At 38.5% G+C, this 72,089-nt stretch overlaps 1 non-coding gene across 2 annotated transcripts; it reads right to left on the bottom strand.

Moving 5' to 3' along the window:
• Positions 1–47,950: 47,950 nt before the first annotated feature.
• On the bottom strand, positions 47,951–52,969 carry LOC114310321 (uncharacterized). Of its 2 annotated transcripts, none has more exons than XR_014342987.1 (5): positions 52,810–52,969; positions 49,346–49,422; positions 49,141–49,213; positions 48,721–48,755; positions 47,951–47,981 (listed from the first exon to the last, which is right to left on the bottom strand). It is a non-coding gene; the product is annotated as an uncharacterized LOC114310321 (transcript). The 2 variants fall into 2 exon arrangements; XR_014342988.1 differs by having other exon boundaries at positions 52,801–52,935.
• Positions 52,970–72,089: the final 19,120 nt, after the last annotated feature.

The raw sequence follows: 72,089 nt of genomic DNA, 5'->3' as shown, positions 1-72,089 counted from the left end.
ATCCGTTTCAAGCGTCTCTGAGCTCTTGCCCTTTCTCTCTCGCCATCCCTGAACTCGCGCTCGAAGAAGGAGCCTCTGTCTTTCATTAGTAAGTCCCCCAGCCCTTGTCATTACTATTTTCATTTCAGATTTTTTTCTTTATAGCACCAAATCCGTAGGTTTTAGGGCCTCCCCCACCCAAAACCTTCAATGCCCCTTAGTTTCTTCGCTGTTCTTCAATTTCCTTGATGAACAATGAAGATCTGGGGCGGACCGGGCTCCAGATCTTCATCTGATCCCAAAAATCATTCAGACCGAGTAAATCTTTAGTTTGTCCCAACCTTAGTAGAAACCGGGGTAGCAAAAAGGACTTGGCCGCTCGACCGGGCTAATCTCTGGTTCGCTTGAGCGACCAAGCTTCTTGGCTAGCCTTTACGACCGAGGTGGTTCGGCACAATCCATGACCGAGCTCAAGTCTAGCTCATTTTGCGCGACCGCGCTCCCACTTACAATTACTCTCCGTTTTCCTGCAAAGTCCAAGGGGACCAAAGACCAATTCTGAGGCTCTTAAGGACCGAGTAGCCATTAATTCCCAGCCTGTGCCAAACCACCTCAGCCGAGCTAAATTAGTCGGTCACATATGGGGAAATTCCACTTCCTTGTGGAAACACCTGCTGCCTTGGCCGCCTTCAGGGAAGAATACGGTATCCCGACAGATGTCCATATAGAGCTCGTCGAGATGGAAACAACCCCTTGGGGCAGGCTTGACCAATGCCCCTTCACCATGCTGTCAGTAATTAAAGGAGGCCTCCGCTTCCCGGTCAACCCTTTGATGACCGAATTTCTGCGCCGCACCGGGCTAGCACCCACCCAAGTATCAACAAACACTTACTGAATTATCAACGGCATCCACGAGCTAAACAACCGGCTAGGCTATACTGAGGCATTACACACTTGGGCACATCGGTGATGGCCTCGCTTATTATTTAAAAATCAGACTGGGTAAAGAAGAACTAGTAACCGGCACCCCAGATAAAGACTTGCACGACGATGACCTTTTCTGGGTGTCTGGCAATTATGAAACAGCCGATGTACCGGGCTGGTTGATCAGCAAGAACTTTGGTTCCACATGTAAACCGCGCTAATTTGCTCGGTTAATTTCCTGCCTTCAACATTCTGTACTTAACCATTTTTCCTGTTTCTTTTGCAGCTATTCAAGCCTTGCAATCCAATTACCAATATCCCAATGTAGAAGCCATCCGGACCGTGCTCCGTTATAGCCACCGGGATTGTAACGAGTTGCTCGGCTACACTCCAACCTACAGATACTCAGCTCCACGCCGGAGCAAAGTTACAGACTTTCTCCGTGCTCCAACACCTCCTCCAGACCTAACTCTACCGGACGTGCCGCTAATCTGGCTGACCGAAGAACAAGAGATGGCAAAACGAAGCCGCATCAAGAACCTCATCACAGCAACCTCAGCCAAGATACCGAGCATCATTACCCACCCGCCAGCTGCCGGTCAATCCAGCGGCCCCGTGGTTGCCTTGGCATCTCCAGCCGCCGGGCAGGCTAGACAAGAGACTCGCCGGGCTAGCAAAAGACCTCGCGCAGACCCATCTGCTGAGCTGGTTGCCGAGTTAACCACCGAGCAGCCCGCCGTCACCGCCGACCCCACACCATCATGGCGACCGCAGCTAAAGCACCGGGGTAAAGACATCCCGGCTAATGCTTCCGTCAAGGGCGATAAGGAGCACTTGCTCGCCTTCAACCTTTCAAAAGCCCTTCTGCTGCCGAGCGACGTAGTTGGCAGCAACCATGTCCCTGACACCCGGTTGGTGAAATCCGCCGTGAAGTCCATGACCAGGGTAAGAATCTCAATCTTCTACTGAAATTTTTACAAGTGTTTGCACGGTTTCTTCTCTGATCAAACTTTCTTCTTGCAGGCCATCCAGAAGCAACACTTGGTCATGGAGCGAATCCATCGACTGCGGCAGAAGGCGAATGACACTGCCGGCCAAGTCCAGAGTCTTCAAACCGAGCTCGGCCAAGCAAAATCTTCACTACAAATTGCCAATACTGACAACAACAGGTTGCTCGGCTAGCTTGACGAAGCCAAGAAGAAGAGGGATGAGCTCCAGGCCGAGCTGGATGCACTCAAGAAGTCAAGGGAGAAGGAGTGCGAAGATGCCAACAACGGCGGCTTCAATGAAGCCAAGGACAACTACAAGAAGCAGGTCTTCGCAACTCAAGACATTTATTTCAAAGCGAGCTGGAAGTCTGCCTGCAAACATCTCGGTCAAGGTCCTGATACCGACGTGTTTTCCACTCCGCCGCCTGCCTTCCTACCGACCTATCTCGTTCCATATGCCAACGATGTCTTCAGCGCGTTGCAGGCTGAGGCCGAGGAAGGTCTTGAAGAAGAGGCCGAGGCAGATGCTGAGGGAGAGGACCACCAAGAGCAGGAGCAGCCCGGCCGATGTGAGCCCGGTGCCCAAGACCAACCTCCAACGGTCAACTTGGAGGCAACCGAGGATGAATTCACCAACCTTTCCCCCTTAGCTTAGCTTTGTTTTTTCTTTTTTCTTTGCACATGTAACCGGGCTCTCTGCCCCTCCTTTTGTACTTCTTTTTTCATTAATGAAAAAGATCTAGTTTCACCAAGTGTTTGCACGGTCCTAGAGCTGAGTAACTTCAACCGGACAAAATATCTCGGCAAGACAATTTCATTAATTAACTCATATAACCGGAATAAATCATCTCAGTAGTACACCCAGAGTTGAGCAAAACATCAAGTCTTTCAACTGAAATAAACATCTCCGTTGAAAATACCTAAGTTGAACAAAACATCAACTCCTTCAATCGGAGTAAACATCTCGGTCGAGAATACCTTAGTTGAACAAAAGATCAACTCTTTCAACCGGAGTAACATCTCAGCTGAGAGTACCTAAGTTGAACAAAACATCAACTCCTTCAACTGGAATAAACATCTCGGTTGAGAGTACCTTAGTTGAACAAAACATTAACTCTTTCAACCGGAGTAAACATCTTGGTTGAGGGTGCCTAAGTTGAGCAAAACATCAACTCTTTCAACCGGAATAAACATCTCAGTTGAGAGTGCCTAAGTTGAGCAAAACATCAACTCTTTCAACCGGAGTAAACATCTCGGTTCCTAAGTTGAACAAAACATCAACTCTTTCAACCGGAGTAAATATCTCGGTTGAGAGTGCCTAAGTTGAGCAAAACATCAACTCTTTCAACCGGAATAAACATCTCTGTTGAGAGTGCCTAAGTTGAGCAAAACATCAACTCTTTCAACCGGAGTAAACATCTCGGTTGTGAATACCTAAGTTGAACAAAACATCAACTCTTTCAACCGGAGTAAATATCTCGGTTGAGAGTGCCTAAGTTGAGCAAAACATCAACTCTTTCAACCGGAATAAACATCTCGGTTGAGAGTGCCTAAGCTGAGCAAAACATCAACTCTTTCAACCGAAGTAAACATCTCGGTTGAGAATATGCAAAACTCAAAGCAACCAAAAATGCTAAGGCAAAGATGAGTCACTTCTATATATTGACAAAAATGAATATTACATGAAGTGTAAGGCAAAAAATTCTTTTGCACAAAAAAGAGAGCAAAAGCTAGAAATAACACAACATGAGGTTGGCTGCATTCCATGGCCGAAGTGTTCCTCTACCATCCAAGTCCTCCAAGTGATATGCCCCCTTGCCCGCCAGACCGGTTATCTTGTAGGGTCTTTCCCAATTTGCCCCTAGTTTGCCTTTGCCTGGCACCAGGGTATTGCCCATGACCTTCCGCAAGACCCAATCACCCACTTTGAACGGTCTGGGGTGCACAGTTTTGTTGTATTTCCTTGAAAGCTCTTGTTGGTAGGTGGCCACATGGATAAGAGCCTTTTCCCGGCGTTCTTCCACTAGGTCCAATTCCAAGGCAATGGCTTCGGCGTTCAGCTCGGGCTCAAAACTTTCACTTCTGAGGGTGGGCATACCAACTTCCAAAGGGATGACCGCCTCCATGCCATATACCAAAGCAAAAGGAGTTTCCCCGGTAGATCGCCGCGAGGTTGTTCGGTATGCCCAAAGGACACTGGAGAGTTCCTCAACCCACTTTCCTTTGGCTTTCTCAAGCCTCTTCTTAGTCCATCACGAATGGTCTTGTTCGAAGCCTCGGCTTGACCGTTGGACTGCGGGTAAGCCGGAGTAGAGTTGTGGAATTCGATCTTCAAATCTTCACAGAACCCCCTAAATAGGTGGCCGTCAAATTGGGTGCCATTATCAAAGATCAAAATTTTGGGGATGCTAAACCGCGTGACCACATTCTGCCAGACAAACCGCTTCATGTCTTTCTCCTTGATTGTTGCCAAAGGCCCCGCTTCAACCCATTTGGTGAAGTAGTCTATGGCCGCGATGAAGAACTTCTGGTTGCCTGGTGCAGTTGGGAGCGGCCCCACTATATCTAGCCCCTACATTGCAAAGGGCCAAGGGCTAGTGAGGGAAAGAAGTTCCCTGGCCGGCTGGTGGATCTGGTGGGCAAACTTCTGGCATTTCTCACACTTGCGAACATATTTCTAGGCGTCAGCTTGTATACACGGCCACCAGTAGCCTTGCGAAATAGCTCGGTAGGCCAAGGACCTGCCCCTTATATGATTGCCACAGATGCCTTCGTGAATTTTGCAAAGGAAGGCTTCCACGTTGCTAGGGTGCACACACTTCAGGTAGGGGCCGGTGAAAGACTTCTTGTATAAAGCGCCTGATGGAGAGAGCCAAAATCGCTCAGACTTCACCCGCACTTTATGCGCTTCCTTCTTGTCGGCTGGAAGGGTCCGTTCTCTGAGAAAGAGGGTTATAGGGTCCATCCAAGAAAGACCTAGCTCGGTGCAGAGTACTTCTGTCTGCCCGGTATCCTCAATGCTGGGCCGCGAAAGGAATTCAATCAAAAGAGGGTTGGGAGATGCGCTGTCAACCATAGAAGCAAGGCCGGCCAACTCATCTGCTCGGCAGTTTTCTTCTCGACCAATCTGCTGGACCCTGGTGGCCTGAAATCGCTTGATGTGGTCTCTGACCAGAGCTTGGTACTTCATCATTCTGTCATCCTTTACCTCGTAAACCCTAGAAACTTGGTTAACCACAAGCTGGGAATCACTGTAAACCATTAGCTCGGATGCTTGCATCCGAAGCGCGCTCTTGAGACTGGCTAATAACGCCTCGTACTCGGCCTCATTGTTGGATGCTGGAAAGCCAAGGGTGATAGAATGTTCAATAGTCAGTCCGTCTGGCGAAATCAGAACTATACCCAGCCCAGCACCGTGACGGTTCGAGGCTCCATCAACAAAAAGTTTCCACATTTCGCTGACAAAGAGCTTCCAACACTCTGAGGGGTCCTGAGAAACTTGAAGGTTGATGGGATCACGATTGCTCGGCTGTTTGGCTTCTGGTCCCGTGCTGAGCGGTTCTACTTCAGCCCCCCTTGGTGATTCGGCGCCGGACTCAGCAAGTTGATCCATAATCCCTAAGTCCGTAGGCGAATCGCCAGGTTGCAGTATTATGCCAACCGCAGGCTCTATGCTAAGCGGTTCCATTTCTTCCCTCCTCGGTGATGTGGTGTCTGACAAAGCGGGTTGGTCAGTGATAGCCAACTCTGTCATCGCATCACCGGGCTGTAGTATTGTATTAACTGAAGGGGCTTCGGTGGGGCGCGCAAGTTCCGCGTCGCCAATGCCGCCAAGCTGTGGTATTTCGGTCGAGCTTGCATTCACCTCTTCATCTGCCACGACAATATCGACCGGGCATACCGGATGAGTTCCAGGTGAGAATTCAGCAACGAAGTTGGCCAGAGTCTGGGCTTTTATGGCTGTGCACGGCTGGAACTTCACATCAAACTGTCCCAATTCGACCGCCCACTTAAGAATCCGACCAGAGAAGTCTGCCCGTTCGAACAAAGCTTTGAGAGGGAACTCGGTCAAGACGATGATGGTATGGGCATGGAAATAGTGTGCCAACTTCCTTGAAGCCATCATCAAAGCTAACGCAAGTTTTTCCAGTGGCAAGTACCTCGACTCTGCCGGTAGCAAGGTTTTGCTGACGTAGAAGATGGGTAAATGTTTGATTCCTTCCGACCGGACAACCACTGCACTGAATGCATGCTGCGATACGGCCAGATAAAGGGAAAGTTCTTCTCCGGGCTCCGGTGTGACCAACAACGACGCTGAAGACAAATACTCCTTGAGCTCGGCCAAAGCCCGGTCACACTCTCCATCCCATGAGAACTTTGATTTCAAGGCTTGAAAAAAAGGGTGGCAGCGATCTGATGACCGGCTTATAAATCGGTTAAGCGCGGCGGCCATTCTGGCCAGATGTTGCACATCCTTAGCCGAGCTAGGCTGTTTTAACTCTTGCACGGCTCGGATTTGTGTAGGGTCTGCTTCAATACCTCGGTTCGTGACTAGGAAACCCAAAAATTTTTCGGATCCCAAGCCGAAGGCACACTTGGATGCATTCAGGTGTAGCTTGTGCTTTTTGATAGTGGTGAACATTTCGGCCAAATCGAACAAATGGTCTGCTTGATGCCGGCTCTTAACCACCATATCATCAATATAAGCCTCCATTGTCCGGCCTAGCAGAGGTGCAAACATCTTGGTCACCATCCTTTGAAAAGTTGCCCCGGCGTTCTTCAAACCAAAAGGCATGACTCGGTAGCAGAAGAGTCCCCTTGGTGTAGTAAACGAGGTGATCTCTCGGTCGAGCCCATGCATGGCAATCTGATGGTAGCCGCGGTAGGCATCCAAGAAATTGAGCCTGTTATGTCCAGCTGTTAAGTCCACAAGCTGGTCTATTCTAGGCAGAGGGAAGCTGTCTTTCGGACAAGCTCGGTTGGCAGTCTTGTAGTCAACGCAAACTCGCCACTTCCCATTCTTCTTGGGCACCACGACCATGTTTGAAATCCACCGAGGGTAGTGCACTTCCTGAATTGCTCGCGCCTCAAGCAAGTTCTTCATTTCCTCCGTAACTACCTCAGCGTGATGCAGCGCCGATCTCCTTGTGCGCTGAATGACCAGCTTTGCTCCTGGGAAGACATTGAGATGATGGCATATAAAACTTGGATCGAGACCGGGCATGTCGTAAGGTGACCATGCGAAAACTTTGATGTTGGCCATCAAAAATTCAACCATGTTGGTCCTTTCTTGGGCTGTAAGTCTTGAGCCGAGCAAGAAGAACTTGTCTGGATGCTCTGTATCAATGCGCACTTCCACCAATTCCTCGACAGCTTTGTCGTCAGCCTTGGTGCCCACATCGTCAAGAACCCCCCAGTTTTCCGGTCCCTCAATCATTTGAACGAAGCCTTTGGCAGCTCGGCTCCCGTTGACCGCCACGAAGCATTGCTTCGACATGACTTGATCGCTCCAAATCTCCTCGATTGCCCCCATAACCGAGGGAAATCTCATCACCTGATGATAGGTCGATGCTACGGCTTGCATAGCGTGAAGCCATCTCCTTCCAAGGATCAAATTATAAGTGGATGGCACCTGCAACACCCAGAACTCTACTTGTTTGACCACGGATCCCACTTTGACCGGCAGGATAATCTTTCCCAAAGGCCACTCCGGTTGTGAGTTGAAACCAACCAGTGGCGAAGTTGCCGGGGCCAAATCTGTATCCCAGAGCTTGAGCTGTTTGAAAGCGTCGTAGTACATGATCTTGACCGAGCTTCCCTGATCGATCAAGATCCGTTTGACATCAAATTCTTCGACAAAAAGTGTAACCACGAGGGCATCGTTGTGCGGCGTCTGAATGCGCTCCAGATCTCTTGAGGAGAATTTGATCACATCTTTCTCTTCGGTCTTACCCCTCTTGATCGCAGGCTGAACCGACAAAACTTCCCTCGTATGTTCTGTCTTCTTGATCGTACCTCGGAGCTCGCATATACGCGCCGGTTCCACTATGCCGTGGATGACATTAACGACCCCTTGTGGAGGTGCATCTCGATCATCCGGTCCCCGCGGGTCAACCGGAGCTTGATTGGCCTTCACGCCCCCATCAATGTAAAGATCCAGGTGTCCGGCTGTGACTAGCTCTTCCAAGTGTTGCCTCAAAGGCAAACAGTCCTCTGTCCGGTGGCCTCGCTCCCGGTGAAACGTGCAACGGTACCTCGGATTGAAGCCCTTTTGTCCATCGCCTAACTTAGCAGGAAACCGGACATATTCCTCGTCACGGATTTCACTAAGTATGCAATAGATTGGAATCTTAAAGACCGTGGTGATGCCTGTCCTTGCTTTCAACCTTCTGTTTGCATTAGCTACGTCATCCCGGTCATTCCGACGTCCTCTACCCCAGTTTTTTTGATTCGAGCCACGGTTTGATTCCTCAGCGCGGTCACTTGATCGGCTAGACTCCTGTCCGACCGTGTGGACTTTGCCAGCTAACCTCTTGTCCGCTACTACCAGAGTTGTTTTCGTGGTAGATGCTGACGCATCGTCCTCCACACGGATGTGCTCATTGATGCGTTGCATTAGCTGGCCCATGGATATCGGCTGGTGCATGGTGAGCAAGTCCCGCAGTCTATGTCCGACCGAGAGACCACCCTTGTATTGTGTGATTGCAAGGTTGACCGGGCAATCCAATATCTCGTTGAAGGTCTCCCAATATCTGGAGTTGTAGGCCTTCAATGTGTCGCTCGGTTCCATCTTGACACTCAGTAGGTGGTCAACTTCCTTTGGTGTTCTGGTGTTCGTTTTGAAACGCGTCACAAAGGCTTCGGCTAACTGATGCCACCTTTCTATGCTTCCCTCTGGCAACCTCTCGAACCATTTTAAGCCCAACTCACCCAAGCTTAACAGGAAGATTAGGCACATAAGGGCGTCATTTCGCCTGTGTCCGGCCATGACCTGTCGGAAGTAGCTTACATGCATATAAGGATCGGTTTTTCCGTCATAGAGCATGAACTTTGGCTGGTGGAACCCTGCCGGAAGTGGTGTTGTTTCTATCTCCAGGGAGAAAGGAGTGACGCTAAGCCTTGCCAAGTCTGTGTCTAAAAGGAGAGGCGCAGCCAGGCGGGGTGGAGGCATTCTGACCTCTTCACTGGCGTGAACCCATAGGATAGCCGTTGGAAAGCCGGCACCCTCTAAGCTTCCCGCCGGCGAGCCCGTTTCTTCAAGACTGCCTGTAAATCCTCTGAATGAGCAGAATAAGAATACCTCGACGTCGTCGCCGGACGTGAGGGTCGGTAGGTACTATCTTGCGCGCTGGATTTCTCTTCGTGCGCGTCAGAATCTCCAACCTTGTAACTTCTGGTGATTGAGATGGACGGAGTCGCTGCTGGCTCTGACTGCTTGAACGGCGTGGTTGGGTGCGCTCACTGTGGTCGCCCACTCCAGCTACACCCTTTCCTTTGACATGCTGCTTAAGATCCTCCATCTACGTCGCCATTCGCTGGATGACGGCATCTTGATCCCTAAGCTTGTGTTCCAGTCGTCTGGCATGGACGATGAAAAATAAACGGCTGACAAAAATCTAGTTTGATCACATAGCTATCGATATCTGATCAACGTGATTTTTTACAAACATATATTACTCGACGAATTTTACACATTCAACGGTTCGAATTATCGAAACGGGACCTGTGGTGGCCCCTCACGGGCCCAACAGTACCCTCAAGTTCAATAAATATATATATCTAAGTTTTTTCATATGATATATGAAAAGTATCCCACGGGCCCCCACACGTGAGCTTGTACCATCACTGAAGGGTACAATTTTAGCTTGTATTTTTTTTTTTTTGTGGATATTTTTTTAGTAATTTTTTGGCCTTTTGTTTTTTATAGACTATCCCAAACAGACACTAAATTTTCAATAAGTTTTTCCCTTTTAATTTGATTCCGTCCCAAAATAATAGTCTATTTGGAGAATTTAATTTTTTTTAGTAATAAAATTATTACATTTAAAAAAAATTAATTTTTCAAAATTACTCTTTGATAGTGTACGGGGAGCAAATATTCAGGCAAGCCCGTATTCCTTTCTTCCAAGGTCCGTTTCTGTCCGATCACCTGCGTGCACAATAGCAGTGAGCTACCCGGCGGTGTGTGGCCGGAAAACCCCTCCGACGACCAAGTTAGCACACACCTGAGGATAAAGAGAGTGAGGAGGAGTTGAGTGTAAGTGTTTCTCTTACCAAAATGTTCATGCCCAGCATGGGGGGCGCATACATGCTTATATACCTTCTGCGCCCCAAATCTACTCCCAGTGATCTCTCGACACGTGGTTCTGCTACCCCATCTGTCAGCACAAATCTTGCAGAACATCACCTAACCCGACTGCCAGCCCACTCTTCTGGGAGCTCGGCAGCCGGGCTGCAGCATCTCAGCTGTCAACAGCCATGCTGCGATTCATGCCCAGGTGCCCCCAACAACCGAGCTCCTTTCCAGCCATGCTCGACTGCGTTCCGGCGAAGCCAAGCTTGAGATTAGTCATACCGGTCAACCAAAGTCCTTCCTGCCGAGCTTCAGGCATGAGCCTTCACGCCGAGCTATGGATGCGTGCTTTCCAACCGCGCAACGCATAAACCGTGGAACCCTTACTTGACCAGCCTCCGTGCCGACAAGGTGAAGTAGCTCGGTTCCACATGCCCTTGCCATTGCCGAGCAAAAATCACATCTGGGTGGACCTGGGATACCACGGCCCAAATGTGTTCGGCCCACAATTTGCCTGGTATTACCATGGCCCAATCCAGACCATATTTTTCCCTCTCAGATAGTACGATACATTTTTTAGGAAATATCAAGTATCATAATTACACTTTTTTGTCGTTAATAAATTTAAAAAAAAAAAAGATAAAATAAGATATTTATATTATTTTATTCCTTAATTTTTTTTTAAAAAAAGACGTGTATTTTGAGTGGGATGGAGAGAATAATAAAATTTAAGATGAACAAGTGATTTTTTAAAAACTTTTGATGAAATTTAATGAAAGATTGGAATAACCCATATCAAAACAAATTTTTACTCATTTAAAATCAAATAGTAAAAAATATAATAAATTTAAAATCAAATAGTAAAAAATTTAACTAACTCCTTAATTAAATAGTAAAAAATTCCTTAATCAAATAATAACTAATAGTGTTTACCAAAAAAAAAATAGTAACTAATAGTAAAACATTCTTTAATTAACTAATTCTTTAATCAAATAGTAACTAATTGCTTAATTTAAAATCAAATACTAAAAAATTTAGGGATTTTTGGTGAAACCCCCCTTTTGGGCCTTTTTATTAGGGTAAAGGATAACCCAATCAATTTTCTTTGAAAAAGCCCCTGAGTAGGAAATGCCAACCTTAATAAGGACATTTTATAATTTCTATTTTTTTTTTATCACAATATTGCCCTTCTATATATAGGTATCATACATTTGAAATATTTGAAATCTGATCTGAAGATCTCGCATGAACGAAATCAGGAACGAAATCGATGAAGACAATCTCCAAATCTAAAGATCTCACAGCCAAAGATCTATCACTTGGTCAACAATAGACGATCTCGCCGCCGACGATCAACACTCTCAATTAAACGAGAGTTTCATTGAGATTTGTGATTGTTGATCGAGTTTTAGAAGTTTTTCTTCTCAATTAGATATGTTGATTTGTTGATTAATTTGTTTTGTTTTTGTTTGTTTTTTTTTTGGATTTATTTTTGTTGTTTTTGACCTGATTTCATTTGACAGAACCCGAGTAAAATTTTACTCTGGTTCTATTGCTCTTTTTTTTGTTTCAGATAATGAGAGTAAAATTTTACTCTGGCTCTATTGCTCTATTTTTTGTTTAAGAGAATTAGAGTAAAATTTTACTTTGGTGTTAGAATGATAGTAAAATTTTACTGTCAAGAGGTGGTCATTACCAAACACTTCAGCTGCCACAAACACTACCTCCGCTTTTTTACTTTTGTGCAGAGTAACATTTTACTTTTAGATTCAGAGCCTAACATTTTACTCGTTTTTCAGAGTAAAATTTTACTTTAATACAGAGTAAAATTTTACTTTTGTGCAGAGTCTAACATTTTACTAGTTTTTCAAAGTAAAATTTTACTTTTATACAGAGTAAAATTTTACTTTTAGTTTCAAAGTGTAACATTTTACTCTTATTCAGAGTAAAATTTTTCTTTTAAATTCAGGGTGTGACATTTTATTCTTAGATTCAGAGCGTATCATTTTATTCTTATTTTAGAGTAAAATTTTACTTTTATGTAGAGTAAAATTTTACTTTTACATTCATGTCTCAAGCTGTGTTGGTGACACGTTGTATGAGTTGTCAATCTTTGGCAACCTAATAGTAAAAATTAACTCAAAAATATAGCACAATGTTACACTAAATCACAGTAAAATTTTATCAACACAAATTGACTTTTGGATTTGTGGTGTCAGTAAAATTTTACTTTGATAGTGATAGTAAAATTTTACTTTGATTGATAGTAAATTTTTACTGTTAATTGTTTCATATTTCCCCACTTATATGGAATGACATTTCAGTCAATTCATGACATTTTTTTTAATTGAGGGGCTTTTGGTGTCATTGTTTAATTCCGTGGGCTTCATACAAAATAGGCCCAATGGGAGGGGCTTTTCATCAAAAATCCCAATTAAATATCACGTATCACATTATTCATTTCAAATTCAATTCAAAACTCATAACCCAATAAATTTTTCACACTCAAATTATAATTCCAAAACTTACAAACTTAAAATACAACTCTATTATCAAATCATATTTAGAAAATTTTACCAAACACTACCATGATTTTTTTTCCTTTTTTTTTTGACAAAATAAATTATTTTATTTAGAAAAAGCACAAAATCAAGAGAGTATTTCCCTTCAAAACTCCATCTCCACCATAATTTTTTAAAAATTGATTGTTGTGGCTCCTTACAACAGTGATTATAGGGGTGTAAAAATGGTCAGCGGCCTGTCAGCGGCCCGAAACCCGCCCACGGCCCATTTAGGCCCTCTTAGGCCCAGGCCTGAGCCCAGCCCGAGCCCCTAGGCTAGGGCCTAGACCATCATTTTGAAGCCCGACCCCGCTCGTGGCCTAGCCCATCAACCCGCTTAAGGCCTGGCCCGAAGCCCGGCCCGCCCAAGGTCCAGTGTATTTTTTAGTGGAAAATAATAAGCGTTTGGGAAAAAAAAATTTTAAATTTTTTAAAAAAAGACCAGGCCCGCCCAACCTCATTTTCAGGCCACCTAACATTGCTCGAGGCTCAAAAATTGGCCCGTCCAAGGCCGGAATACCCCTGGGCCTGGGCTTATTTTTTGGCTCATGGCCCAGCCTGACCCGGCCCGAATTTTGGCAGGAGCCCTCAAGGCTCGACATGGGCCGGGCCGAGCCAGATTTACACCCCCTAAGTGCCTATCGTGCTTTGTGACTATTATGCGGCTATAAGAACTTATTTTGTGACTCGTTTTAATAATTTGAATCATTTTTTTTAAATACAAATAATAGAATATATTTGTAAAAAATTAAGTTAATTGGATATCATTAACTCTTTCACCCACTCACATTTGTATTGAGTTTTATAATTCAAATCACATTTGTCATTTATTGTTTAGATGCAAATGCAATTCGATGAAATAGTTAACGATATCCAATCAATATGATTGTTTGCAAATATGTTCTAGTCAATATATTTTAAAAAATCAACGGTTTAGATGATCAAAACGGGTCCTGAAATGGGTCCATATATCTCCACAATAGTTATTGTTGTGCCTCCCGCACAGCAGTCACCTCTTCTCCTAATTTTCAAGACTATATTTTGTAAGTCTTGTGGGACCTTATGATGGTGATTTGAATGGTTTATATGGTAGGTTTTGAAGAGAAAAACATATGTGCAAAAAAAATCAATTTGATTGAAAATCAATTGACACACTAATTAATCTTGTTTTGTTTTATAAAATTGATAGTAAATATAATTTTATATAGGGTGATCTAAATAAGTATATTTTTTAATTTTTTATGAAAAGATGTGTAGAAAAATAGAGAGGTGATGTAATTCAAATAAGTACACTTATGTGAATAAGTGCACTTATATGAATAAGTGCACTTATATTGTAGATGCCAAACAATTCATTTTATAAAATAAAATACAATAAATTAATATATTTATTGTTGTCTGATTAAACTATTCTTTTATATATATGAGCAATGTTAGGTGGCCCGAAAAGGAGGTTGGCTCAAATGGCTCGAATTTTATCTTGCCGATCGTCCGGCGAGGAAGCTGACAGCCGCAGTCGACAAAGGTGACAACCGCGGTAGAAAAGCTTTCATCCAGTCGTCCGGGCGGACAACCGGCCAACACCCATTTGGGCTATTTGAGCCGCTCCTTTTCAGGCCACCAAGTATTTTTGTATATATACATATATTTTTTAAACTTATAAAGAAAGTATTCAAATCATTCTGATGAGACCACAAAACTGTCTTCACAGTTACGAAAGAAATTGAGCATGGAGAAAAACGGGCACCCTAAAGTCAACACACCAAATTTTGTGTGTTTGGAACCGTGAGTTTAATTAAAAAAATTTAAAAACTTATAATTAAATATACAATTCAAAAGTTAATTTAAAAATTATTTTTAAAATTCATAATTAAACACACAATGTAAAATTCAATTCAAAATTATTTTCAAAACTCTTTTTAAAATTCTATTTATAAAAAAAAAATCTTTTTTTTCTAAATTTTGTTCTTTAAAATTATTTTTTATTTTATATTTTTTTGAACAAATATTTTGTTTATTTTTATTTTTGAAGACAAATATTTTTTAATTTTTAGTTTTCAAAAAAAAAATATTTTGTTATTAGCCAAATAATTTGTCATGATTTAGATATATATGGGCCGTTCAAAAAAAATTTAAATTTAAAAATATATATATATATTTTAAAAAAAAGTAAAAATATTTAAAAAATTAAAATAGTTAAAAAATAAAAATTATATATTTAAAATAAAAATAAAATTTTCTTAAACATTTTTAAATATTTAAAAAAAAAAATCTAAAAAATTTCAAAATACAACTCAAAACTTAAAATACAATTTAATTTTTTTTTTTAAAACTCAAAATTCTTTTCAAAATTCATAATCAAACAAATTTTTTCTTTTTAAAACTCAAAATATAATTTAAAATTCAAAACATAACTATATAATCAAATTATGATTCTAAAATTAAATCAAACGAAACCGAGCTCTAAACCCCGAATTCTCTATAAATGAGGGTTCTATAAGTATAATCATGTGTTTTTGCCGACAAGAGATGAGAGGTTACAGTCAAATCAAAATTCATTCTGGAGCACTAAAAAAGGTAGTGAAATCAATATATATATATATATATATATATATTTTAGATTCAGTTTATAGATGTGTCAAGAAAATTATTAATTGATATTTAGAAAATGGGAGCTTTTTTGATAAATCTACTTTCTAAGAGTTTTATTCCATCCAACCCATATTCTTTTTTACTATTCCATTAGGTTCTATTTGAGATAAGAAAACCAAAATATCCTTTTCATCTACTTATGTTCCATTTAGTTCACATTATTTTCTTATGTTTCAATAAGTCCTATGGGTGACATAATTACCAAAATACCCCTAATGTGAATGTTCACACCGTCAATGTGAATGTTCATATCGTCAATGTGTAGGGGCCCGGCCCATGATGATCCTCATAGGTACCCAGAAAAATTCGAGTCGGGCCGGGGCGGGCCCGGTCCATAGCCAATTTGAATATTCACATTGACATGTTAACATTCCCATTAATAGAAGTGTAAAATTGGCCCGCGTCCCGTGGCGGCACGAAACCTGCCCGCGGCCCATGGGCGGCCCGGGGCAGGCCTGGTCCTGCCCGTTGACAATGTGAATGTTCACATTGACATGTTAACATTCACATTGATAAGAGTATAAAATTGGCCCGCGGCCCATGGGCGGCCAAAAGCCCGCCCACGGCCCGGGGCGGGCCAGGCCCGGCCCGTTGACAATGTGAATATTCACATTGACATGTTAACATTCACATTGATAGGAGTGTAAAATTAGCCCACGCCTTGTGGCTGCCCCAAACCTGCCCACGGCCCGTGGGCGGCCCGGGGCGGGCCTGGCCCGACCTGTTGACAATGTGAATATTCACATTGGCATGTTAACATTCACATTGATAAGAGTATAAAATTGGCCAGCGACCCAGGGCGGGCCTAGCCCGGCCCGTTGACAATGTGAATATTCACATTGACATGTTAACATTCAAATTGATAGAAGTGTAAAATTAGCCCGTGTCTCGTGGCTAACCGAAACCCGCCCACGGCCCGGGGCGGGCCTGGCCATTTTTTTTTAATTCTTTTTAATTTTTTCTACCAAAATTTTATTATTTTCCACAAAAAAAGACACTAGGCCTCGGCGCGGGCCGGGCCTCGGACCGAGCCTTGAATGGGCCTTAACCGGGCCGATGGGCCAGGCCAGGCTGGGCTTCAAAGTGATGGCCCAAGCCCTAGCCTAGGGTCTCGGACTAGGCTCGAGCCTGGGCCCAAACGAGCCTTTCTCGGGCCAGGTCAGGCCGGCCCACGGGCCAAAAAATTAGGCCCAGGCCTTAGCCCTGGCACAAGGGTATTTGGGCTTTGGACGGGCTGATGGATTGTACCTCGGGTCAGGCCGATGGGCCTGGGCCTAGCCTCGAGCTTAGGTCGGGCTTGGGCGGGCCTGGCCATTTTTTTTTAATTCTTTTTAATTTTTTCTATCAAAATTTTATTATTTTTCACAAAAAAATACATTGCGTCTTAGGCGGGCTGGGCCTCGAACCAAGCCTTGAATGGGCCTTAAGCGGGCCGATGGGCTGGGCCGGGCTTCAAAGTGATGACTCTGGCCCTAACCTAGGGGCTCGAACATGTTCGGGCCCAGACCGAAACGAGCCTGCCCCGGGCCGTGGGCGGGCTTCAGGCAGCCCACGGGCTGCGGGCCAATTCTACATTCCTATCAATGTGCATTTTAACATGTCAATGTGAATATTTACATTGTCAACGGGCCGGGCCTACCCCAAGCCGCGGGCAAGCTTCAGGCAACTAGCAAATTTTACACTCCTATCAATGTTAACGCTAACATGTCAATGTGAATATTCACATTGTCACGGGTCGGGCCAAGCCCGCCTCGGGCTGCGGTCGGGCTTCAAGCCGCCCACGGGCTGCGGGCCAATTTTACACTCTTATCAATGTGAATGTTAACATGTCAATGTGAATATTCACATTGTCAACGGGCCGGGTCGGGCCCGCCCTGGGCCGCTAGCCAATTTTATACTCTTATCAATGTGAATGTTAACATGTCAATGTGAATATTCACATTGTCAACAGGCCAGGCCGGGCCGCCCATGGGCCGTGGGCGGGTTTCGGGCAGCCACGAGGCGAGGGCTAATTTTAGACTCTTATCAATGTGAATGTTAACATGTCAATGTGAATATTCACATTATTAACGGACCGGGCCGAGCCCGCCCCGGGCGGCGGGCAGGCTTTTGGCTGCCCATGGGCCGCGGGCCAATTTTATACTCTTATCAATGTGAATGTTAATATGTCAATGTGAATATTCACATTGTCAACGGGTTGGACCGGGCCCGCCCTGGGCCGCCCATGGGCCGCGGGCGGGTTTCGCGCTGCCACGAGACGCGGGCCAATTTTACACTTCTATTAATGTGAATGTTAACATGTCAATGTGAATATTCACATTGTCAACGGGCCGGGCCCGTCCCGGCTCGCAGGCGGGTTTCGGGCCGCCCACGAGCCAATTTTACATTCCTACCAATGTGAATTTCAAAATATGAATGTTCACATCATAAAATTGCTAACCGTTCAAAAAATATTTATAAGGGTATCAAAATTAAATATAAAGGCATAAGTGTCCAAGAAAATAGTGTAAATCAAGAAAAATGACTTTATGGAATAAAACTATACATACATGGGACTAAATGGGTTAAAAAATTCCTTCATGGACTCCTTGGGTTAAAACACTTCTAAATGGGATTTATCAATAAAAATCCCTTAGAGGATATTTAATTATCAACCAATTATATTTTTGACATATCACTAAGTTTATAAAGTAAATTTAATTTTTGAACCTGAATAACAATGTTAATTAAAATAATATACTCTCTTCATCCCAAAATAATAGTCTAAAAAAATCTAACTTTTTTGATACTATAATTATTGCACTTTAAAAATATTAATTTTTCAAAATTACACTTTGATAGTATATTTTTTTAAGAATATTAATTGTCATAATTGTACTTTTTATATTGTTAATGAATTTAAAAGAACATCAAAATAGGAAATTCATATTATTTTAGTTCTTGATTTTTGAAAAGGAACTAATATTTTAGAATAATAAAAAATAAAATAAGTAACTAATATTTTGGGACGAAAAGAGTATTAATCTTTGAATTTATGCTTTTAGATGAACCTAAAAGATCATATTTAAGACACAATTCCCAATTATTAAAACAATCATTCACTACTATTACAATACAAAAATGCTTGGGACCCCATGACTCCCAAAATGATGTGAACCAATCATGTATTTTTGTTTTTTTTTTTATATTTTTTTTTTCTTACTAAACCAATCACAAGTAAGTGGAGATTGTGAAATTGTGTTTTTTTGGGATCTGTAACATTACTGATTATAATATTCAAAGACAAATGTTAAAAAATGTTCTTGTTTAATATTATGATGGTGACACTTTGTTAAACATAATTAATGAGATATATACAACATTAGTAAAATATCACTCTTAAAATTTCAGTTCAAATATGAATTAAAACAAAAACAAAAAGAAAGTTTCATAGCAAAATTCTCTTTTATCCTATGCATGGTCATGCCAAAGTTTCACTACACAACCTTCCACTTGCTATCATGGACTCAAAAATTGAACAAGAGTCAGCAAATACAAAAATCAAAAGACCTCAATGCCAACTTCATAAAAGGAATATACAATCTCATGTCACAAGATTTGTACAAAGATTACCAATGCCTTAGTAAATTTTGCCTATCCCTTCCAGAGAGAAGGCGAAACTCCTGGAGGCTGTATAGCTGGTTCATGCATGTACATGGTGTACTAAATAGAAATTGAGCATGGTAAACACAAAAAGAAAAATACAAGCCATATAAAGATAGGATAAGAGAAAAAAAAACAAAAAACTACACAAGAATAAGGCGAGGTAATGGAAATTCTCTCTCCCACCCGCATAATGTGATTGCTCACTTATCAGAGGCTGTCCAGTTAGAAGAAACTTGTTCAAGATCATCAAAAATTTGTTCAAGATCATCAAATTCTATCATGCTCAACTTCATAATGGTCATGATGATTGGGACAGCAAGTGGAGCTTATAGGGGGCATGTTGCGGATGTTGATGTCAAGGGGAAGCAAGCGGTATTCCATATCAAGTTCTTTGAAAATTTTAATCATCTCTTCTATCACGAAGGCTCTTGTAGGAACCCATATTTTATGTCCTCATCATGTTCGTGAGCATCGGTATGATTATGACTTGTTAAGCTTGCATGTGTATGTTTGTGACTTGTTTCGTTTGAGCGGATGTGATCCATGCCTTGTTTTGAAGCCTTGTGATTTGTCTAAGTGTGGTGTACTTGTCTCGTTCTTTCCTTGATGTGAAACTTAGGTTACGCCTTGCCTGAGTTATGCTAGCCGATGTTATTCCAAGCCGAGGTCATCCTCAGTCTAGAAGTATCTTGGAACCCCTTGTCGACCTCCGTCCTTGCCTTGACCACATTAGCCGAGATGTTACCTTGCACCCAAGTGATCTCGTCCTGGAGTGGTATGACCTAGGCCGAGGTGTGGCGCATCTAGGCCAAGATGTGGCACAGCTTAGTCAAGTGTTGTCCTTCCTAGCCGAGGTCATTGTCACCTGAGTTGCCGAAGTCTTTTGTTAGCCGATGTCATCCCTTGCCGGAGTGCCATTCCGTATAGCGTGTTAGATACGCCTTGTTGTTAGCCGATGTCATAGCCCGTCAAAGAGCCCATACCGCTTTGCTTGTTGAGCACCCTTCCACCATGCTTTGTCTGGCCTGTCAGCCACCTTTTCAGGATAAACCCAACCAGTCGCCGCCACGTGTCTCAGCAGAGGGTTAACCCCAGAACCGGGTATAGAAAACTATTATTTGGTATCATAAACTTGCCTTGTAGAGAGAGAAGCTCTAGGAGGAAGAAAGAGTTTTAGAGTGAGGAAGTAGATCTTCAAGCTTGATTCCTAGAGATCGAACCGTTAGATCCGTGTTCTAAGGTTAGATTCTTGATCTGCTCATGATGTTCTCTACGTTCATGTTATTGCATTGCATGATTGGACATGATTTGTAAGCCATGCATCGTTTTGAAGCTCGATTTTAGAAAGAGAAAATGACATTCATGTGTTCTTCAAGAAAAGTCATGTTTTGATCCGAAAGCTTTTTGCCTAGGCTCATGTTTTGTGTTTGTTCTTGCATGGTTTTCAACTATGGGTACCCAGGTCCATGTTTTCAAACTCGTAACATGAAAATCCCAGATTTGTGATAACAGATTGTAATCGAACATTCATATTTTTCATGTTCTCACACTCATGTTCTTCATGTTCATCAGCAGAGGGGAACCCAGAGTTTCCCGACCTCTTTTCCTTGCATGTGGCCCTCGGGAACACACCTCGGCGAGGAGGTGTGGAACCTCGGCCTAGACCTGGTTGGTGCCCAGCATGTTTTCCGAAACCATTTGTGTACATACGAAACTTGTTTGAAAGTGCATTCAATAGGCTTTGCCATGTGTTTGTAGGACTTGGGCTTGTCTCGACCCCGACGTGTGAAGAAACTATGTGAGTGGTATTTTTAATAAAGCTATGTTAAACTTGCTTTCATAAAATCTCGTCTTGCCTTGTTTTGAAAAGTACTTGATCTAGCATGAATGAGTATCCCTACTTGTATATTAAACACTATCTTGTTTTGATGACATTTCTTGAAAGTCCTTAGTTGCAGGGGACTATAATGCAACTGCACTCTTGTCTTGAAAGTCCTTAGTTGCAGGGGACTATAATGCAACTGCACTCTTGTCTTGAAAGTCCTTAGTTGCAGGGGACTATAATGCAACTGCACTCTTGTCTTGAAAGTCCTTAGTTGCAGGGGACTATAATGCAACTGCACTCTTGTCTTGAAAGTCCTTAGTTGCAGGGGACTATAATGCAACTGCACTCTTGTCTTGGGAATTGTCATCACCCTCTTGTATTAAGTAGATGTAATAACATCCAAAGAACTTGAAAGGCCGGCAATGAACTTGATTTCTCTCTTGATTGTAAAGTATGCTATGTATTGTTTTGAAAGAAATCTTGGATATCAATCATGCAAAACCTTTATTTCTAATATCATTCACTGAGTATCCAAGCTCACCCTCTCTATATATATGTAGGTGATGAACAAGAAGGCATTGAGGCCTAGACGTGATTGCCGATGTGTTTTGGGTGCTTTGCCGACATGTTTTGGATTAGCATTTTTGTACCATCTTGAAGATCATGCTTCTCGGCTTATTTTTCATTTGCACTTGTATATGTCGGCTTGAGAAGCCTTTTGGTCAAGATGTGTTTTATATCTCATTTCCTTATTGTATTTAAGTTGTAAGACTTTATAAAGATGTATGTCATTTCATTGGACTTATGCACGGCTCTCATGGACTATTTAGATTCTGTATATGTATATATATTGCTTCCGCACTTGTAAGCCCCATATTTTATACTCTGATTGTGTGTGATTTTGAAAGTTGGCCTTCGGTAATTACGGATTACTGGCCATCACGGCACCAAACTACTAGGGGCGGTTTGGGGGCGTGACAGCTCTCCTTAACCACTTCTCACCCATGTCTTGGTGGTTCATATGATGCCTCAGCCACACTGATAGTTTCAGATCGTTTAACCCCACCAGGTCCATCGGTACCACCAATGGCGAAGGATACCAGTGGTCCTTCTTGCTTTCAACATAACTGCATAAGCAGCCACGGGGATTAATCAATCAAATTCACATTTATCAGAATTATTACATTCTTAATCTCAACGCGTTGTCACTGCAATTTCATTAATGTTCTAACAGTTGCCAAGACTATGGCGCTGTCAATCGAAGAAATGTTCATGAAACTCAAAATATCAGTAATTGCTCTTCATTTCTAAAGTTTTTGGTATTTATTTTATTTTGGCTCAGGAATTCATCGAAGTGACCTAACTCTGACCTTAAGCTTGAGAAACCAATGGGGCAAAATTTTTACCTTTTAGATCCATCTAAACTAAGGCCTCGTTTGGAAACATACTATTTTAGTAATTTTTTGATTTTCTGGCTAAAATATGAGGTAAAAAAATTAGTATGTTTAGAATGACTTTTTGATTTTTTACCAAAAGATGTGCAAAAATTAGAGAGAAAAGGGAATCATTGACTTTTTTATATAGGTTATAGGCTTTTTGATTTTCAATAATGATTTGGAGCTCTAAATAATAAGCTCTAAATCCACCACTAGTGAGGTGGAAATGAAAAAAAAAACAAAAACAAAAACAAGGCACAGCACACACTGTGGCAGTGGGTGCATCATTAGTGGTAACTCTAATTAGTGGTTTCAAGCATTTTTGTTTTATTTTTTTAGTAATTTTTTGACTTTTAAGCTAAAAGTGTTGCATGTCAAACGAGGCCTAAGTCTAGTCTAGACGGAGCGAAAAAGTAAAATAGTTGGACAACTTCGTTTGGGAACAGGCTATTTTAGTAACTTTTTAGCTTTTTGGCTAAAATATGAGGTAAAAAAAATTAGTATGTTTGGAATAAATTTTTGATTTTTTATAAAAAGATGTGCAAAAATTAAAGAGAAAAAGAAATCTTTGACTTTTTGGTATAAGTTATAGACTTTTTGATTTTTTAGAGACTTTTTGACTTTTAGGCTAAAACTGTTGCATTGAAAAAACTTTGCTAAAGATCAAAATCAGCCTAAAAATACAAAATTTATAAGCTACAACCAAAAGAGATCTTACTCTTACTATTTATATTATGTGATCAAAACTGCACTTGCACTAGTAAAAAGAATAATACTAAAAGGAAGAAGAAAAAGAGAGCATGCTAAAAGAGGGGGGGAGATTGCCTTTCTATACCTTATTATTCTTTGCCGAATGATAGCAATCTTCTCTATTGGAGTTGCAATATGGACACAGAAATCAATTGAATCGCCCATGTCTGGACTACGATAGTAGTTACTGATAGGCTTTGTAGAAAGAATGCTATTCGGATATATAATCTTTTGGTTGTCTAATCTCAGAAAAATGGTAGTCAAGATATTCATCTCTTCAACTACCATCTGAAAGTCAAGGCATAGTACATACCAAAAGTCAAAATTGAATAAAGGGAAATGTAAAAGAAGGGGCATAAGCATGATTTCAAACAAAATATGATTATCATACCTAAACTCCATCAATCTCACACTGATCACCTACATCATATGGGTGCATCACAAACAAAAGACAATGGCTTCAAATACAGTCTTGCAAGAGTTTCCAAATATGAATGCCACAACGACGATCTAAGAGCTTATAAGGAATAGAAATCTGCTGGTTGCAATTCCTAGTATGAAGAGAGAAACAACCGCTATAACGATGACAACTAGTACATTCGCCATATGACGAAGTTTGTTGACAGCGGTTTTTGTATCATCGAGTGTCAAGGCAAGCGCTCTTCGTTCTCTAAAAGCATTAACCTAAAAGAATCAGGCATAACACATTATCATATTTGCATGATAGTTTTAAAAGCAAACAATATGTAAACTGATGACAATACTCCTTGTTAAAATAAATAAATGAAACACTTTTACACAATTAATTAATCACAACAGTAAAACTATAAATAAAGAAGAAAAAAAATTTACACAAATAAATGCACCATCTATTGCCAAGTTCTTACCGCCCAGTTCTTCAGAGAAGACTGGCTTATTTTTTCACTTTCAGGTGAGCCTCCCAAAGGACTCATGGTCTTCAAAGCCTCATCTTCTAACATGAAGCGTAGCACATCTTCTAGGTAGATGAACCTGCCAGAAAAAAAATATTCAAGATCCTCCATGATATGGAACTAAATCTTCACTCAACAAAAGGACTTTGTCATACTAAAATTCACATCATCGGATAAGTTTTGCCAACATTAACAATTAATATTCTTCCAAAATTGCTATCAGAATTTGAACTTCTTCGTAACTCTAATTATGTGGCCCTTCTTATCATCCTTTATTGTCATTGGTTCATTCTTCAAAGTGGTCATTACTCTGAGAAAGCTCACCCCTGCCTTTAGTCAAGAAAACCCTTTTTTACATCTTTCAACAAATCAATTGTTAATACTATAACCTTCGGTGTTCTTTTGACAACGAACCGCTCCATTACAAATGAACCAGAATCAATTTTAACCAGGATGGTCCTGATCATGGCTATGAGATATATTAGTAGTGCGAAAACATAATTGAAGAACTGATCGCAATGGTCTAGACCATGAATCATTGAATTATGGAGCTTTATAGCGTGTCAAGAATTATGTGACATGGAGTAACCAAAAGAAAAGAAAAGAAAAGAAAGGTCAAGGGCAAGAAAACAAAAGAAACCCTAAAATCTCTTATCTCAATTACATAGTCTGCGAAACCATTACATAAAAGGCCTATTTATAGGCATCCATGAAAATTCTTATTAAAAGTTGCAAAAAGTAAAACTACAATTTTTAAAACATAATAAAACAATCAAACTTAATAAATATAAAGTAATGGAACCCCACTTGAATGGGAGCCTCGTGCATTGGGTCACACTTTTTTATCCAATTCCCTCATCCATCACTAACTAGAGAAAGGGACAGAAAACAAAAAAAGTTGCTATTCTTTCCATGAACATTCTTCGTAAGTTTGAGGAAATCATCAAACAAGAGTACCACTGTGGGCGACAGAGAGAGAAAAATAATATAGAGCATCACTCAGTTCTTTAAATGATGCAATCACCTTTATTTTATATACTGTGATGTTTGCAGGGTGCATTTCATACCTTCAACCATCAGCATGGTGTCTATAAAAAACTGACGGTATGCATCTCGATCTCCTGTACGGAGCAAGGATAAAAGGGATCCAACTGTTTCAAAAATCACTCCATGCCGAGAGCTGAAACATATTATGTCAATTTTCCAACAACCAGTGATAAAAAAATAAAAAGATGCTGAAACATGTACTCAACAGAAAATGAAGAAAGAAATATGAAAAACAAGCAAGAATAGTATCAAAAACATTGTTTGTTTTGTAATAAAAAATTCAAACCACATATCTTTTTTTTATTTAAACACAGGCTAAAGATTTACAACTAATAGTCATTTGATAGTTTCTATTCACATAGCATTTTGTAACCATAAATTAACATCCAGCCATCCACAATTAAAATATTGTTGAGAATATGTACAGAGGCCAACACACTCAACCACAGTGTCAAAAATGTAATAAATGCTACTCGGAAGATATCAAAACTATCTCAGGTGTAATGCATCATCTGTTCATTCTTTTTTCTTATTGAGGAGGTTGAAACCTTAATTGCAAGAACTGGGTGCAGGGACAAGCGTGAGATGGCGAGGGCACATAGGAAACATATAAGGTTGGAAGCAACTCGGGGAGTGTTTATGTAGTTTATATATAAATATACTGAAAGAATTTCTTGTCTTAGTTGGGTCATAATGTGTTGTCACTCTACAAAATATACAAAATCCATAACTTAAAAGTGGATACCTTAGGCCATCTGCAGTCCTTACTGAAATTTGAATAAAACATTAAGTTTCTTTTATATGAACCACTCCCAATAGGCAAACTTAGATTTAAGCATAAATTTGAGTAAAAACTTCACTAATGGAAAATTGATTAATTTAAAACTCACAAAATAGCGTAAAAAGTTTTGAGCAAAGATTTGAGTCTCCCTTGATTTGGGTAAAAATTTGAGAAAAACTCAATTTGTTATAAATTTGGGTCAAGCAATGGAGGATGTTTTAAGTGACTTTTACCGAAATTTGAGTCAAGCATTGGAGATGCCATTACAACTCCAAACATTACACAAAAGTCAAATAACATAAAACTCCATAAAGAAACATAAAAGACAAACATTCTTTCATTAATAACCAAAGAAGCATCAAACTTGCAGACAATACACTAGAAAATTACACAATTTCATGACAGCACACAAAAGAGAATACTTGTTAGCCACACTCACCGAAATGTGGGCTCCGCGAAGAATGGCAGTATGCGACCAATAAGAGGTAGGACTGCAGCAGCCCTGCCATGGAAGAAAACTCCGGGGAAATTCTTTGCTGTGTGAGTCAATTGCTTCAATACCGCGATGACCTCTCTCTCATTGGCTACACACCAAGAAAAGCAACGATGAATCCGAGAATTTATTGAACAGAGGGGTTTTAGAGAGAGAGAGAGAGACCTGAAGAAGAGGGGACGACATAGGTGTGAAGGAGATTGGGAAGAACATCGCGAAATCTGATCTTGAGAGCGTCATCGTCTCCGATGTTGGGAGGTGTTGATGATGAAGCTGCTATGCGTTCGCGAAGCTCGTGAACTAGGCTTGAGAGGTTTGCCATGGCCTCTCTCTCTCTCTCTCTCTCTCTCTCTCACTTCCCTCCTTTTTCGAATTTTACTCCACTCACTCACTTACTTGACTGCAATTGATGAGTCACCGCTTGTTCTCCACTCGGATCCAACTCGGACAATTCTCCCTTATGTTATTTTGGACCCCTATAAATTGAGATTTTCCTTCTCCTTATACCCTAACAGTGGGAACAAAATTTATTTATATATCAATAAGATGTGCACATCATATACACATTTATTTTAAGCCATTAGATTTTTACAAATTAATTTCAACCACTGAATAATTTGATTAAAAATCTTGAGTACCTTTTCAGCCGGTTACGATTTTTACAAATTTCTTCACTGATTGTTCTCTTTCAGCTGAGCTCTTCACGGTGTTTTCCCAAAGCCCCCTTTGTTTTTGAGACCCCACTCCGACACTCTTCTTCGCCATCGAAGACCATCCCGCGAATACGACCTGCCCTCGACTTCGCCTCAAGGTATGTCTCTCTCTCTCTCTTTCTCTCTCTCTCTCTGTGCAACTTTTTTCTCTCCTCCTTTCTTCATCTCCATTCTATGAAACCCTAGACAGCAATCCCCTTCTTTGAAACTGCCCCTTTCATGTTTGTGAACTGACTAGGTTGGTTTATAAAATTAGGAAAATATTAGGTTTAGGTTTTTTTATGTTTGTTTGCTTTGGTAGTTGTTTTGATTCCCTTCTTCGAAATTCCCTTTTGTTAACCCCTATTTCCTGTATCGATTCTTGTTTCCCATTCTTCAAAATGTCCCTTTCACATTTGTGAACTCACTTGGAGTGGTTGGATTCTAAATTTAGAAAAATATGATATGAATAGCTTTTGTTTGTAATGCTTGTTTGATTTGGTAGTGGTTTTGACTCCATATATATAGATATATCTTGAAATTTTGGTTGAGTTTGTGAAATCTGATGTGTGGGTAATTGAATTTTGTACTTATGTAATTGATACGAGACTGTAATTATTTATTTATTGAAATCTGTTTATGTTCCTAATTCTTCGTTTCTTCTTATGTTATACTTCTGGTAATGATACTTTTGGGTTATCATTGAATGTAATATTTCCCTTCTGGATTAGTAGTTGCATATTTTACCTATATATTTGAGGATTTTTATTGATTGATATACAATGCTTCTCATGATTGAATGTTGTTGGTGCATTATCTATGCACATATTATTTTAATATTAATTTTATATTTGTTTGGAATTCCATCAGATTGAGTAGGTTCTTATTAACATTCAACTCAATGTAATACATAATGAATGGCGAAACCAATGATTTTCTATATAAGTTAGGGGGAAAAAATTCATTCTTTATTATACCAACAGATGCCCAACATAACCAATGTATAATATTAAAAAATCCAATGGCTTTATGTTGTCCAAGAGGAAGAGTAAGAGTAAGAGATAAAGGATTTATAGAATAGTGATACACGTCAAATCACATTACTAGAGAAAAGAAAATTGAACAGATAACAAAATAAAATCAAACCAATTGATGGATTTCTTTAAGTGTTCAAACTGAGAAGCTTGAAGGAAAAGAGAATTTACTGAGGGCTTGAATAACTTGATCTCAATCAAAATTTCAAAATAATCTCTAAAATAAGAGCTTGAAGTTGTATCTTTGTGAGCCTTGATCCGTAGAGCGTACTTGATGTGAGATAACGTGGAGGGATCAACACGTGGTTGAAATGCTTGATGATTCAAATTATTGAGAGTTTTTGGCAATAATTAAATTAGCATTTACTTAATTTACATTTCTAGAAAAAATAATTGTTAAATTCTGGAACTACACTAATTCTAAATATTCCCCCTAGTGATATATTTACCTGCCTCTCAAGCATCACTTTATTTTGATTGGTTGCTTATCTAGCATACGCTTGAAGTCATGTCTAGGATGACTATTGTCCATTCTTCATTTACAAAAGTGTTCCAATTCTTTGTATACACTACTTTTATTGAGGGCTTCCTACATTTATGAAATTATATTATTTGCAATAATCTTTTGATACTGGAATTTAAAGTAATGATGTTTGTATAGCATATGCTTTTTAATAACGGATGCATAAGAAGGCAATTTAAATGTTTTACCTAGAAAATTAGTTTTCCTTACAAGCTGTTGGATCCTTGACTAGGATCTGTTTCAGAACCTATTTTGCAAAATATTAGAATTTAACAATTTTATTAGTCGTCATTATTGTCATCATGAATGATCTTGATAATAAAATTTTGGAATTTTATTAGAGTATGATTTTTATGATGCTCAAATGAAAACATCAGATTTTCAAAAAGGCTTTATCAAGATCAGAAAACCCAATAACAAGAATCAAACAGTTGGCCTAGTTAAAAGCAACTCATCTTCCTCTTTGACAGAGAAAAGTACTAGGAATTAAACTAAGTTCTGATTTTTAAGTAAGCAGCAATTCTACATAATCAGGAAAAATACTCAAAAAATTGTCTAAAATGTTAAATGGTTGGATCAAATTGATATAAGGTGTAACGCCCTCAAAATAATAACATTAAACCCATCAAATAAGACATGCATTTACATATAAACTAACCACATTCCTTTATTCATTAGAGTTCCATTACATAAGTATTACATGTTAACATCATAACAAAATGCCCTACAGGCTTACAGCTTTCCAAATTAACACTTGGTTACAACAAAGAGTACTAACTCGTTTACACATTAAGCCCTAGGCTTGAAGTTACATGTAATACATCAAAAGTTAAACGACAAAAGTATGTCCGCCACTAGCCTCCAGCTATGTCCTTGGAGGTGGCATGCTTCCTGCACCTGAAAATGATATTCCCTTATAGGGTGAGCCACAGCCCAGTAGAAATACACTAAACCAACCATGAACAATGACTAAAATATTAGCACTTGATAGATGGCCAACACTGATACATTCACATAAATTACACATTTATGTCATACAACTTATGAGTCTAAGTTACCTTTCATTTTCCCTTTTTCAACAGATAAGCATGCTAGCTCTATCATCATTTCCACAGATATGTATAAAAACTATATCTCACATTCAGATAAGCATAAAAGCTATATCCACATTCTCAACAGATATGTATAACAACAATATCCCACATTCACAGATAAGCATATAAGCTGTATCCACACTTCTCTAGACAAGCATATGAGCTATGTCTACGGAGTTCATCCCCTATCTTCTCCCAACACTATCCGGTTTAGAGGTACATCCCTTATCTTCCCCTAAACCGCGGAGTACATCCCCTATCTCCTCCTCTACACATAACGTATATAAACACATTGGTTCTATATACAATCACCCAATACATACAATTAATGTATTCTATCAACCGTCAAGTTCCATGACACATTTCATTGATTAGTTTCAGTTTACCTAATCATCATGCATTGTCTACAAGAATCACGACTATCCTCCACCGATAGCCCAAAGCAGTTATTTCTAAACAGAAAATAAATGCACAATGGATATTTAATCAACATTTCATTTCTTCATTCTTCTCAATTAATTATCCCAATTAATTAAACAATGTAATTAGGTCAATTCCCATAATTAACATTTCAACCCTTAGGTCCCATTTCCATCAATGAATTAACATCTATTCCATTTTTCCATGCCAAACATGCATCTAGGTTTATTATGAATAAAACCCCAACTTTTGTAAAATTACACAAAAGCCCCAAACTTTCACAAAATTACCAAACCAAGCCCAACATCTCAAAATACCAAAATTTAAGAGAGGAGTAGGATATCCCTACCTTGAAATTTAAGCCACAAAGGAGATGAAGACTCGAAGATCAACTTGCTCCAAATCCAAACTTTTTCAGATTAAATCGAAGCTCTCAACGCCCTCTATCTTTTTAACAAAGGCCCTAGGCTAGATTCACACCCTAGGGAGATCAAATCTTAGACAGAGTGCAAGTTTAGAGAGAGAGAGGCTCGGATCAAGGGTTAGATCAAAGAAAAGAAGTGAAAAAGTGATGTTTAAGACACTGCTGTCCGCTGATATAAAACACGCTCGCTCGAGCGAAGACTTGGTCGCTCGAGCGACCAGACACAGAAAACTCTCGCTCGAGCCAAGAAGTTCTCGATCGAGCGAAGAAAAATCCAGACCGCTCGAACGAATGAAGCTCGCTCGAGCCAAGAAAGACAGCTCTCAGGTCCAGAACCAGGTGCAACCGCTCACTCGAGCGAGCCACTCTGGCTCGACCCACCAAACACGAACCCCACTCTCGCTCGAGCGACCAACTCCTCGCTCGAGCGAAGGTCCAAAATTCTGGGCAGCAACACTAGGCTCCCGAACACAACCAACCTGTAACAAACCTGCCTAACACATCCTATAACTCAAATATGAAGAAAAAGGAATGTAAACACGATAATAAACGACAACCAACATCCATGGACACATGTCCGGATCACTGTACAACAAGGGTAAACCCGGGATCGCTATATAAGGTGTGGTCCACATCGCATGAAGTTAAATTTATATCAGACTTTCAAATTGTAGGCACTTTTCTACATACATATCATTTATGTTAAGCAAGAACTATAACCAAAGCCATAGTTGCTGCCATTTATAGTTACTTACTGTATGATGTATAACTTCATGTGACTATGATATATGGACTGATGTTGGCTCAAATAATTTGTAAAATACACCCACAATTTTATTTTCTTTCAAATTTGTTTGGAAAATAATACACTAGCACAAACTTGAAAGAAAGAAATACAATTTTTGACATAAACAACTATTAAAATACAACTTTTTCGCAGATATGCTTATACAATCTAAACTACAACTTGTACTATTAAATAAGACAAAAAAGAAAAAAAAAAGAGAGAAAGAAAAAAAGAAATGTGCTTTGCTTTTATGACGCTGAAAACAACATATTTCCTTAATGTTATGTTTGGATCATGGATTTAGTTAAGGATTTGGAAAGGGAAAGGAAATAAGTGGTGAAATGCAATCATATTTAATTCACATTTCATCTACATTTTTCTTTTTTCTTTTAAATCTCTACTCAAATCCATGATCCAAACACAGCATAATGGTTCTATGAAGATAAGAAAACCCAATAACAATAATCCAAATCCAATAGTCAAATAGATTAATAGGCCGGATACCGAGTTAACAAAAAAATAATCTAATAGTCCATCCAATTAAAAGCTAAGCTACTACGAAATTAAATGATCTGTCAAATAATCCAATAGTCCATCTAATCAAATAATCTTTTTTTTCTTTTTCTTTCTTTCTAGATCTTTTATTTTTTATCTTTTAAGTGGCCAATCGGTTGGTGTTGGTACATTTGTTTAACTATTTATGTAATAGTTATTGATACTTTGAACAAAGGTAGTACAGTTTCATCTCTGTTATTGGTTATGCAGTTTGTTAATGTGAAAAGATGTGCAAAATAATATTTTTCATACATAGATTCTTTCTTTTCGCCCCATAATTATAAATCTCCTTAAGTATTGTCTTCTTTGCTAACTCTGTTTTGATGTTCTGTTGTTTTTCTCACAGGTCCTCAATTTCTACATCTTAACGTAGAAGTGAAGCTATACCTCCCCTCTCCCTCCCTCCTTAGCAGTTGCATTGGCAGGTGTGCTTTTTAATTTATTTACTTTTAATTAATAGCAAGGCACAGCCAGGTGTGCTTTTTATTTATTTGTTTATTTTAATTGATAATAGGATACTTGCGAGTGTGCTTCATTTATTTATTTTCTTTCAATTAACAGAGCACTGGTGGATGTGCTTATTCACTCATTTGATTTTGATAATTAATATTTGATAGCAGGGCACTAGCGAGTGTGCTTATTTATTTGTTTGATATTAATTTATAGCAAGGCACTGGTGGGTGTACTTTTTTGTTAATTTGTTTCATTTTAATTGGCAGTAGAGTACTTGCAGGTGTGTTTTTTTTATTATTTGCGTTCAATTGATAGCAAAGCACTGGTGGGTGTGCTTATTTGTTCATTTTCTTTTAAGAATTGATAATTTATAGCAGAGCACTGGCGGGTGTGCTTTTTCTATTTTCTTTTAACAATTGAAAATTAAAAGCAAAGCACTGGCGGGTATGCTTATTTGTTCATTTTGTTTTAATAATTGATAATTGAAAGTAGAGCACTGGCAGGTGTGTTTTTTTATATTTTAATTTATAGTAGGGTACTTGCAGATGTGTTTTTAAATTTGTTTGCTTTGAATTGATAGCAGAGCACTGGCAAGTGTGCTTATTTATTTGTTTGATTTTAATTTATAGCAGGGCACTGACGAGTGTGCTTTTTTATTTGTTTTTTTCATTTTAATTGATAGTAGAGTACTTGCAGGTGTGTTTTCTTATTATTTGCATTTAGAGGTTGTTTGAGGTGTCCTAAATAAGTGCACTTTTTGTCTTTTTGGACTAAAAAGTTGAGGGGAAAAATATGAATGTTTGGGTTAACTTTTGACTTTTTATGGAAAAATGTGTAATAAAAAATTGTAAAAATTGGTTTGTAGAGGAAAATTAGGATTGGGAGTTGTGCAGCCGTAATTGTTGACTTTTAGTGAATAGTGTTAACTTTTTAACTTTTTGAGTAACTTTTTAACTTTTTGACTTTTTTTAAGTATCCCAAACTTGGCCTTAATTGACGATAAAGCACTGGCGGGTGTGCTTATTTGTTCGTTTTCTTTTAAGAATTGATAATTGAAAGCAGAGCACTGGCGGGTGTGCTTTTTATATTTTAATTTATAGTAGGGTACTTGCTGGTGTGTTTTTGAATTTATTTGTTTTGAATTGATAGCAGGGCACTGGCAAGTGTGCTTATTTATTTGTTTGATTTTAATTTATAGCAGGGCACTGGCGGGTGTGTTTTTTGGTTGATTTGTTTGATTTTAATTTATATCATGATATTTACTTTTTTATTATTTTGCATTTAACTGATGCCAAATCTGCACATCTGTTGTCTACGTGCACATCTGTTGTCTATGTGATTTGTTATGTAGATATGATGGATGAACCTAAAAGTAGTAGGCAGAAAGAGGTCAACAGTGAAATTGACAATCAAGTTGTTTCGGATGACAAGGATGATGTTATCGATGGGAAAGAAGAAGGGTTAGCTTCCCAAACCTATGATAGTTTACGAATGCTTACTAAGGTTGATGTTTTGCAAATGAAATTCAATTCAGAGGAGGATGCTTATTCTTTCTACAATGCATACGCTAAGGTCATTGGTTTTGGCGTACGAAGAAGTAGGAAACGAATTTGTGGAGACAACAAATTCGCTTGTCCGGTCGACCGGCCGGTTGTCCCACCAGACGTCCATTGTCTTTTGATGAAAACCGTTGGAGCCGCTCGTATCAGATCGAGGAACTTGCCCTTTTTTTTATTCAGATTTGGTGAAAAAATAGTTGAATCGTTGGAGATGCTCTTAGGAACCACAACCTTATCTTCTTTTATTTTTTTGAACTAAGCCACAACCTTATCTCATCAAACTAAAAACTAGAGATGGGAGCGGGTCGGTTGCTGCCATGGAACCTCTAATCCGTCATTCGTCCGTCAAATTGGCGAATTGAAAAAAATTAATCCGCATCCGTTCGCCAATCCGGCGAATGTGGATTAAGTGGATTGGCAGATGGATGTGAATTGGTTTAACGGTTTAAAATTTTATAAATTTTCAATATAATTTAACTTTTGCACTTCCTAAAAAAATATATTTACAGTTAATGGCTTAAAAAAAGTATTACAATCATTGTATGTCTCATCCAAAGAAATAAATTTTGAAACTTTAGAATACAATCACTGCATGCCTCATCCACATATTACAATCACAACATACCTCATCTACATAAAGTATTACAATATGTGGTTCTTAAAGCACAAAAACAATTCAAACCACCCCAAACTATAAACATAGCAGTAGTAAAGATTGTATGCATCTGTATTGTTACATTTATATCTTTTTTTGAAAACAAAAATCAATTAGCATATATTATCTTATTTATTTATTATTTTTAGAGTTATATTTAAAAACCAAAAAATATAGATAAATAATATATATATATATATATATATATTTTCAATTCAAAAAATATATTCAAGTTGAAAACTCTTTTTCAACAGAATATATTCAACAAAATATTTAGACTTTTTTTCTATTGAAAACACAAACAGAATATCTAAATAAATTGAAAGTATAAAATCTTACAAATTATTAGGGGTGCTCGTGGTTTGACGATTCGGTTGCGGTCAAAGAAATCTCAAATCCGCCATCCATCCAAAACTAGGCGAATTAAAAAAAATAAATCCGCAACTGTCCGCTCATCATCACGCATCCGTTTAAAATATAGTGAATCAATTTAGTTCAATCGATTTGAATAAACCCTTTTGATTCCTCCATAACCAACGTTATCTCATGGGTAACCCTGATACAACGTGATCAATGAGGAATCTCAAATTGTACTGGTAAGATTATAGTTAAGTTGAGTTAGTGAGATATAAAGATTGTCTATGTGATCTCATTTATCTTTTTTTTATTGATATGTGAGACGCGGGTGTTTTGAGAACTTTTTTAAAAAGTCAGGTTTCGTTTGGTAAGCCTCTCAAATTATAGTTTCACCCATTGATTTGAGTGTGGTGTTTGTTTTAAGCTTTTAAATCATAATTTTACACCCATTTCGCAAATTCAAAATATAATCATTACTTTTCAAAACTCATAACTAAACACATAATTCAAAACTCTTTTCAAAACTCAATTCAAATCAATATTTTAATATTTTAAATGTTTAAATATTTTAATTTTGTTAAGATTTTAAATATTTTAATATTTGAATATGTTACGATTTTTTTAATTTTTTGAATATTTTTAAATATTACGATTTTAATTTTTTAATTTTTAAAATATTTTATAAAAATAAATTCAAACTCTATTTTATAAAAATATTTTTAAATATTTTAATTTTTTTTATTACGTATTTGATTACGATTTGAGTGTAGAGTTGTGAAAGTAGTATGGAATTTCGAATTATGTGTTTGGTTATGAGTTTTAAAAATAATTTCTTAATTGAGTTTTGTTTTATGTGTTTGGTTACGATTTGAGTGTAGAGTTATTTTTAAATTTAAAATATTAAAATATTAAATTATTTAAATTTTTTGAATATTTAAATTATTTAAATTTTTACGATTTAAATTTTTTGAGTATTTATTTTAATTTTTTACTTATTAAATTTTTTAGATTATTTAAATTATTTAAATATTTACGATTAAAATTTTTTGAATATTTATTTTGAAAAAAAATTATTTCCTTTGTAGTATTTTCAATTAAAAAATTGATTACTGTTATTTTCTGTTAATAATAAAAAAAATTAATTGAATTTTAAAAAGAGTTTGGTTATTAGTGTTCATTAGAATTTTCAATAGTGTGAAAGTAGTGTGTTTTATTATGAATTATAACAATTTGAATTAAGTTTTGAAAACTCTTTCCAAAACTCATAGCAAACAAACTTTCTTACTTCACATATCAAATCAAACAAACAAAACTCAATTTCACACTCAATTCAACACTCTATTCAAAAATCATAACCAAACAAATTTTCTACACTCAAATTATAATTTCAAAACACACAAACTCAAAATACAATTCATATTCTCAAATCATAATTAGAAAGTCTTATCAAACGGAGCCTCAGTTTTTTCTTTTACTTTTTAACCTTTTTACATAAAAAAAATTTCACCAAAAAAAATCATAAAAGCTAACTTTTTTAATATAAAAAGTCAAGAAATTCACATAAAAAACTAAAAAATAAGTGTTTTTTTATCAACTATTCATGTAATTAGGATTCACATTGGATTATTGGAACAAAACAAACCTCTTACAGCTCTAGTGAGTGGAAACTGAGGAGCATATTCCATACAATCACTTTCATGAGGTAGAACAAATAAAAATACCATGGTCTACCAGATATATTCATATGGTATATTCCTTTCTATGAAGATAATGTAATAACAAAGAAACAATTGATCATCCGAAAAATTAAATATTGTGAAGCATGCTAGTGTGATAACCCTATTCCGTTTTATGCTAATTGGTCCTTATTATGAATGTAATTATGTGTTTGATATGATTTTGTGTGTCAATTATGTAAAAATTTGTGATTTTGAATTTTTATCTGTTCACCGTAGGAATATCTGTTTGATTATCTACTTTGGAATTTAAATTGAAGGCATTATCAGCCACAAAATCCGAAATTGACTACGCCATTGTGATTAGCGTAATTTTTAGAGCCTACGGTGAAATTTAATTGAAAACTGATTCGGATCAAATTAAATAGATTAAATTAATAAATTAATGCTCAATTATTTTATATTGATAAATGTGACCAAGGGAGCTTTTTAATAAGGGCACTACACACTCACATTCATGGGTTTGAGTTCAAAAATCTGATTTTTGCACCATTAGAGGGCCGGCTATAGAGAGAGAAAGGGGGAAAATTGTGCAATTTTGGCTCAAGGTTTGGAAATTTGAAGTTAAACTCCAAGAACTTGAGTGTTTGAAACTCATAGGTGAGTAATCAACCCCTAATATATGAGTTGAACTTGTGATTTTGTGAATTCTAGTGACTTGGTAGCTCATGGCAAAGATTTAGTTGAAAATGAAGCTAGAATGTCCATGCATGCATAGAATTATCATAAATAAGCAAGGATTGTATAATCTATCATGTAGTTTGTTAATCATGAAAAATTGAGTGGTAGGATCATACATGCAAGCATGATTTGGATGAATTTCATGTGTTTGGGCATCACTTGACCCATTTGAAGTGGAATTAGAGTTAAATGATTACATGCATGTTTGATTATTGAAGATATAGAGCTCATATGAGGTTTGAAAACATGAGCCATGATTATACAAAAATGTTGATTGATTTTGAAGAATTCAACCATGATCTTGAGCAATTGACCTCATATTACTTGTATACCCATGTTATATGATGTGTTTGCATGAATGGGTACCAAAATTATGGGTTTTGAACCTTGGAAGGTCGAATTTGAGCTCAAGAACAAATTCTGGAAAACCCAGAATTCATGATGTCCGCTCGAGCGGGGAAACCGCCGCTCGAGCGTAAATTACGAGCTCCCAATATATTTTGCAGACATGATGTCCGCTCGAGCGGGGAAGTTTACGCTCGAGCGGGGTGCTATGTAGGATGACCTTCCGCTCGAGCATCCGAGTTTGCGCTCGAGCGTAAAATTGATGTAACCAGTACTTTTGCAGACTTCATGGGTCCGCTCAAGCGGGGAATTCCACGCTTGAGCGGGGACCCCTGTTTCTGAAATTTTGAAAATGCGTTCTGTGTTTCGTTTTCCGTTCTCTTTCACTTCTAAGTACTCTTAGGCATGCATTAAGCATTGTAAATGAGTTAAAGGATAAGAATGAAGCCTAAAGAGGAATATGTGAATTAAGAACGGATTGATTTGTTTGTGACCCATTATGTTCATGGAATGTGTAGGGTCGAGCTCCAAGGCAAATCATCCAGCCGATCACTGTGAGTAATATCTTAATAAAGATATTTTGAAATATGTTATTTGTCACTTATTTCTCTATAAGTTTTATGAGCTTGTTGATTGAATTGTGGACAAATGTTTGCTATGCCATATGGTTGGGCCTAAGGCCGTTTGCTAATGAATGAAAAAATGAATGGGCCAAAGGCCAGTTTGACATGAATGAATGAATGGGCCAAAGGTTAGTTTGACACGAAAGGATGAATGGGCCAAAGGCCAGTTTGACATGAATGAAAGAATGAATGGGTCAAAGGCCAGTTTGACATGAATGGAAGAATGGTTGGGCCAAAGGCCAATATAACATGAATGATATGAATGAATGGGCCAGAGGCCGTATGCCACGAATGAATTGGGCCCGAGGCCGTATGCCACGAATGAATTGGGCCCGAGGCCGTATGATGTGTTTGAAACCGCAGTCACTTGACCTATGTTTATATATATATGCTAGATAGAAATATGAACTAGGCCCAAGGCCGTTGGAGGCATGTTGTTCTAAATACCGTTTGTATAACTTCTTTATTTGATATTATTCACTGGACTTTCGCTCACGTTCATTCATGTGTCTGTAGGTGAGCCAAGGGAGGTCCAAACCCAGTCTCAGTGAAGTTTGTGAGGAACAACCAGGTTTTGAAGAGTCAGCCCTTGCGTCTCACGCACGAGACACGTCTTCGCCCTTTTGCTATCTTGTGTTATTTCATCATATTGGCGAGGACTTTGGTTTATGTGTGTATAGAGTTTTGATTGGCTAACCTAGACTTGAATGATCCTGTCTGTACAGAACTTTATGTTACTGTATTTTCTGATGTGAGTTATTAATATGTATATGTATGGTTTGTTATGATGTGTCATGTAAGCACAGCTCTATGGACAAAGTTTTAAATTTTGCTTCTGTTTGGCCCCTTTACTCTGATGAGTTCTGCCTGGTTTGGTTTGAGGCCGTAGGTAATCTCAGGATTACTGGCCGGTTATGTCCTTAACCCATGGGAGCGGGTTCGGGTCATGACAAAGTGGTATCAGAGCACGAGTTAATAACTCACACACTTGTCCAAAAGAGCAATAAGCGTCTAGAAAAGATCTAGAATGCATTCATGTGTTAAGTATGAATTTGGAAGCATTGAGGCTATGCTTAAATGTTTGATATGAACAATTATGTGCTATAAGTTTGTGATTAGTTTGCATTACAAATTATTTGAATATGTATGCTTTTTAGTATATGCATACTTGTGAATCTTTTGTATAAAGTATAATACAAGGCTAATCAGATGGTGAGAACAAGAGGTGATGAGATAGAGGAGTCCTCTACTGCCAGAATGGATAGGATGGAAAGATTGATTCGGGAAATGGCAGAAACATTGAGGCAACAACAAGAGTGGCAACAACAGTGGCAGCAACCACATCCTCCACCTCCGGCACCACTCGTGCCAGATAATCAGAATGATGACTGAATAATAGCTCTCACCAAAGAGTTTAAGAAAATGAAGCCACCACAGTTCCACGGGGGATTAGATCCGTTGAAAGTCGAAGCATGGATCCTCAGCATTGAAAAGTTATTTGAGGTGTTCCCGTGTTCGGAGACACAGATGGTGCTTCTAGCCACATTTATGCTAGAAGATGAAGCAAGAAGATGGTGGATGTTAATGCATGAAAATCATAAAGATGTCGACTGGGTGAAATTTTTTGAGATTTTCTATGATAAGTAGTTCCCGCAATGTGTTCGGGACAGGAAAGTGTCAGAATTCATGGAACTTAGGCAAGACAATATGACTGTAGCTGAGTATGAAGCCAAATTCAATGAATTGGCCAGGTTTGCACCACATGTGATTGATACTGATTATAAGAAGGTGAGGCATTTTGAAGGTGGGCTTCGAAGCGACATTTTAGAAAGAGTGAATGTCTTGAAGCTGGAAACCTATATTGGGGTGTTAGACAGGGCCATAATATTAGAAGCTAACATAGCTAGACAGACTAAGTCAACAAATGACTGGAAAGGTAACAAAAGGCAGGGCTTCTTCTCAAAGAAGAAATTTTCAAAAAAGCAAAACACGGGCTCCTCAAGTACTTCGAATTCTTCCCGAGATACATCTCCTATGTGTAACATTTGTAGTAAAAGGCATCGTGGGGTTTGTTACCGTGTGTCGGGAGCCTATTTTAAATGTGGTAAACAGGGGCATATGGCCCGAGATTGTAATCAGAACAGTGGGAAGATAGCTGCTAGTTCCACTGCATCGATCCCAAAGCCGGGAAATACCATGAGATCTACTACCACCAGAGATACCGTGAGACAGGGGAGAGTTTTTGCGCTTGTTCTGGGTGATACACGGAATGCCAATGCAGTTGTCTCAGGTACTATTTCTATATGTAATCAGGATGCTTTTGTGTTAATTGACTCCGGATCAACACACTCTTTTGTGACATGTGCATTTGCATCTAGACTAAGTAAGCCTCTAGACTTATTGCCATATCTGCTATGTGTATCTGCTCCATCTGGGGAATCTGTATTGTATGAATCTGTATATTGTTTTTGTGACATGCGTGTTGGGAATGCCATCCTATATGTGGATTTGTTGCCCTTGAACTTTAGGCACTTTGATGTAATTTTGAGCATGGATTGGTTAACTAAATATTGTGCCACCATTGACTGTGTGACAAAACGGGTTGTGTTTAGACCACCAGAACATGAAGAAATTGTATTTGTGGGTAACGGGGTAGTACCTCCACTTTATTTGATATCTGCAATGAAGGCATGTAAACTGATCAGGAAAGGGTGCCAGGGTTATTTGTGTTATGTGTTGTCTGAACAATCTGTAAATTTTGAATTGAATGATATCCCTATTGTTAGGGAATTTCCAGATGTGTTTCCAAATGAATTACTAGGGGAATTGGTAGACAGGGAGATAGAGTTTACAATTGAGACTATGCCAGGCACCCAGCCTATTTCCAAAACTTCCTACAAAATGGCTACTGCTGAAATGAAAGAACTGAAAGAACAGTTGCAAGACCTAATTGACAAAGGGTTTATCCGACCTAGTACTTCACCATTGGGTGCACCAATGTTGTTTGTAAAGAAGAAGGATGGAACTTTGCATTTGTGCATCGACTATCGAGAACTGAACAAGGTAACAATAAAGAATAAATATCCCCTACCCCGTATTGATGACCTGTTTGACCAGTTGCAAGGATCACAAGTGTTTTCCAAGATTGATTTGAGATCCGAGTATCATCAGTTGAAAGTAAAGGCAGAAGATGTTGAGAAAACAGCATTTAGAACGAGGTATGGTCATTTTGAATTTCTTGTTATGCCGTTTGGGGTAACTAATGCTCTGGCAACGTTTATAGACTTAATGAACCGAATTTTTAAAACCTACCTTGACGAATTTGTTGTGGTTTTTATTGATGACATTTTCATATACTCGAAGAATAGACTTGAACATGAACATCATTTGAGAACTGTCCTGCAAATACTTAGAGAAAGGAAATTATTTGCTGAACTAAAGAAATGTGAGTTTTGACTGGATGAAGTTGTTTTCTTAGGGCATGTTATCAATAAAGAGGGAATTTCAGTAAACCCCCAGAAAATAGGGGCAATTATGAAGTGGCCTACACCGACTAATGTGATAGAAGTCCGCAGCTTCATGGGCTTAGCCGGGTATTACAGGAGGTTTGTGAAAGACTTTTTGAGAATAGTTGTACCTCTTACCCAACTGACATGCAAAGGGCAACCGTTGAATGGAATGATGAAAAAGAATCTGCCTTTCATGAACTAAAGACAAGACTGACCACCGCACCAGTATTGACATTGCCCACAGGTATGAAAAACTTTGTAATTTTCAGTGATGCGTCTTATAAGGGCTTGGGTTGTGTACTAATGCAGAATGGAAATGTTATTGCTTACGCCTCCTGACAGTTGAGACCACACAAGAAGAACTACCCAACACATGACTTAGAATTGGCCGCAGTTGTTTTTGCTTTCAAAATCTGGCGACATTATTTGTATGGGGCGAAGTGTAAAGTCTACACGGATCACAAAAGTTTGAAATACTTCTTTACGCAGAAGGAGTTGAATATGCTACAGAGGAGATGGCTTGAACTGATAAAAGACTACAATCTTGAGATTCAATATCACCCCAGAAAAACTAATACAGTTGCTGATGCCTTGAGCAGAAAATCAACGGGGAATATGGCTTGTTTGCTTACTGAACAGAAAGAGATCTTGCAAGATTTTGAGAAGTCTGAAATTGAAGTGGTATTGTGTGAACAGGGCGGATTGATAGCCGCTATTTCAACCGAACCAGCAATCATTGATGAAATTAAACAGAAATAGAAAGAGGATGCATTCCTCAAGAAAGTAACTGATGAATTTGAGGCAAGTCCGAAAGCAGAGTTCAGCATTGAAGGCGAAGTGTTGAGATTTCGAAACCGAATGTGTATCCCAGATATTCCAGAACTAAAGAAGAGGGTTTTAGATGAAGCCCACAAATCAGTGTTTGCTATGCATCCATGTAACAATAAAATGTATCGGGATCTGAAACAAAGCTATTGGTGGCCTAAAATGAAGAAAGAAATTGCAGAATATGTATCCAAGTGTCTTAAATGTCAGTAAGTTAAGGCTGAACATCAGAAACCGGGCGGTCTACTTCAACCTCTCCTTATTCCTGAATGGAAGTAGGAGCATGTGACTATGCATTTTGTTGTTGGCCTACCTCGGACTCCTCGAGGTATGGATTCTATTTGGGTTATAGTTGATAGACTGACTAAGTCTACACATTTTCTACCAATTAGAACTGCATTTAATGATTATAGACTGGCTACAATATCTGTTGATGAGATTGTCCGTTTACATGGAGTTCTGGTATCTATTGTGTCGGATAGAGATCCGAAATTTGTGTCTAGATTGTGGAAAAGTTTGCAGGAAACTATAGGGATAGGACTGAGATTTAGTACTGCATTCCATCCACAGACAGATGGGCAATCAGAACGGACCATACAGACATTAGAAGATATGCTGAGAATGTGTGCCTTAGATTTTCAGGGGAGTTGGGGAGACTATTTGCCACTCGCAGAATTTGCATACAATAACAGCTTCCACTCCAGCATCGGTATAGCACCATACGAGGCTTTGTATGGTAGAAGGTGTAGATCACCGATTTGTTGGACAGAAGCCGGGGATAGAGCTTTACTTGGGCCTGAAATTGTGCAAGACACTTCTGAGAAGATCAAAACTATCCAGTAAAGGCTCAAAATAGCTCAGGATCGACAAAAGAATTATGCAGATGTTTGAAGAAGACCTCTTGAGTATAAGGTTGGTGACCATGTGTTTATCCGTGTGAATCCGATGAAGGGCCAAGTCAGATTTGGAAAGAAGAGCAAGTTGTCGCCCCGTTACATTGGGCCGTTTCAAATTCTAGAAAGGCTTGGTCCAGTTGCCTATAGAGTTGCTTTGCCACTGGGGTTTGAGCAGATCCACAATGTGTTTCATGTGTCAATGTTAAGGGGTTATCTTCGGGACCCGTTTAATGTGATTGACTATCACCGGGTAGCTTTTGATGAAAATATGGAGTACGCCGAATGGCCGGAATAGATCGTTGACCGGTAAGTGAAACAATTGAGAAGCAAGTCCATTCCAATGGTGAAAGTGGAATGGAAAGAACACTATGGGACGGATGCCACGTGGAAAAAAGAGGATGAAATGCTCCTAGGCTATCCACATTTGTTTCCCAACGAAGGTAAATTAAGTTTGGAGGACCAAACTTCCTACAGGGGGGAAGATTGTGATAACCCTATTCTGTTTTATGCTACTTGGTCCTTATTATGAATGTGATTATGTGTTTGATATGATTTTGTGTGTCAATTATGTGAAAATATGTGGTTTTGAATTTTTATCTGTTCACCGTAGGAATATCTGTTTGATTATCTACTTTGTGATTTAAATTGAAGGCATTATCGGCCACAAAACCCGAAATTGACTACGCCATTGTGATTAGCATAATTTTTAGAGCCTACGGTGAAATTTAATTGAAAACTGATTCGGATCAAATTAAATAGATTAAATTAATGAATTAATGCTCAATTATTTTATATTGATAAATGTGACCAAGGGAGCTTTTTAATAAGGGCACTACACACTCACATTCATCGGTTTGAGTTCAAAAATCAGAGTTTTGCACCATTAGAGTGAGAGAGGGCCAGCTATAGAGAGAGAAAGGGGGAGAATTGTGCAATTTTGGCTCAAGGTTTGGGAATTTGAAGTTAAACTCCAAGAACTTGAGTGTTTGAAGCTCATAGGTGAGTAATCAACCCCTAATATATGAGTTGAACTTGTGATTTTGTGAATTCTAGTGACTTGGTAGCTCATGGCAAAAATTTAGTTGAAAATGAAGCTAGAATGTGCATGCATGCATAGAATTATCATAAATAAGCAAGGATTGTATAATCTATCATGTAGTTTGTTAATCATGAAAAATTGAGTGGTGGGATCATAAATGCAAGCATGATTTGGATGAATTTCATGTGTTTGAGCATCACTTGACCCATTTGAAATGGAATTAGAGTTAAAAGATTGCATGTATGTTTGATTATTGAAGATATGGAGCTCATATGAGGTTTGAAAACGTGAGCCATGATTATACAAAAATGTTGATTGATTTTGAAGAATTGAGCCATGATCTTGAGCAATTGACCTCATCTTACTTGTATACCCATGTTATATGCTGTGTTTGCATGAATGGGAACCAAAATTATGGGTTTTGAACCTTGGAAGGTCGAATTTGAGCTCAAGAACAAATTCTGAAAAACCCAGAATTCATGATGTCCGCTCGAGCGGGAAAACCGCCGCTCGAGCGTAAATTACGAGCTCCTAATATATTTTGCAGACATGATGTCCGCTCGAGCGAGGAAGTTTACGCTCGAGCGGGGAGCTATGTAGGATGACCTTCCGCTCGAGCATCCGAGTTTGCGCTTGAGCGTAAAATTGATGTAACTAGCACTTTTGCAGACCTCATGGGTCCGCTCAAGCGGGGAATTCCACGCTTGAGCGGGGACCCCTGTTTCTGAAATTTTGAAAATGCGTTCTGTGTTTCGTTTTCCGTTCTCTTTCACTTCTAAGTACTCTTAGGCATGGATTAAGCATTGTAAATGAGTTAAAAGATCAGAATGAAGCCTAAAGAGGAATATGTGAATTAAGAATGGATTGATTTGTTTGTGACCCATTGTGTTCATGGAATGTGTAGGGTCGAGCTCCAAGGCAAATCATCCAGCCGATCACTGTGAGTAATATCTTAATAAAGATATTTTGAAATATGTTATTTATCCAATTACTTATTTCTCTATAAATTTTATGAGCTTGTTGATTGAATTGTGGACAAATGTTTGCTATGCCATATGGTTGGGCCTAAGGCCGTTTGCTAATGAATGAAACAATAAATGGGCCAAAGGCTAGTTTGACATGAAAGAATGAATGGGCCAAAGGTCAGTTTGACACGAAAGGATGAATAGGCCAAAGGCCAGTTCGACATGAATGAAAGAATGAATGAGCCAAAGGCCAGTTTGACATGAATAGAAGAATGGTTGGGCCAAAGGCCAATCTGACATGAATGATATGAATGAATAGGCCATAGGCCGTATGACACGAATGAATTGGGCCCGAGGCCGTATGATGTGTTTGAAACCGCAGTCACTTGACCTATGTTTATATATATATGCTAGATAGAAATACGAACTAGGCCCAAGGCCGTTGGAGGCACGTTGTTCTAAATACCGTTTGTATAACTTCTTTATTTGATATTATTCACTGAACTTTCGCTCACGCTTATTCATGTGCCTGTAGATGAGCCAAGGGAAGTCCAAACCCAGCCTCAGTGAAGTTTGTGAGGTACAACCAGGTTTTGAAGAGCCAACCCTTGCGTCTCACGCACGAGACACGTCTTCGCCCTTTTGCTATCTTGTGTTATTTCGTCATGTTGGTGAGGACTTTGGTTTATGTGTGTATAGATTTTTGATTGGCTGACCTAGACTTGAATAATCCTGTCTGTACAGAACTTTATATTACTGTATTTTCTGATGTGAGTTATTAATATGTATATGTATGGTTTGTTATGATGTGTCATGTAAGCACAGCTCTATGGACAAAATTTTAAATTTTGCTTTCGTTTGGCCTCTTTACTCTGATGAGTTATGCCTGGTTTGGTTTGAGGCCGTAGGTAATCTCAGGATTACTGGCCGGTTATGTCCTTAACCCATGGGGGCGGATTCAGGTCATGATAGCTAGAGTATGGGAATACAATTTGACAAGGGATAATCGAACAACTATAACAGCATGAAAATATGATTCTCTCATTATTTGTTAAATATAGTGGGTCCAAAACATATGCACAATTTTTATTACATGAATATACATAGGAAGTAAAACAATCTCAGTTCGATTAAAACTTGTTTGAGATCAATTTCCAAAATAAACAAGTCAAGTTAAATTTTCAAGTCAAATTTCAACAACTTACTACCCAGCCCGACTCATTTGCAGTTAATTGACAATTACTAGAGATACCACCAAGATTAAGATCATGAAATGATTCCCCTTATGCCATTTTTCTAAGAAAAATAGTCTGTCTCTCACTTATCAACATAGTAATTAAATTATTCATACTCTCATGCCATTTTTCTTCCTATAAAAAAACCTTCCTCCCAACAAGAAGAATCAGACCATTGTTAACACCTACAGTTCAAATGGGGTCTGAAATTATAGCAGAAAATGGCCTGAGAACCAGGAGCTTTCGCTACAAAGACTACAACAATAGAAGGGTGTTCTTGAGAAGATATCCTCTTCAATGGGGAGGCAAAGATGAAGAAATCAAGAAAGACATTGTTAGAGTCCACAAAGGAGGCAATGCAAAGCAGCTAAGTGCATCAATTTTCCAATGGGGAGAAGGAAGGGTTCTGGTCTTGAGGAGATTCAAGCACAAGATCACATTTTACATCATTGCTTGTCTTCCTAATGGCTTTAAACCTCCATCTGCCTTAATTTCAACTTAAGACCTTTGTTCATTTGCTTCGACTCGCCTTCAACTTACAGTTTTTCACTTGATGTACATCTATACACTATATTCATGAGCACATACTACTCTCTAATTAAAGCAGAATGAGTATTGATTGAACAACTAAAAGGGTTCTATCATACTGTCATACTGTACCCTTAATAAAGCAAGCTTTTCTGAAGAAAAACAATTTCAAGTAAGGCTCATATCAGATTCGTCATCAATGGTTCAGGGAATCAGGCACATTAGCCCTGAAATATTTTCTAAGAAAGTGGGGGGAAATGCATCACATCATAAAACAAAGTAAACATGCTCACAAAGTACAATTCACATGACACAAAGTGTCAACAGATCAAATTTATTTACAACTGCAAGTGTTGCTTCCAAAATGAGATCTTAAATAATCTAACACAAGGCATTACATGATATCAAGTTTCAAAGCCCGAGATAATGCTGTTGGAAAAACATCTTCATTTATAATCATAACCAAACAAAAGTTGTTCTCAAAGTACAAGTGACTTCACTTCTACAAATGTTGCCAAGATAACTAATTTGCTTAAGACTACAGGTATTGTACCCAAATAGAATTTATGTAAACAGTGTTTCATCACACGGGCCATTTGAGGACATCAACTTCTAAGGGAGTAACTAGAAGCTCTTGAAGCTTACTTTAAGTTCATGAACATGCCTGTTTACTAGAAAAAGATCACTGACACACCCATGGTGAAGCATCCCACGGCCACCCAAGGGCTCAATCGCTCACCTGTCTCAGCAAACACAGCAATAAATGTTAATTTGTCAGATTACAACTTATGCCTGTATAGGTAATGAAGTAAATAGAGTGACTGCATCCATGAGTGTCATATTTCCTATCAAGGCATTTATCTACTAAAACATATCGTTCCATCCCATGATGGATTTGCAAAATTCTTCATAGTGTAATAGTTGAGTCAAATATGCATTAGATATACTAACAAGACAAATGCTTCTATAATTTGTGATTTCCTTTCCATGGGAATGTTGCACAATGGGCAATTTGTGTGCTGGAAGCTCTTAGAAAATAGACATGCTGACTGAGGAAAAGTACTCATTCCCTTCTAGGGTTTCAAACCATCATGAACATCCTTACGCAGGAGTTTTAATTTTTTTTTTTTTGAAAAAAAAAAAAAAGCACCTAATCATTCAAATGGAGATGGGTGCCAGTTTAAAATAAGACTATATTTGGAGATAAGAATGTTAATTGAGTAGGCGTTGGCCCTGGATTTGAAGGTACTGGAATGGGCTCAGAAATTCAACATCTAAAAACCCTCATGCCCAGGCATGGCCTTTTTACACCTTAACAGAGTTGAATTTAGGCATTACATTTGCAGGATATAAATGCATGCATCATTAAACAAAAGCATCTGGGGAACTAGTTTGAACATAATGCAGACAAACAGATAAAGTGGAACCTAACAAGTCCCACGAGACCAGCAGTATGCTTGTAGAAAAACAAAGCCTACCTATTCTAGCTGCCTTCCAAAAGAAACCTCGGAACCTGCCAGATGCATGTCTCATTAGAATGCAAATCAATTCACTTACTATCAAAATCAAAATTACATAATTAACTATTTATCAAATGAAGCTTTAAAAAGCAAAGATAGAAAGGAAAAAAATCATAGCATATAAGCATAATATGCGTAACTCCTATTGTCAGCACTTCCTACAAATGAAATCATACACCACTGTCACTGATAACCTCATCTATAAAATTGACCACCTCCAAACATAGATACAACAGATGGTTGGGCGAGGCAAATCACTTGCAAGTCTGGTAAAAGAAAGTTAAGTACCGTGCCCTTCAAAAGACCAGGGAAACTCAACTTCATACAACACAATCAAACATCAAAATAGAACAGATTTATTTAAAAAAGAGCAATTACCCAGTTTTCTGCTCAAGAAGTGCTGGAAATTGCATCTTCAAATAAGTGCAGGAACAAATCCCTAACAGCACTACTGTAAGAAATGAATTGAAATTGAAGAGTGCTGACTGGAAATCCAACCCATAAAAAAATCATAATATCAGAGCATTTTAAAATGAAAAAATAAGAAATCAATTCCTCAAATTATCATTGACAACTGAATTACCATATTTGAATGCTCCTGAACTGTTGTTTTTCCTTCTGTTTTTTATAATTTGTTTTCCTTCTTTTTTCCTACTTAAACTACAAAAAGAAAACTTTTGTTAGATCCAAAATATCTGACATGAATACTGAATATACATACTTCGATATTGCACAAGATGAAACAAACAAAGTGCATGTTGATTTTGCATACCTAGTTCAAAATATATACCAAAACAATAGCAGACTTTTCATCCATTGTCATTCATATCATTCGAATAAGTAAATTTCAAAGACTAAACATTTCACAGAATTGCACTAAACGAAAATGGGCTTATACATGACTGATAAATCAATAGACAATAACAAAATAACAAGACCACAAAACTGCAAGAGTTGCACATGCACATTGCATCACCAGGAAAATTTGTTCTAGAGATCAATTCAACGTTTTCCGTCCAATGCATAGCACAGATACCATTAGACACCAAAATAACACAATATTAGGTTTAAAAGTAGTTAACCACGACTACAAATACCATAGAGCAGCAAAAATCTTCACTTTATGGACAGAAAATGAACATCATCTTTCCAGAAATAGGGATTGGTACTCCACTTAGTAAAATAAAAATCAGCGTGCAAAACAATCTAAATCCAATAGCATATACAGCTTTTATTTTGAAAGTTTTTAAATATTACCACTACGGTGCATAGCGCATAATGTACAGATCTAAGACAATATTTGAATGCTAAAAGAAGAATATGGTGAACGCTAATGACCCCCCATACAAGTAAAAAGTATATAAAAATGCACAAAAATGTATAAAAACATATAAAAGTGGTTGGAAACATGTTTAAAGTGTATTGGGGTTCTAACTATTTCGAAATTATCTCCACCATAATGACAGCCTGCAGGTCTGTCATTAGCATGACCCAATAAATACACTAAATAACTTTTTTCCGGTTTTCTTTCTGAATTATATTGTCTGTCATGTATGCCATACTCGAGCAAATTATATCCAGTACATGTCAATCATTTAACATTCTCCAATAGTAGGAAGCTCCATCACATGCTATTCTTAATTCAATGATTCCACGTTTTTCCTATTAACATCCAGGTGAATCCCTTGCACCATGCCAACAATAATATACAAAGCAAGATAATGCTGCCCATTAATATACAAAGAAAATTTTTCAACAGAGTCAATTCAAAGCCACCATTAAGTCACCCCCAAAAAAATGCAAACCTCCCTCTAATATATCTTAAAACAAAAGGCTATGAATTTGTAATAAATATATAAATTAAATGCTAAAAATATTTACAAGTTTATAACCAAAATTTTGCATGTTGTAAATAGAGAGTTTAGGGCAATAATCCAAGGGAATTAATAGAAGAATACAGAAAATAGAAAAGTCTCTGAAATTGATTCAAGAGTGAGTGGAGTTTCATAGATCTGTAGGGAGGCATTTGGAAAGAGAAGAGAAAGAAACAACAAAATATACAGAACTTGTGAACTAGGTATTAAAATTGATGTGCATATGGATCAAATTTTGCATGTCTTCATTCAAAAAAACTTTAGCAATAGACAATTGAAAATTCCATATGAAATGAACTTAACTAAAGTATTTTTGAAATTGCATAAGAGAAACATTTCTTCAAATTTAACCAGTCATACCATTTAAATAATGTATCTCAGTTCTTTCAAAGTACATCTGTTGAGTTAAAACTAAGATCCTAAAGATTTCTTCTAACTGCTTCAAGCATTTTTTTTCTTTATCCCTCAACACCGTATCAAAATCTGACCTTTTTTATTCTTTAACCCTCAACTCTGTATCAATATCTGACCTTCCCATTTAAAATTTTTGTTCAGCAGACCTCAAATGCCAGTAGAAATACAATTCAAAAAGAGATGAATAAGAACAATAATTGAGGCAGCATAGAGACACAGAATGCCATATGAACAAATAAACAATGTGGCACTAGCTAAAGAAAATTGCACAATTATTTGGAAAGAAGGTTTTTCAAATGAGTCTGGCTAACACATGGTCCTACGGCACGCCAAACAAAAAAAAACAAAAAAAAAACAAAAAAAAGGAAAATAAATTCAAAGAACATGATATAATTTTCACAAATTTCAAAACACTGTTCACCAATTTCATATACCTTTTCACTCATCCACCTATTTTCAAAATAATTCAGTCCAATCTCGATGCAACCTAATGCCCTAGAGCATTGGTAGCATTTGCCGTTTCAAATTTAGTTCACTGATAAGAAGATGTACAAATGAGATTGCATAATCTCCACAACAGCAAAATCAACACCAAAATAAAATCTATAGGTTTCTTATAAATCAATATCTTTCATCAAATTGCCAAGATTGACCAAATTGAAGGTTACCCAGATCACCTAATTGACTAATTCACTCAATAAAGAGAAGGGCCTAAATGAAAATTCACTCCTCTCAGCCAGCTGTAGCCGAGAAAGCTTAGAACGTCTAACAAAGGAACCATCCAAGTAAGTTATTACTTGTTACTAAGTCCGCATCTTTATGCATAGAGCACCTCCAACCCTTCACTACTTTTCATCTAATTTGATTTCAAATTTAAGTAATAAACTTGATTTCATATGAACTACTCCAAACCTTTCATCAAATTTTCATCAAAATCTCTTTAAAATTCCCCCATTATCCCAAATTTCTCTTTTCATCAAATTTGATGGAAAAAAAATCATCTCCGATGCTTCATCTTTTTAAATTTTCATCAAATTTAAATTTGATGAATTTTCAATTTGATGAAAAAAAATGACTCCCTTAATCTGATAAACATTTGATCAAAGGATTGGAAATGATTTTTTAACACTTTTTCATTAAATTGGTGAAGGAACTTTTTTCATCTAATTTGATTTCAAATTTAAGTAAAAACTTGATTTGATATAAACTACTCCAAACCTTTCATCAAATTTTCATCAAAATCTTTTTAAAATTCCCCCACTATCCCAAATTTCCCTTTTCATCAAATTTGATTGGGGGGGGGGGGGGGGGGAATGATCACCAATGCTTTATCTTTTTAAATTTTCATCATATTCAAATTTGATAGGAAAAAAAAAGTTTCTCCATTGATTTGATAAACATTTGATAAAAGGATTGGACATTGTTTTCGAGTATTTTTTTCATCAAATTAACACTTTCCTTGACCAAAAAACAGAAAAAATCGCAAGAAATGACTGTTTATACAGAAACTTCAAAATAAAGTTAAAGTGTCACTGCCATAGACCCCTAAGATTGAGTACCAAATCAAATCCAAAAACAGCTAAAGTGTTAATCTAATTGCGAACTCTTCAACAACCACCAATGTGAACACCACCTCGAAAATGCAACAGATCTCGTTAATTCATGAACTACACATATACATACAATTATAGATACATTCATGTTTGATGGAGAGAGAGAGAGAGAGAGAGAGAGAGAGAGAGAGAGAGACTTGACTCACCGCAGATCGGATGGAGAGAAGGGAAAGAGTTAGGGTTTCAGAACTCCAACTGTGAAGAGAAACAGAGAGAGGGGTCGATGAGCGTTTGGATCCTCTATACTACTTTTTCCCTACTTTTGGTTCGTCACTCACCAAATCATATCATGCCACATCTGCACACATCATAACCCTTTCTTTTGGAGGGATTTTTATTAATAAGTCTAATTTGGAAGTGTTTTAACCCAAGAAGTTTATAAAGGAATTTTTTAACCCATTTAGTCCCACAACAATGATTCATCTCACTAAAAATATCACCACTAATAGCACTAATGCATTAAAAAAGTTAAAAAAAAAAAAAAAATACAACTCCAAGACCAAAACATCACATCATTAATGACGGGACTCACTGCCACCTAATTAATGGGAGCACTAATTAGTGCTCCCAAGCATTTTTCTTAGTCCCATGTATGTATAGTTTTATTCCATAAAGTCCATTTTCTTGATTTACACTATTTTCTTGGACACTTATACCCTTATATTTAATTTTGATACCCTTATAAATATTTTTTCAACGATTAGCAATTTAATGATGTGAACATTCATATTTTAAAATTTACATTTGTAGGAATGCAAATTGGCCCGTGGGCGGCCCGAAACCCGCCCGCGAGCCAGGGCAGACCCGACCCGTTGACAATGTGAATATTCACATTGACATGTTAAAATTCACATTAATAGGAGTGTAAAATTGGCCCCCGTCCCGTGGCAGCGCAAAACCCGCCCGCTGCCCATGGGCAGCCCGGGGCGGGCCCAGCCCGGCCCGTTGACAATGTAAATATTCACATTGACATGTTAACATTCACATTGATAGGGGTGTAAAATTAGTCCACGCCTCGTAGCTGCCTGAAACCCGCCCACGGCCCGTAGGCGGGCCTGGCCCGGCCTGTTGACAATGTGAATGTTCACATTGACATATTTAACATTCACATTGATAAGAGTATAAAACTAGACAGCAGCCCATGGCAGGCCCGACTCGGCCCGGCTCGGCCCGTTGACAATGTGAATATTCACATTGACATGTTAACATTCACATTAATAGGAGTGTAAAATTGGCCCCCGTCCCGTGGCGGCGCGAAACCCGCCCGCGGCCTGGGGCAGGCTCGATCCGGCCCGTTGACAATGTGAATATTCACATTGACATGTTAACATTCACATTGATAAGAGTATAACATTGACCCGCGGCCCATGGACGGCCAAAAGCCCGCCCGCGGCCCGGGGCGGGCCTAGCCCGTTGACAATGTGAATATTCACAGTGACATGTTAACATTCACATTGATAAGAGTGTAAAATTGGCCCGCAGCCCGTGGGCGGCCCGAAGCACGACCGCAGCCCGACGCGGGCTTGGCCCAACCCGTGACAATGTGAATATTCACATTGACATGTTAACATGCACATTGATAGGAGTGTAAAATTAGCCCGCGCCCCGTGGCTGCCTGAAACTTGTCCACGCCCGTGGGCGGCCCGGGGCGGGCCCGGCCCGGCCTGTTGACAATGTGAATATTCACATTGACATGTTAACATTCACATTGATAAGAGTGTACAAATGGCCCGTGACCCGTAGACAGCCCGAAGCCCGACCCCGGGCCAGGGCGGGCCCGGCCCGTTGGCAATGTGAATATTCACATTGACATGTTAACATTCACATTAATAGGAGTGTAAAATTGGCCCGCAGCCCGTGGACGGCCCGAAGCCCGATCGTAGCCCGAGGCGGGCTTGGCCCGACTCGTGACAATGTGAATATTCACATTGACATGTTAACATTAACATTGATAGGAGTGTAAAACTTGTCCGCTGCCCGAAGCTCGCCCGCGGCCCGGGGTAGGCCCGGGCCGCCCATGGGACGCGAATCAATTTTACACTCTTATCAATGTGAATGTTAACATGTCAATGTGAATATTCACATTGTCAACAGGCTGGGCCGGGCCCGTCTTGGGCCGCCCACGGGCCGTGGGCGTGTTTCGAGCAGCCACGGGGCACGGGCTAATGTTACACTCTTATCAATGTGAATATTAACATGTCAATGTGAATATTCACGTTGTCAACGGGCCGGGCCCGCGTCGGCCCGAGGCCGGGCTTCGGGCTGCCCACGGTTCACGGGCTAATTTTACACTCTTATCAATGTCAATGTTAATATGTCAATGTGAATATTCACATTGTCAACGAGCCGGGCCGGGCCCGCCCTAGGCAGCGGGTAGGCTTCGGGCCGCCCACGGGCCACAGGCCAATTTTAAACTCCTATCAATGTGAATGTTAATATGTCAATGTGAATATTCATATCGTCAACGGGCCGAACCGGGCTCGCCCCGGGCCGCCCATGGGACGCGTGTCAATTTTACACTCTTATCAATGTGAATGTTAATATGTCAATGTGAATATTCACATTGTCAACAGGCCGGGTCGGGCTCGCCCCGGGCCGTGCCACGGGCCGTGGGCTAGTTTCGGACAGCCACGGGGCGCGGACTAATTTTATACTCTTATCAATGTGAATGTTAACATGTCAATGTGAATATTTGCATTATCAACGGGTCGGGCCAAGCCCGCCCAGGGCAGCCCACCAGCCGCAGGCGGGTTTCGGGCCGGCCACAGGCCGCAGGCTAATTTTACACTCCTATCAATGTGAATGTTAACATGTCAATGTGAATATTCACATTGTCAATGGGCCGGGCCAGCCCCGACCCGGGCCCGGGCCCAAGCTTCAGGCTGCCCACGGGTCATGGGCCAATTTTACACTCTTGTCAATGTTAATGTTAATGTTAATATGTCAATGTGAATATTCATATTGTGAACGGGCCGGCCCGGGCCCGTCCCAAGCGACGGGATGGTTTCGGGCCGCCCACGGGCCGCAGGCCAATTTTACACTCCTATCAATGTGAATGTTAACTTGTCAATGTGAATATTCATATTATCAACGGGCCGGGTCGGGCCTATTTTTTTGGCTTGTGGGCCGGCCCTGCCCGACTCGAATTTTTCCGGGCACCCACGAGGATCGACATGAGCCGGGCCCCTACACATTGACGATATAAACATTTATATTGACGGTGTGAACATTCACATTAAGGGTATTTTGGTAATTATGTCACCCATAGGACTTATTGAAACATAAGAAAATAATGTGAACTAAATGAAACATAAGTAGATGAAAAGGGTATTTTGGTTTTCTTATCTCAAATTGGACCTAATAGAATAGTAAAAAAGAATATGGGTTGGATGGAATAAAACTCTTAGAAAATGGATTTATCAAAAAAGCTTCCTTTTTTTTTGTGCTTGTTGAAAATTTAAGGGTGGGATAACTTGGTCAGATATGTTGGGATATGAGGCGGGGTGGGTGCTGTGAGGGCTTGAGGCCGTTAGTTTTCGAAGTTAGGGTGAGAAAATTTATAGTGTACAGATTAATAGTAAGAAAATTAAGTAAAATTATATTTATTTTGATGATATTTGTTGGTATAGAAATTGTTAAATTATTTTTATATAAAATAATAAAATAAATAAAAAATATAAAAATATTAAACATTAATGTTCAAAAAAAAATGTCCAATATGTTAAAAATAAAAAATAAATAAAAAATTTCCAAGAAAAAATAAAATAAATAAATAAATGATTTTTACTGAACAAAAAATATAAAAAATTGAACATTAATGTTCACAAAAAATGCCCAACATATAAAAATAAACTAAAAAAAAAATTAGTTCGGCGAATTATTTTTCTAATACTAAATGCTGGAAGCCCATTTGAATCCCCTCCCTAAAGAAATTTATAATCCAAATTATAAATTTTCTCTTCATCTCTCAAAACAAACATAAGATAATAAGTCTCACCTCACAATCAATTCAAATCCCATGTCTATAACTCCAAACAAACGATCCAGACAGCATTGGTGATGTGCTCCCTAAACGGCATAATTTGACAAATATTTTCGAACTCCTCATTAGGTCTCCCTTCATTGGCCAAATACACTGCTTTTGGCTTATGCTTACTTCCATTTGTTGTCCATAATGCTAAATCCATTTTATGCCATACATTTTGTGATTACTATATGAAAAAAGATATTAATACAAAATGTATTTACAAAATTTTTGACAAAAATGATGTAATTGTTGCAATTTTGAAAATATAAACCATCTTGATGAATTTTTTGTTTTAAAATTACAAAATCGAAGTGTTACAAAATTGTGCATTCGTTTCGGGTAATATTATAAAAAAAACCCTAGATGGACCGAATCTGTATGGTTTGAATGGTTCGAATGTGTCAAAACGACGTCGTTTTGAGACATTCGAGCCATTCGACCCAAGAAAATTCAGGCTACTTAACATTGTTGAATATTATATATGTAAGTAAGACATTTGTAATGTTACTTACCGCAAATGTTATAGCAAAATCTTATTCAATCAAAAAAAAAAAAACAAACAAACAAACAAACAAAAAAAGTTTATAACCAAATGCCACATGAGACATAACTAAAGACCTTTTTGGATCACTACTACAATAATGTCATCACTAACACCACAATAGGTTATCACCAAAAATCACAAACGTCGTAACCAAGGCATATGATACATACATTTTTAAGGAGTGTATACCATATAATTCTCCATTAGTTTGATATACAATTTTTATGTTTCTATATCATTGCTTTTATCATATATATACATAATCAAATACAATTGTGCCAAGTACCCAAAAACATTATCCAAAAATTAAATATGTAAAGAAAATTTATTTTACATTTAACTCGGAACACTCTAATTTTAAATCTACACCTTACGTTTTATTTTAGGATAAATTTTGATTAAATTTTACTTACATTAGGATTGAGTTGAAAGACTCGTGGGGCTCAATAGTAATCTCATTTCAATGATCTAAATCGTTAATTTTTTTAGGCATTTCATGTATTTTATCTATAAAAAATTATATTTATCTAATACTCGTAGCATTTTTTATTTTATGGTGTTTGTGTCCAAAAAAATAAATTATTTATTTTTAAAACATGCATGTTGTCCATTTTTTTTAGAAAAAATGCAATAAAATAAAATGGTTACGATTATTATATCGACTTAATTTTTTTTCATGGATGATATACATTGAGAATTTTAAAAAATGAATAATTTGAATTATCAAAATATGATCTATAATAAACACCACAAACTCTTCAATTGAACTTGTTAAAAACGTAATCCATTGAGCTAATCTATACCCAACTATCTAGTTAAAAACTTAATCCATTGAGTTAATCTATACCCAACTATCTAATTACATTATTTGAAGAATTAAAAACATGAATGGAGTTGGCATTGATAATTGACAGAAAATGGACATTAGTATGTTGTCGTTCGACAAAAAAAAAAATTAGTTGATTTTTTAGAATTGAGATTTTTTTAGTTTGGAGCTAAAAAGTTTGTTTGGCAAATTTTTTTTTTATTTTTTTGACTTTTGTGAAAAAAAATAAAATAATTATTGTTTAAATGTATCATTTTGTTTTATTAATTTATTTAGTCTATTTTATTTTTTTTATACTTTTTTAATCCCAACCTACTTAGTCAAACGAAACCTATATTTGTTTAAATAAGGAGAAACAACGAGCTGGCCTCACCTCAGGAGGTAGACTTGAGGGAAGAGTTCGAAAATATCCGACAAATTGCGTCGTCTAGGGACACAACACCAATGTTGTCAATCACCTCATAGCACCCACCCCTCTTCCTGGGATTCATACATATGTAGATTTGTATAGGATTCATATTTATGTAAGAGGTTTGGTAAAAAATTTGATAGATTATTTAGGATCCATGGCATTTTCTTAAGTTGTCCTCCATTCTTGTATCTTTTCATACTCATTCATAATTTTTTTTGGCCCAAATTCGGACTCACATCAATAATCTGAACCGTTTACATTGTAAGTTCCGTAATAAAGGTCATTCATGTAAAAAAAAATTAATTTCAAATATAAGAACAATTCACATTTTGTTTTATAAAATGAATAACACATAGGATTATAAACTTAAACTGTTCATTTTATAAAATAAAAAGTGATTTGTTTCTATATTTATAGTTGTCCGATAAATCTAATTTTTTATATTGATAATCCTTACTATGAAGTAAATGGTTTGAATCATCAAAGTGAGTTCATATTAGGACTTATTCCAAAAATGTCTAGCCATACTATAATTTATTCTAAGAATGCCTAACTTCATTAGGACTTATTCCAAAAATACTTAATCTTGCTAGGATTTATTCAAAAAATGCCTACTTATTCCGAAAATGTCAAGTCTTATTAAAAAATATTCTGAAAATGCCTAATCTTATTAGGATTTATTCCAAAAGTGCCTAACCTTGTTAGGACTTATCAAAACATCAACTTGCTTGTTGGCGAGTTGTTGGAAATTGGGCCGGGTATTAGACCCGAATTTGAACGCTCATGTGGCATGACCCATTACCCATTCAAATTACCCATATAATTTGAATTTCAATTTCCATGATACTATCCTATTTGGATAACCCACTATCATTATCTATATCTATCATATCTTATCAAGTCATATGGATAGATGGTTAGATGGTCAGCCTATATATTAGATACGATATATGGGATGTGGGATGAATCAAATAACGAATGAATTTTTTCCCATGCTCTCTCTCTAACTTTCTCCCATTAGAATAACGATAAAGCCTTTACACTGTGACTAAAGTGGGTAATACTCATACTATGGTATCACTCTATTGTTGGGTGTTCTTAGTTCGTGATTGTGAAGCACGTGATTTACCCACAAGGTTTTTCGTTTCGGATTCTATCACATAAGGTATGCCTGAATCCATTTTATCTGCTACGTTATATAAATCTTACATTGGTAGCAAAGCCTCTTATAGGGTATTTTCGTGCTTATTTTTATGCATTAAAATATGTATATAATTATATATATATATATATATATATGTATACATGATATATGCATGAAAATTAATGTTTTTTTGAACTTTCTCCAATCAACCTGAAATTCAAATATATTATAGTACATTTTAAATAGAACATATCTGTAAAGTTTTATGAAAATACAACAGTTAGATTTCAAGAAAAATGGAGACCCATTTTGTATTCTTAAAACTTTATTTGCATGATGGTTTTACATGCTTTAATTTCAGTCTACAAATCTTACATATTTAGAATCCTTGTTTCGAGACCTTCGAGACCATATATTATTTGTTAGATTTAGACTTACGGTTGATGAGAAAAATTAAACCCTAATTTGGGTTCGTTTTGAGTTTTTGGTGGCTTAAGGAAAAAGATGAAGTGCAGAGTTTCTATACTTCCACTCTCATTAGAGAGAGAGAGTGTGTGTAATACACCTCATCAATTGTGTTTATTAAATATTATTTTTGAGACCACCATTGTTTTTATTCTAAAAAAATGAGTCTAGCAGTACCAAAATCAGTCTAGAAAGCACTCTGGAGTCTAGTTGTCAGGCGTCCCATCCGCGTGCCACACCCTATGCGCACGCCATGTGCACTGCCACTAGCGCGCCATGCGCTACGCCGAGCCGAGCCGTTTTCCACGCTGTCTTGGCGTCACAACCTAAACCTTCCCTTATAGGTCTAGCGTTGTAATCAGCCAGTAATCATTGGATTACCAAAGGCCTCTTAACAGAATAACATATAACTAGGGGCTGCAGAAGCAAATATACAAAATATTCATAGTCCATAGAGCTGTGCAAATATACATGGGACAGAAATTTGAAACCTTATAAAATATACATATATAATGTCATGTCCACATAAGTCTGGCAATGTCGTGCAAGCATTATAAAACGGACTTAGCCCAAATTACAAAAAAACAAAACAAGACAAAACATAAATATTCTTAGCGTGATACACAAAATAACCCTTGACATGGTCTACAAAACTTGACTTGTATACATGGGAACCTCCCTGGGAGGCACGATGGATGGCTTGACAAAACAAAACTTAGGCCCTCAATTCTGGGCCTGATCACACGCCCGGTCACCTACATACATAAATAACTACAGTGAGCTAGTACCTAGTGAATAATAACAAAGTAAAGGTTTTAATGAATGAAGACCGTAACATATTTAGATTTCAAATCTCTTATCAAAACAAAACCATAGGCATGTTCGTATTAGAAACCAAGTCATAGTCATAATCAAATTCAAATCATGTGTGGAACATTCATTAGTATTAACATATCTCTTTGGTCAATCATATTAAGTTCTATAATGGAACCTCCGGTACCGGGTAACATATCTCATACATGGGCCACGGTATTATTCTCCTGGGCGAGGGTCTCATGACCATATTCCACAGTATTATTCCCTTGGGCGAGGGCCTCCACTGAAGATACCACAAAGACATTTCAAATAATTGGATCATCATTCATGTAATCACAAAATAACCTTTTGTATCATTTAGAAACAATTCATATCGTATCATAATGTTCAGAAAGTATATCATATCGAACATAGCTTTACTAAGTTATTATTCACAGGTGGTTCCAAAGTAGATAGACAGAACAGATAACCAGATAGCCTACGGCGCATAACCTACACAAACACATAACAAATATACGTTTAAAACACACGCTCGAATAGTACGTAACTTATTTCATTTTGCTCTTCATGTGTTTTTAAGTCTTATCCTCATTATTGTGTCTTAATCTTGGCCAAGGAATGCCTAGAATGCAATGAGAATGCTAAAAAGCACTTGAACACATTTTATAAAACTTGTTAAAACTGGGGCCTCGCTCGAGCGGACATGCAAAATGTGAGTGGTCGCTCGAGCGCAACTTCTGTCGCTTAATTAGTCTGCAAACTTCTGCAAAAGTATTAGTTGCTTGATTTCCCCGTTCGATGATCGCTCGAGCGTGAGACTCAGGTCCTCGCTCGAGCGCAACTCTTGTCGCTCGAGTGGTCTGTAAAACATGTGAACTTCTGGGAGCTTGCATTTCATGCTCGAGCTAGCTTTTGGTCGTTCGAATGAAAGCGCAAGATCACAGAGTGGTCACTCGAGCAAAGGGTGCGAATTCTGGAATTTCCAAATTGCATTTCCAAATCCAAAACTCGAATTCAATGCCTTTAAACTCAACCTTTGGGCTCCAAAACTTGAGAAAACATGTCTAAACTTGGAAAACATTGGGAATTCTAAATCGCTTCACAAAATCAAGGCCCAAAAGCATACCATTTGCTCAAAATCAAACTTGAATTGCATGTATGCAAAACATGCATGAGTTGTCATGAATTCAACCTTCCAAAACATGATCGAACAAGGTAAAATGGTGTGAAACTTAATGAATTTCCAAAACAAATGTAAGATGAACACATGCAAGAAAGACTTCTTGAAATCAAACTTAAAAATGTGATGTAAGTGCATGCATGCATGAATGATCCAATTTTCTCTATTTTTAGCTTAATTCTTCCATTACTCATCTTGAGTCTCTTGAATTCATGGTTTAGACATCACAATTCATAAGCCAAGGGTTGAAACCTTACCTTTACTCCTCAATTAGGTTCTAGATAGTGAATTCACTAAGGTACCAAACCAATTCTCTTAAGTTTTCATCTCATTCTCCTTCTTGACCTCACACTCTCTCCCTAAGCTCTCACTCTCCCTTACGTTTTGTTTGTTTGAGTAGGCTCAAAGATGTGTAAAAAGAGGAGTTAATGCACATACTAGCCTTATATAGGCTTGGTTAGGGAGTTTAATTAATTAAGCTTACCACTAATCAAATGGATATAATTTATTCTAATTAATTGGTTCCGAATCGAATTTCAATTGAACCTACCATAAATTCCTAAAAGTTCCAAATAACACAGATATCAGGTTAATTTCATGATCGGATGTCGATAAGGCCTTCAATTTGCAGAACAAAACATAAACATAAACAGATCTTCCTATGACAAACAGATAGAATTACAAATAATGCAACACACATGCACTTAACTTAGAATTTCATTTTAATTACTCATTAGACATACTAAATCATGGCGTAATCATGGTTTATCAGTTAATCATGGGTCAGGGTTGTTACACTTGGCTATTGGATGCTAAGGCTTTGTTTGTTTTTTTAAAAATTCTGAATTGCTTTAAATGTTCATAAGTAATTCGTTATAGCTTTGTTTTAAGTGTGGTTGGTACTGTTGGACTTAGAATTAAATTTTTGATCTACTGTAAAACTTTAAAAAAATTTATGAAAAAAATATATATTTTTTTGGAGATAATAATTCATTATTTCTGCTTTAAAATGCTTCTAGTGTTGCATGACTAAGTTTCTGAAGCTAAAATTTTTACTGTAGACTACTGTAATGGTTTACTATTTACTAGTATGATTGTTGTATTTTACCAAATTTTGGAATATTTATTTATGATTTTATGTGTGTTTATTAATTATTAAAAATTTCAGAAAATTCTAGAAAATTTCAGAAGTGATGTACTTTCTGTTATGATATACTTTGAACATTAAATACAACATATTGTTATTTTTTTCCTAGAGTTTGTAATATGTTGTGATTAAAGAAGCATGATTAGTTTTTTTTTTAATTCCATTATTAAATGAAATATAGCATGAGTTAATTGTAAATTTACATTAAGATGCTATCGTATGGAATTAGACTAATTATCATGTTTTGTACATGTCATAAGTAGTGGAATTTTTTTTTTTTTTTTGCGCATAGAATTAAATTAAATTTTGATAATTGTCACTAAAGGCACAAGAAATGATTACGAGCATAGCAAATTTTCAATTTTGAGACGTGTGTAATGTTATCATTATTTAATTTAGATTCTTTTGCTGTAAAATAATTTTGTGTTGCTATCATTAATATCCCCTGCACATTTGTTCTTCATTTACTCTGTATGTAGAAGTGACAGCTAAGACAGTGGTGGCAGACTTAACTAAAGGAGAGAAATTGGATGGCGATAACTATGACATATGGCGCTGTAAAATCCAATACCTCCTCAATGAGCAAGAAGTTTTGACCACACTTGAACAAGTGATAGTTAAGGCTGAGTAGGGTAATGCAACTTAACATCGTTGTGATCTTGAAGTCTTTTAGACTTGGCATAACAAAGATCGGTGTGCTCTCTTTACCATGTTGAGCAGCATGCACAACGACTTTATTAGTGAGTTTGAGCATTGCCCGACTGCATTTGAAATATGGGAAGCTCTCAAGCAAAAGTTTGGTACCACCTCTTTGGCAAAGCTACGTGGGCTGACTATAAAGTTTGACTCTTATCATAAAAAGGCGCATCATTTTATGAAGCAGCATTTAAGAGTCATATCAGCCATGTTACGTGAGTTTGTGGCAGCTGGGCACAACTTGACTCAAGAACAACAAGTACAAGCTATGATTCGCTTTCTACCGAATTCTTGGGAGCAGATGAAACAGAGCATGATGAATAATGAGAGTGTGAAAACATTTGAGAACATATCACGTCATTTGGAACTAGAGGCTGAGTGCCTAGAGATGACTAAGTCTGATGGTTCTGCTATGGTGGTTGAGTCAAGCTCACGTAGGACTTCTCAGTTCAAGCATGGAAAAGCAAAGGGTGCTCCTAAGAAGCAAGCAGTAACTGCGCTAAAGCATAATGGCGCTAGAAATTTTAAGCGTAGAGACAAGAGAGGTAGCAAGAAGGTAAAAGCTAAACTGACATGCTTTAACTGTAACAAAGAAAGACACTTCGCTTGGGATTGCCCTGAGCAGAAAAAGGTACTTCCTTACTTAATTTCTCGCATTTAATGCTTTGTTTCTAGCCAAACATTAATTGCTCATCCTCTTCATTTTTGGGTTGTAGACTCAGGAGCAACCGACCATATCGTGAGGAACAACGTAGGGTTCGTTGAGTATTGCCAAGTACCTGTTGGGTGCAGAAAAGTTTAGATGGGGAATGAGTCCAGTGTGGAGGTGCTTGGTATTGGCACATACAAGATGGAAATGCGAAGAGGGCGCACCTTGTATTTTCATGATGTTCTTTATGCTCTGGATATTCGACGAAACTTAGTTTTAGTTATTAGCATGATGAGCCTTGGTTTTAGCTTTTGTTTTGAAAATAATGATGTTAGCATTTATTTGGGAACAATTTTTTATGGTTTTAGTTATCTTGCAGATGGTTTTTTAGTTTTGGATGTGGATGATTCTAGTTTTAATAAAAATGTCAATGGCTCTGTTTCTAATTTTGCATCTACTTGTGATAATGATTCTATGAGATGGTATGCTAGATTAGGCCACATAGGGCAAGACAAGATGACTAAATTGGCTAAAGAAGGTCTTGTAGGCCCACTCACTAGAGTCACTTTGCCTACTTGTGAGCACTGTCTTGCTGGAAAGACAACAAGGAAACCATTTGGGAATGCCAAAAGGGCATCTATCCCATTACAGTTTATTCATTATGATACATGTGGACTAATGAATGTGAGGGCAAGGCATGAAGCCCCTTATTTTATGACATTTATAGATGATTGCACAGGTTTTTGATTTCTCACAAGTCAGAAGCATTGGATTGCTTTAGACGGTATGTTAATGAGGTTGAGAATCAATTAGATAAGAGCATTGAGGCTGTAAGGACTAACCGGGGACGTAAGTATCTATCTGAGCAATTTAAAGTGCTCTGTGAGAAAAAAGGAATTATCAAGCAATTGACAATTCCTGGGACTCCGTAGCAAAATGGTGTAGCGGAGAGAAGGAATCGCACATTGCTTGACCTGGTAACATCTATGATGGCGCAAGCTAATCTTCCAATTTCTTATTAGGGAGATGCTTTAGCCTACGTCCTTAACCGTGTGCCCTCCAAATCAGTTCATTTCCCCTCCATATAAGATGTGGATTCGCAAAAAGCCTAATATTGGCAATTTACGGCCTTGGGGTTCGGCAGCTTGCATACACAACATTTCTTATAAGTTTGGGAAGTTGGGCCCCAGAGGAAAGAAGTATATCTTCAATCGCTATAGTGAGCATTCTAAGGGCTATGTGTTTATTAGGGAGCATCCAAATGGAAGTGTGACTGAAATTGAGTCACGAGATGTGGATTTCCTAGAGGAGGATTTCCCTAGTAGATGTGAGGTAACTAGAGATGTAGAGCTCTATGAGATTAAGGATATACATGGAAGCTCACCTAGTGCCTTAGTAGAGAATGAGGAAATTCCTAGGGACAGTGGGAGCAATTTTCCTACTCCTGGATTAGATCTAATGAATGAGGATTCTCAAGACTCTCTACTGTGTAAAAGCAAACGTGAAGCTATACCCCGTCGTCATTTTGATGTTGAAGGGGAAGCATTCATGATTGCTCTGATTGATGAGATGGAGCCTAAGAATCTCAAAGAGGCTCTCTTATCACCTGCTAGTAAAGAATAGAGTGCTGCAATGGATGAAGAAATGGAGTCTACAAAGAAAATCATGTCTGGGACTTGGTTGATTTGCCGTCAGGGCGTAAAACTATTGAGAACAAATGGGTTCTCAAAATCAAGCGCAAGGCGGATGGTTCCATAGAAAGGTATAAGGCTCGTCTAGTGGCGAAAGGCTACACCTAACGAGAAGGTGTGGACTATGAGGAAACCTTTTCACCAGTTGTGAGGTTTGCCTCTATTCGCCTAATTCTAGCCATTGTAGCTCAATTAGACCTAAAGCTATATATGGACGTAAAGACTACATTTCTCAATGAAGAATGGATTAAGAGATTATATGGATCAACCAGAGAGCTTTGTGGCAGTAGGCCGGGAGCACAAAGTTTGCAAGCTTCAACGATCTATTTATGGCTTAAAGTAATCATCCAAACAGTGGAATCTGAGATTTTATCAAGCCATTGTTTTAAATGGGTTTACAATGATCGATGAAGATCACTGTGTTTATGTCAAGCGGTCCAAGGACATTTTTCTGATAGTGTCATTATATGTGGACGCATATTATTAGCTAGAAATGACAAGGAAATGATTATCGCCACTAAAAAGTGGGTTTTCTCTACATTTGAGATGAAAGACATGGGTGAAGCAAGCTATGTGCTCGGTGTTAAGATCCTTAGGGATCGTTCTAGGAGACTTCTCGGTTTATCTCAAGAGACTTACATTAAGACTATCCTAGAGCGATTCCAGATGTAGAGCTGCAAACCCATTGACACTCCTGTTGCGAGAGGTGAGAGCCTAAGCCTTGATATGGGTCCTAAGACTCCAAAAGAGAATGAAAAGATGGCCCGTGTACCTTACGCAAATGTTGTTAGAAGCTTGATGTATGCCATGATATGTACACACCCTGACATTTGTTATGCAGTCGAATTGGTAAGTCTTTACTAATCCAACCCAGGACTAGCTCATTCGAAAGTAGTTAAAAGGATATTATGATATCTTAGAGGGACTACAGATTACACACTTTTCTACCGAAGTTCAGATCTACATCTACTTGGCCATTGTGATGCTAACTAGGGAGGAGACTTAGATGAGCGTAAGTCCACTTTAAGATATGCTTTCATGCTTAGCAATGGTGCTATTTCTTGGAGCAGTAAGAAGCAATCTTGTATTGCCTTATCGACTATGGAGGCTAATTTTGTGGCTTGTTCATCTGCCGTTCAGGAAGCCGTTTGGTTAAGGAGATTCCTTCAGCATTTGGGTATTGTCACACACACTTCAGACCTTGTGACTATCCATTGTGACGGCATGGCTGCACTTGCTTACGCTAAGGATCCTAAGTACCACGGGAGAACCAAACACATTGATGGGAGGTTCAACTTTATCAGAGACATTATGGCATAGAAAGAAGTGATCTTGGAGCACATACGAGTCGCATAGTTGCAGACCCTTTGACCAAACCCATTGCTAGAGATGTTTATCTTACTCATGTTAGGGCTTTAGGACTACGTAGGTGGTGATATATGTGTATTTAGTTGAACTCTTATTTTTTGGGGGGGTATTTATGCCATTAGTATTCATATTTGTTTCTATTACACATTTATATTTATTACTTTTTGCAATGGTTTGTGAATTAGCACACACAAAATAAATAAATTTGATGTTAGCAGGCAAGATTGGCTCACTCACACGAGCAATCGCCGTTAGCGCTAGGTAGTGAGTAAGGATAAGATTAGTGGCTTATTGTATTTAGAACCAAGAGAGAGGCTAAAATTATCCACTAGCTATGTTGCCTTGGTTGGAGCCAAGAGGAGGTTTTGTTAAAGACCGACCATGGATATGAGAGTACCTATTTTTCCATGATGTGCCTATTATGGATAGCCAGATGCAAGATCGCATTTGGGGCTTGAGAGGCGAGCAAATAGAGAATTCTAGTTAGATGCTAGGAAGTGACTTGTGCGTTTAAGAGCGACTAGACTAAGATCTGCATGGTGTATGAGTTTAACATCACTCTTTGGAAGAGTTACTCCACTATAGCACGTATTCGTACTGCATGTGCTTATCGACCCATTGACGAGGTGAGAGAATGGATTCATGCTTCCTCCCCGTGTGAGTCCTAAAAGTCTCTTTTTTTTTTCAATCACTTCACTTTGTGCCTTTTGTGACCTTTGACTATGTCATAAGATGAAGAGTTGATGTTCTGCTACTTTGGTATGTTGTCTGCGGTCATGTATGATTCGACTTTAAGGGACATTACTGGGAAAGCGGTCAATTCCGAGTTAAATGATATAAGGGTGAAGGGAAGATCATCTAGTTCTACATCTTTGCTCTATATTCATTGTTGACAACTCACATTGCTCTATGTGGGATGCTGATTAAGTTTGAATATAATGCGGGACCTAGGAGGGTCAAACATGCTCTTTGAGGGATTAGAGATGTTTTGGACTGATGTAACTAGATGGATCTAAGTACATGAGACACTATTTCTATTCTTTTTGGATTGATGTCTCTATGTTGGCTCATTTTGAGTTTCTAATATAGAGCTCCCACATACAGGTGTTCTCAACAGTCGTACGGTTCATTGGCTAGTATGAGATTGTTTAATATTTGGGGAGATTCAGATAGAGATGTGGCAATGTCATGCTAACTCAAGTGCGAATGGGAGATGTTGGAAATTAGGCCTGGTATTGGACCCAGATTTGAGCGCCCATATGGCATGACCCATGACCCATTCAAATTACCCATGTAATTTGAATTTGAATTTTCATGATACTATCCTATTTGGATAACCCACTATCATTATCTATATCTATCATATCTTATCAAGAGATATAGATAGATAGTTAGATGGTCAGCCTATATATCATATACGATATATGGGATGTGGGATGAATCAAATAACGAGTGAATTTTTTCCCATGCTCTCTCTTTAACTCTCTCCCATTAGAATAACGATCAAACCTTTGCACTGTAACTATAGTGGGTGATACTCATACTGTGGTATCACTCCATTGCTAGGTGTTCTTAGTTCGTGGTTGTGAAGCACATGATTTACCCTCAAGATTCTTCGTTTCAGATTCTATCACATAAGGTATGCTCAAATTCGTTTTATCCGCTGTGTTATATAAATCTTACACGAGCAAAACCCACTCGGCAAAGAATTCCACTGTTAGACAAACCACCAACCTACTTTGCCGACCAAAATGCCATTCAGCAAAGATTTTCAAAGTTGGTTAAATCTGCCAACTTTCTTTGCTGGGCAAAATGCTGCTTGATAAAAATTTTCAAAATTGATCAAACCAACCAATCTACTTTGCTAGGCAAAAAGCCACTCTACAAACCTCAAACTTACTTCTTACCCAAATCAGCTTGGTAAGGAGATAAAAATTTTATCGAAGGGATAACATAATTCATCTTGCCTCCGTGATCCACCAAACGCGGACTGCATCTCAATACGGCAACATATCTAACCAAAATAACAGTCTTCATCCAAGTTCCAGTATTAAAATTGATGCTTCTTGGATAACGATAAAATCCGACATAATGCATGATAAATGCCATGATCAGAATAATAATTCATAAAATTAATATTCTATAGATAACTAAAATCTGATAATAATAATATCTCTATATCCAAATTAATAATTCATAAAATCGATCCTCTACATATAATAAAAATACCAAAAATAAATCTTTATAAGGCTGAATATGATTTACTAGTAATGCAAGAATATTCATCCATATTTTTAACTTTGGGCCAGCATCAAACCATCTTAGAGATGATGTAGTGGCTTGTGGTCCCAATGGATTACAGCCGACCTCAAGAAAGTCTTTGAGCCTTTGTTTCATAGAGATACGGGCTCGAAAATGAGTGAACTTCAAGCATGGGAGTCTGTTTCATATTACTATAAAATGGCTTATACACGCATGGATCCTTCAGACTCTCACCGAAGTGAATTGGCCAATTGCATCATTAATCACATGGCCAACATCAATTTGCATAATTGATGAATACAAACAGAAACAGTAGAAAAGACTCCACCAAAAAGTGTATCTTGATAATCAGTTGTGATTAAACTAATGTACCAATGGCTTGATTATCTCTTCCATTGAATTCAGTCGTTCCCAAATTTGTCAATTGTACAGATATAAAAAATATATCATATTTAATGATGAGGAAATCTAACAAAGAAGATGATTAGCGCCACTACATGATTGCCATCTGAGAGGGTAATTTATGATCTGGAATTGGGCCGACGCAACGGCCGAGCAGGAAGAGAGCCCAACCATGCATGGGGCCGAGATGATCGGCTATCCGCCCGGAGATGGGCTGCGAGAACTTGGCCCGGGTAGGAATTGGGCCAAGTGTGAGCCGCCCCGGACCGAAAAGAAGCTCGGCAAGGCAGTGCTCGGTTGGACCGAGCTCCTTGATCAGGGGATGGCTGAAGCCAGACAAGCTAAGTGACCGGCGCCCGGAAAGGCGTGGTCAACCGAGGAGACCGTTTGATCGGCAGGGAGGCCGACCACAGGAGGTGCCCGGGCTAGGCTCTGCCGAGATGCCGCCTAGCCCGGTCCCGCTTGGGTTTATCCAGTGAGGTGCATGGGTATGAAGCATAGCACGGCCGTGGATAGAGCAGCCCGGCTGCCGAGCTCCTGCTGAGTAGGCAGGCAGTTGAGATTAGGTGATGATCGGCAAGGTTTATGCTGACAGATGGGATAGCGGAGCCACGTGTCAGGAGATGACTGGGAGTGGATATGGGGCGCAGAGGGTATATAAGCATGTCTGCGCCCCCTATACGCGACAGATGAACACTTGGTAAGGAATTTCTTACACTCAAACACCCCCCTCCCTCTTTCTCTCTATCTCAAGGTGTGTGCTAACTTGATCATCGGAGGGTTTTTCCAGCCACACACCGCCGGGTAGCTCATCATTGTTTGCGCGCAAGTGATCGGACATAAACGGAGCACGGAAGAAAGGAGTATGGGCTTGCCGGAATATTTGCTCCCCGTACAATTGGCGCCGTCTGTGGGAAACTTGACAGACAAAACCTTGTCTTCCAGGTTCATCTGATCGCCGTCCATGGCGAACAACGACGAGTTTCCGTTGTCTGCCATAGACGGAGCCACCCCGGAGTTCACCCGAAGGAGAGAAGGTCCTCCCGCCATCCATCCAATGGCGGACTTGGGGACGCCCACTGGAGGACAGTCAGTAGACGCGCGGGATAAGCGCGGAAGAAGTCATGGTCATTCGCGGAGTCCAGACGGTCACTGGCGGAGGAGAGACTCGCACGCCAGGTGACTGGAAAGTAAGTTGAGGGACCAAGATGCTGTCATCCGGCGAATGGCGGCGGAGATGGAGGATCTGAAGCGGCATGTCAAAGGGAAAGGTGTAGCTGGAGTGGGAGACCACAGTGAGCACACCCCCTCCCGCCGTTCAGGTGGACAGAGTCAGCGACGTACTCAGTCCATATCTATTACCAGAAGTTACCAGGTTGGTGATTCCGACGCGGGTGCAGAGAAGTCTAGCACGCAAGACAGCACCTACAAACCCTCACGTCCGGAGACGACGTCGAGGTACTCTTACTCCGCTCATTCAGAGGATCTGCAGGCAGTCTTAAAGGAGTGGGCTCCCCGGCGCGAAGCTCAGAGAATACCGGCGTTCCAGCGGTTATCCTATGGGGTTCATGCCAGCGAGGAGGTCGGAATGCCTCCACCCCGCCAAGCAGTGCCACTCTTTGAAGATACGGACTTGGCTAGGCTGAGTGCCACCCCTTTTTCCCTAGAAATAGAAACAACACCGCTTCCGGCAGGCTTCCACCAGCCTAAGTTCACACTCTATGACGGAAAAACCGATCCCTACATGCATGTGAGCCACTTCCGACAGGTTATGGCCGGACATAGGCGAAACGACGG

The sequence above is a fragment of the Camellia sinensis genome, chromosome 10 (assembly GCF_055761805.1).
Source record: "Camellia sinensis isolate YWXY chromosome 10, ASM5576180v1, whole genome shotgun sequence".
In the NCBI taxonomy this organism is placed as follows: Eukaryota; Viridiplantae; Streptophyta; class Magnoliopsida; order Ericales; family Theaceae; genus Camellia; species Camellia sinensis.
This window is presented reverse-complemented; position numbering and strand designations above follow the sequence as displayed.